The sequence below is a fragment of the Salvelinus fontinalis genome, unplaced genomic scaffold (genome assembly GCF_029448725.1).
Source record: "Salvelinus fontinalis isolate EN_2023a unplaced genomic scaffold, ASM2944872v1 scaffold_1082, whole genome shotgun sequence".
In the NCBI taxonomy this organism is placed as follows: domain Eukaryota; kingdom Metazoa; phylum Chordata; class Actinopteri; order Salmoniformes; family Salmonidae; genus Salvelinus; species Salvelinus fontinalis.
This window is the reverse complement of record NW_026601291.1, coordinates 1-61,087: the sequence shown is the minus strand read 5'-3', so window position 1 is coordinate 61,087 and position 61,087 is coordinate 1. Positions and strand designations below refer to the sequence as shown.

Genomic DNA, 61,087 nt, shown 5'->3' with positions numbered 1-61,087 from the left:
ACCCCGTTTTGTAATCTCTGCAACGGCAGACGTCGTCAGCGTCTCCATAATTGAAGAAAGTTGTGCCTGGAAAGACCCGTTTGTGGACATTTCGGCAGTTCTGACGAGCGCTCAATACACGGAAATCTCACCTTTGCTGAATGGTCAATGTTGATCAACATCTGGTAGAAAAGATTCAACTCAATGCTACGGTTCAAACATGTACCTTTTGCTCCAATGGATTTTTCATGTCCCTTCGATAGCTCAGTTGGTAGAGCGGAGGACTGTAGAATGCTTAATGCTGAAATCCTTAGGTCGCTGGTTCAAATCCGGCTCGAAGGACGAACATTTTTCTGCCTCATCAATGCGCCCCAAACACTATTTTTACCTGTTGTTCGCACATCCCCCTATAGAGAATAAAATGTGCATTTCACGTTTCCTATAAGAATAGTCTAGGTGTACGAATCCAATCATACAGAAGAATTCAAAACACTTCAAGTTTATCCACAATTCACCACATTCAATAGCTCAGTTGGTATAGCAGAGGACCGTAGAACACTAAATGCTGAAATCCGACTTGAGGAGGACCCTTTTCCTACCTCATAAATGCACCTATAAGATATACATTTGCCTGTTGTTCGCACATTCCCTATAGAGAATAAAACGTGCATTTCCAGTTTCCTAATTAAGAAAGAATCCAAGTTAACTCAGAAAATAGTAAAGAACAATTCAGAACACCAAGTTCCCTGAAGTCATTTTTCCCAAAATTGTTTACAGACAGATTATATCACTTCTAGTTCACTGTATAACAAATCCAGTGGGTCAGAAGTTTACATACACTAAATTGGCTGTGCCTTTAAACAGCTTGGAAATATCCCGAAAATGATGTCATGGCTTTAGAAGCTTCTGATAGGCTAATTGACATCATTTGAGTCAATTGGAGGTGTACCTGTAGATGTATTTCATGGCCTACCTTCAAACTCAGTGCCTCTTTGCTTGACATCATGGGAAAATCAAAAGAAATCAGCCAAGACCTCAGAAATAAAATATAGACCTCCACAAGTCTGGTTCATCCTTGGGAGCAATTTCCAAACGCCTGAAGGTACCACGTTCATCAATAACAAAAAATAGTACGCAAGTATAAACACCATGGGACCACGCAGCCTTCATACCGCTCAGGAAAGAGACGTGTTCTGTCTCCTAGAGATGAACGTACTTTTGTGCGAAAAGTGCAAATCAATCCCAGAAGAACAGCAAAGGACCTTGTGAAGATGCTGGAGGAAACAGGTACAAAAGTATCTATATCCACAGTCAAACGAGTCCTATGTCAACAGAACCTGAAATGCCGCTCAGCAAGGAAGAAGCTACTGCTCCAACCCGCCATAAAATTGCCAGACTACAGTTTGGGGACAAAGATCCTACTTTTTGGAGAAATGTCCTCTGGTCTGATGAAACAAAAATAGAACTGTTTGGCCATGATGACCATTGTTATGTTTGGAGGAAACCAAACAATTTGAAATGGTATATATGTGCGATAACCTACTAAATTCACAAAACTGGTAACCCCGTTTTGTAATCTCTGCAACGGCAGACGTCATCAGCGTCTCCATAATTGAAGAAAGTTGTGCCTGGAAAGACCCGTTTGTGGACATTTCGGCAGTTCTGACGAGCGCTCAATACACGGAAATCTCACCATTGCTGAATGGTCAACGTTGATCAACATCTGGTAGAAAAGATTCAACTCAATGCTACGGTTCAAACATGTACCTTTTGCTCCAATGGATTTTTCATGTCCCTTCGATAGCTCAGTTGGTAGAGCGGAGGACTGTAGAATGCTTAATGCTGAAATCCTTAGGTCGCTGGTTCAAATCCGGCTCGAAGGACGAACATTTTTCTGCCTCATCAATGCGCCCCAAACACTATTTTTACCTGTTGTTCGCACATCCCCCTATAGAGAATAAAATGTGCATTTCACGTTTCCTATAAGAATAGTCTAGGTGTACGAATCCAATCATACAGAAGAATTCAAAACACTTCAAGTTTATCCACAATTCACCACATTCAATAGCTCAGTTGGTATAGCAGAGGACCGTAGAACACTAAATGCTGAAATCCGACTTGAGGAGGACCCTTTTCCTACCTCATAAATGCACCTATAAGATATACATTTGCCTGTTGTTCGCACATTCCCTATAGAGAATAAAACGTGCATTTCCAGTTTCCTAATTAAGAAAGAATCCAAGTTAACTCAGAAAATAGTAAAGAACAATTCAGAACACCAAGTTCCCTGAAGTCATTTTTCCCAAAATTGTTTACAGACAGATTATATCACTTCTAGTTCACTGTATAACAAATCCAGTGGGTCAGAAGTTTACATACACTAAATTGGCTGTGCCTTTAAACAGCTTGGAAATATCCCGAAAATGATGTCATGGCTTTAGAAGCTTCTGATAGGCTAATTGACATCATTTGAGTCAATTGGAGGTGTACCTGTAGATGTATTTCATGGCCTACCTTCAAACTCAGTGCCTCTTTGCTTGACATCATGGGAAAATCAAAAGAAATCAGCCAAGACCTCAGAAATAAAATATAGACCTCCACAAGTCTGGTTCATCCTTGGGAGCAATTTCCAAACGCCTGAAGGTACCACGTTCATCAATAACAAAAAATAGTACGCAAGTATAAACACCATGGGACCACGCAGCCTTCATACCGCTCAGGAAAGAGACGTGTTCTGTCTCCTAGAGATGAACGTACTTTTGTGCGAAAAGTGCAAATCAATCCCAGAAGAACAGCAAAGGACCTTGTGAAGATGCTGGAGGAAACAGGTACAAAAGTATCTATATCCACAGTCAAACGAGTCCTATGTCAACAGAACCTGAAATGCCGCTCAGCAAGGAAGAAGCTACTGCTCCAACCCGCCATAAAATTGCCAGACTACAGTTTGGGGACAAAGATCCTACTTTTTGGAGAAATGTCCTCTGGTCTGATGAAACAAAAATAGAACTGTTTGGCCATGATGACCATTGTTATGTTTGGAGGAAACCAAACAATTTGAAATGGTATATATGTGCGATAACCTACTAAATTCACAAAACTGGTAACCCCGTTTTGTAATCTCTGCAACGGCAGACGTCATCAGCGTCTCCATAATTGAAGAAAGTTGTGCCTGGAAAGACCCGTTTGTGGACATTTCGGCAGTTCTGACGAGCGCTCAATACACGGAAATCTCACCATTGCTGAATGGTCAACGTTGATCAACATCTGGTAGAAAAGATTCAACTCAATGCTACGGTTCAAACATGTACCTTTTGCTCCAATGGATTTTTCATGTCCCTTCGATAGCTCAGTTGGTAGAGCGGAGGACTGTAGAATGCTTAATGCTGAAATCCTTAGGTCGCTGGTTCAAATCCGGCTCGAAGGACGAACATTTTTCTGCCTCATCAATGCGCCCCAAACACTATTTTTACCTGTTGTTCGCACATCCCCCTATAGAGAATAAAATGTGCATTTCACGTTTCCTATAAGAATAGTCTAGGTGTACGAATCCAATCATACAGAAGAATTCAAAACACTTCAAGTTTATCCACAATTCACCACATTCAATAGCTCAGTTGGTATAGCAGAGGACCGTAGAACACTAAATGCTGAAATCCGACTTGAGGAGGACCCTTTTCCTACCTCATAAATGCACCTATAAGATATACATTTGCCTGTTGTTCGCACATTCCCTATAGAGAATAAAACGTGCATTTCCAGTTTCCTAATTAAGAAAGAATCCAAGTTAACTCAGAAAATAGTAAAGAACAATTCAGAACACCAAGTTCCCTGAAGTCATTTTTCCCAAAATTGTTTACAGACAGATTATATCACTTCTAGTTCACTGTATAACAAATCCAGTGGGTCAGAAGTTTACATACACTAAATTGAATGTGCCTTTAAACAGCTTGGAAATATCCCGAAAATGATGTCATGGCTTTAGAAGCTTCTGATAGGCTAATTGACATCATTTGAGTCAATTGGAGGTGTACCTGTAGATGTATTTCATGGCCTACCTTCAAACTCAGTGCCTCTTTGCTTGACATCATGGGAAAATCAAAAGAAATCAGCCAAGACCTCAGAAATAAAATATAGACCTCCACAAGTCTGGTTCATCCTTGGGAGCAATTTCCAAACGCCTGAAGGTACCACGTTCATCAATAACAAAAAATAGTACGCAAGTATAAACACCATGGGACCACGCAGCCTTCATACCGCTCAGGAAAGAGACGTGTTCTGTCTCCTAGAGATGAACGTACTTTTGTGCGAAAAGTGCAAATCAATCCCAGAAGAACAGCAAAGGACCTTGTGAAGATGCTGGAGGAAACAGGTACAAAAGTATCTATATCCACAGTCAAACGAGTCCTATGTCAACAGAACCTGAAATGCCGCTCAGCAAGGAAGAAGCTACTGCTCCAACCCGCCATAAAATTGCCAGACTACAGTTTGGGGACAAAGATCCTACTTTTTGGAGAAATGTCCTCTGGTCTGATGAAACAAAAATAGAACTGTTTGGCCATGATGACCATTGTTATGTTTGGAGGAAACCAAACAATTTGAAATGGTATATATGTGCGATAACCTACTAAATTCACAAAACTGGTAACCCCGTTTTGTAATCTCTGCAACGGCAGACGTCATCAGCGTCTCCATAATTGAAGAAAGTTGTGCCTGGAAAGACCCGTTTGTGGACATTTCGGCAGTTCTGACGAGCGCTCAATACACGGAAATCTCACCATTGCTGAATGGTCAACGTTGATCAACATCTGGTAGAAAAGATTCAACTCAATGCTACGGTTCAAACATGTACCTTTTGCTCCAATGGATTTTTCATGTCCCTTCGATAGCTCAGTTGGTAGAGCGGAGGACTGTAGAATGCTTAATGCTGAAATCCTTAGGTCGCTGGTTCAAATCTGGCTCGAAGGACGAACATTTTTCTGCCTCATCAATGCGCCCCAAACACTATTTTTACCTGTTGTTCGCACATCCCCCTATAGAGAATAAAATGTGCATTTCACGTTTCCTATAAGAATAGTCTAGGTGTACGAATCCAATCATACAGAAGAATTCAAAACACTTCAAGTTTATCCACAATTCACCACATTCAATAGCTCAGTTGGTATAGCAGAGGACCGTAGAACACTAAATGCTGAAATCCGACTTGAGGAGGACCCTTTTCCTACCTCATAAATGCACCTATAAGATATACATTTGCCTGTTGTTCGCACATTCCCTATAGAGAATAAAACGTGCATTTCCAGTTTCCTAATTAAGAAAGAATCCAAGTTAACTCAGAAAATAGTAAAGAACAATTCAGAACACCAAGTTCCCTGAAGTCATTTTTCCCAAAATTGTTTACAGACAGATTATATCACTTCTAGTTCACTGTATAACAAATCCAGTGGGTCAGAAGTTTACATACACTAAATTGAATGTGCCTTTAAACAGCTTGGAAATATCCCGAAAATGATGTCATGGCTTTAGAAGCTTCTGATAGGCTAATTGACATCATTTGAGTCAATTGGAGGTGTACCTGTAGATGTATTTCATGGCCTACCTTCAAACTCAGTGCCTCTTTGCTTGACATCATGGGAAAATCAAAAGAAATCAGCCAAGACCTCAGAAATAAAATATAGACCTCCACAAGTCTGGTTCATCCTTGGGAGCAATTTCCAAACGCCTGAAGGTACCACGTTCATCAATAACAAAAAATAGTACGCAAGTATAAACACCATGGGACCACGCAGCCTTCATACCGCTCAGGAAAGAGACGTGTTCTGTCTCCTAGAGATGAACGTACTTTTGTGCGAAAAGTGCAAATCAATCCCAGAAGAACAGCAAAGGACCTTGTGAAGATGCTGGAGGAAACAGGTACAAAAGTATCTATATCCACAGTCAAACGAGTCCTATGTCAACAGAACCTGAAATGCCGCTCAGCAAGGAAGAAGCTACTGCTCCAACCCGCCATAAAATTGCCAGACTACAGTTTGGGGACAAAGATCCTACTTTTTGGAGAAATGTCCTCTGGTCTGATGAAACAAAAATAGAACTGTTTGGCCATGATGACCATTGTTATGTTTGGAGGAAACCAAACAATTTGAAATGGTATATATGTGCGATAACCTACTAAATTCACAAAACTGGTAACCCCGTTTTGTAATCTCTGCAACGGCAGACGTCATCAGCGTCTCCATAATTGAAGAAAGTTGTGCCTGGAAAGACCCGTTTGTGGACATTTCGGCAGTTCTGACGAGCGCTCAATACACGGAAATCTCACCATTGCTGAATGGTCAACGTTGATCAACATCTGGTAGAAAAGATTCAACTCAATGCTACGGTTCAAACATGTACCTTTTGCTCCAATGGATTTTTCATGTCCCTTCGATAGCTCAGTTGGTAGAGCGGAGGACTGTAGAATGCTTAATGCTGAAATCCTTAGGTCGCTGGTTCAAATCCGGCTCGAAGGACGAACATTTTTCTGCCTCATCAATGCGCCCCAAACACTATTTTTACCTGTTGTTCGCACATCCCCCTATAGAGAATAAAATGTGCATTTCACGTTTCCTATAAGAATAGTCTAGGTGTACGAATCCAATCATACAGAAGAATTCAAAACACTTCAAGTTTATCCACAATTCACCACATTCAATAGCTCAGTTGGTATAGCAGAGGACCGTAGAACACTAAATGCTGAAATCCGACTTGAGGAGGACCCTTTTCCTACCTCATAAATGCACCTATAAGATATACATTTGCCTGTTGTTCGCACATTCCCTATAGAGAATAAAACGTGCATTTCCAGTTTCCTAATTAAGAAAGAATCCAAGTTAACTCAGAAAATAGTAAAGAACAATTCAGAACACCAAGTTCCCTGAAGTCATTTTTCCCAAAATTGTTTACAGACAGATTATATCACTTCTAGTTCACTGTATAACAAATCCAGTGGGTCAGAAGTTTACATACACTAAATTGAATGTGCCTTTAAACAGCTTGGAAATATCCCGAAAATGATGTCATGGCTTTAGAAGCTTCTGATAGGCTAATTGACATCATTTGAGTCAATTGGAGGTGTACCTGTAGATGTATTTCATGGCCTACCTTCAAACTCAGTGCCTCTTTGCTTGACATCATGGGAAAATCAAAAGAAATCAGCCAAGACCTCAGAAATAAAATATAGACCTCCACAAGTCTGGTTCATCCTTGGGAGCAATTTCCAAACGCCTGAAGGTACCACGTTCATCAATAACAAAAAATAGTACGCAAGTATAAACACCATGGGACCACGCAGCCTTCATACCGCTCAGGAAAGAGACGTGTTCTGTCTCCTAGAGATGAACGTACTTTTGTGCGAAAAGTGCAAATCAATCCCAGAAGAACAGCAAAGGACCTTGTGAAGATGCTGGAGGAAACAGGTACAAAAGTATCTATATCCACAGTCAAACGAGTCCTATGTCAACAGAACCTGAAATGCCGCTCAGCAAGGAAGAAGCTACTGCTCCAACCCGCCATAAAATTGCCAGACTACAGTTTGGGGACAAAGATCCTACTTTTTGGAGAAATGTCCTCTGGTCTGATGAAACAAAAATAGAACTGTTTGGCCATGATGACCATTGTTATGTTTGGAGGAAACCAAACAATTTGAAATGGTATATATGTGCGATAACCTACTAAATTCACAAAACTGGTAACCCCGTTTTGTAATCTCTGCAACGGCAGACGTCATCAGCGTCTCCATAATTGAAGAAAGTTGTGCCTGGAAAGACCCGTTTGTGGACATTTCGGCAGTTCTGACGAGCGCTCAATACACGGAAATCTCACCATTGCTGAATGGTCAACGTTGATCAACATCTGGTAGAAAAGATTCAACTCAATGCTACGGTTCAAACATGTACCTTTTGCTCCAATGGATTTTTCATGTCCCTTCGATAGCTCAGTTGGTAGAGCGGAGGACTGTAGAATGCTTAATGCTGAAATCCTTAGGTCGCTGGTTCAAATCCTGGCTCGAAGGACGAACATTTTTCTGCCTCATCAATGCGCCCCAAACACTATTTTTACCTGTTGTTCGCACATCCCCCTATAGAGAATAAAATGTGCATTTCACGTTTCCTATAAGAATAGTCTAGGTGTACGAATCCAATCATACAGAAGAATTCAAAACACTTCAAGTTTATCCACAATTCACCACATTCAATAGCTCAGTTGGTATAGCAGAGGACCGTAGAACACTAAATGCTGAAATCCGACTTGAGGAGGACCCTTTTCCTACCTCATAAATGCACCTATAAGATATACATTTGCCTGTTGTTCGCACATTCCCTATAGAGAATAAAACGTGCATTTCCAGTTTCCTAATTAAGAAAGAATCCAAGTTAACTCAGAAAATAGTAAAGAACAATTCAGAACACCAAGTTCCCTGAAGTCATTTTTCCCAAAATTGTTTACAGACAGATTATATCACTTCTAGTTCACTGTATAACAAATCCAGTGGGTCAGAAGTTTACATACACTAAATTGAATGTGCCTTTAAACAGCTTGGAAATATCCCGAAAATGATGTCATGGCTTTAGAAGCTTCTGATAGGCTAATTGACATCATTTGAGTCAATTGGAGGTGTACCTGTAGATGTATTTCATGGCCTACCTTCAAACTCAGTGCCTCTTTGCTTGACATCATGGGAAAATCAAAAGAAATCAGCCAAGACCTCAGAAATAAAATATAGACCTCCACAAGTCTGGTTCATCCTTGGGAGCAATTTCCAAACGCCTGAAGGTACCACGTTCATCAATAACAAAAAATAGTACGCAAGTATAAACACCATGGGACCACGCAGCCTTCATACCGCTCAGGAAAGAGACGTGTTCTGTCTCCTAGAGATGAACGTACTTTTGTGCGAAAAGTGCAAATCAATCCCAGAAGAACAGCAAAGGACCTTGTGAAGATGCTGGAGGAAACAGGTACAAAAGTATCTATATCCACAGTCAAACGAGTCCTATGTCAACAGAACCTGAAATGCCGCTCAGCAAGGAAGAAGCTACTGCTCCAACCCGCCATAAAATTGCCAGACTACAGTTTGGGGACAAAGATCCTACTTTTTGGAGAAATGTCCTCTGGTCTGATGAAACAAAAATAGAACTGTTTGGCCATGATGACCATTGTTATGTTTGGAGGAAACCAAACAATTTGAAATGGTATATATGTGCGATAACCTACTAAATTCACAAAACTGGTAACCCCGTTTTGTAATCTCTGCAACGGCAGACGTCATCAGCGTCTCCATAATTGAAGAAAGTTGTGCCTGGAAAGACCCGTTTGTGGACATTTCGGCAGTTCTGACGAGCGCTCAATACACGGAAATCTCACCATTGCTGAATGGTCAACGTTGATCAACATCTGGTAGAAAAGATTCAACTCAATGCTACGGTTCAAACATGTACCTTTTGCTCCAATGGATTTTTCATGTCCCTTCGATAGCTCAGTTGGTAGAGCGGAGGACTGTAGAATGCTTAATGCTGAAATCCTTAGGTCGCTGGTTCAAATCCGGCTCGAAGGACGAACATTTTTCTGCCTCATCAATGCGCCCCAAACACTATTTTTACCTGTTGTTCGCACATCCCCCTATAGAGAATAAAATGTGCATTTCACGTTTCCTATAAGAATAGTCTAGGTGTACGAATCCAATCATACAGAAGAATTCAAAACACTTCAAGTTTATCCACAATTCACCACATTCAATAGCTCAGTTGGTATAGCAGAGGACCGTAGAACACTAAATGCTGAAATCCGACTTGAGGAGGACCCTTTTCCTACCTCATAAATGCACCTATAAGATATACATTTGCCTGTTGTTCGCACATTCCCTATAGAGAATAAAACGTGCATTTCCAGTTTCCTAATTAAGAAAGAATCCAAGTTAACTCAGAAAATAGTAAAGAACAATTCAGAACACCAAGTTCCCTGAAGTCATTTTTCCCAAAATTGTTTACAGACAGATTATATCACTTCTAGTTCACTGTATAACAAATCCAGTGGGTCAGAAGTTTACATACACTAAATTGGCTGTGCCTTTAAACAGCTTGGAAATATCCCGAAAATGATGTCATGGCTTTAGAAGCTTCTGATAGGCTAATTGACATCATTTGAGTCAATTGGAGGTGTACCTGTAGATGTATTTCATGGCCTACCTTCAAACTCAGTGCCTCTTTGCTTGACATCATGGGAAAATCAAAAGAAATCAGCCAAGACCTCAGAAATAAAATATAGACCTCCACAAGTCTGGTTCATCCTTGGGAGCAATTTCCAAACGCCTGAAGGTACCACGTTCATCAATAACAAAAAATAGTACGCAAGTATAAACACCATGGGACCACGCAGCCTTCATACCGCTCAGGAAAGAGACGTGTTCTGTCTCCTAGAGATGAACGTACTTTTGTGCGAAAAGTGCAAATCAATCCCAGAAGAACAGCAAAGGACCTTGTGAAGATGCTGGAGGAAACAGGTACAAAAGTATCTATATCCACAGTCAAACGAGTCCTATGTCAACAGAACCTGAAATGCCGCTCAGCAAGGAAGAAGCTACTGCTCCAACCCGCCATAAAATTGCCAGACTACAGTTTGGGGACAAAGATCCTACTTTTTGGAGAAATGTCCTCTGGTCTGATGAAACAAAAATAGAACTGTTTGGCCATGATGACCATTGTTATGTTTGGAGGAAACCAAACAATTTGAAATGGTATATATGTGCGATAACCTACTAAATTCACAAAACTGGTAACCCCGTTTTGTAATCTCTGCAACGGCAGACGTCATCAGCGTCTCCATAATTGAAGAAAGTTGTGCCTGGAAAGACCCGTTTGTGGACATTTCGGCAGTTCTGACGAGCGCTCAATACACGGAAATCTCACCATTGCTGAATGGTCAACGTTGATCAACATCTGGTAGAAAAGATTCAACTCAATGCTACGGTTCAAACATGTACCTTTTGCTCCAATGGATTTTTCATGTCCCTTCGATAGCTCAGTTGGTAGAGCGGAGGACTGTAGAATGCTTAATGCTGAAATCCTTAGGTCGCTGGTTCAAATCCGGCTCGAAGGACGAACATTTTTCTGCCTCATCAATGCGCCCCAAACACTATTTTTACCTGTTGTTCGCACATCCCCCTATAGAGAATAAAATGTGCATTTCACGTTTCCTATAAGAATAGTCTAGGTGTACGAATCCAATCATACAGAAGAATTCAAAACACTTCAAGTTTATCCACAATTCACCACATTCAATAGCTCAGTTGGTATAGCAGAGGACCGTAGAACACTAAATGCTGAAATCCGACTTGAGGAGGACCCTTTTCCTACCTCATAAATGCACCTATAAGATATACATTTGCCTGTTGTTCGCACATTCCCTATAGAGAATAAAACGTGCATTTCCAGTTTCCTAATTAAGAAAGAATCCAAGTTAACTCAGAAAATAGTAAAGAACAATTCAGAACACCAAGTTCCCTGAAGTCATTTTTCCCAAAATTGTTTACAGACAGATTATATCACTTCTAGTTCACTGTATAACAAATCCAGTGGGTCAGAAGTTTACATACACTAAATTGGCTGTGCCTTTAAACAGCTTGGAAATATCCCGAAAATGATGTCATGGCTTTAGAAGCTTCTGATAGGCTAATTGACATCATTTGAGTCAATTGGAGGTGTACCTGTAGATGTATTTCATGGCCTACCTTCAAACTCAGTGCCTCTTTGCTTGACATCATGGGAAAATCAAAAGAAATCAGCCAAGACCTCAGAAATAAAATATAGACCTCCACAAGTCTGGTTCATCCTTGGGAGCAATTTCCAAACGCCTGAAGGTACCACGTTCATCAATAACAAAAAATAGTACGCAAGTATAAACACCATGGGACCACGCAGCCTTCATACCGCTCAGGAAAGAGACGTGTTCTGTCTCCTAGAGATGAACGTACTTTTGTGCGAAAAGTGCAAATCAATCCCAGAAGAACAGCAAAGGACCTTGTGAAGATGCTGGAGGAAACAGGTACAAAAGTATCTATATCCACAGTCAAACGAGTCCTATGTCAACAGAACCTGAAATGCCGCTCAGCAAGGAAGAAGCTACTGCTCCAACCCGCCATAAAATTGCCAGACTACAGTTTGGGGACAAAGATCCTACTTTTTGGAGAAATGTCCTCTGGTCTGATGAAACAAAAATAGAACTGTTTGGCCATGATGACCATTGTTATGTTTGGAGGAAACCAAACAATTTGAAATGGTATATATGTGCGATAACCTACTAAATTCACAAAACTGGTAACCCCGTTTTGTAATCTCTGCAACGGCAGACGTCATCAGCGTCTCCATAATTGAAGAAAGTTGTGCCTGGAAAGACCCGTTTGTGGACATTTCGGCAGTTCTGACGAGCGCTCAATACACGGAAATCTCACCATTGCTGAATGGTCAACGTTGATCAACATCTGGTAGAAAAGATTCAACTCAATGCTACGGTTCAAACATGTACCTTTTGCTCCAATGGATTTTTCATGTCCCTTCGATAGCTCAGTTGGTAGAGCGGAGGACTGTAGAATGCTTAATGCTGAAATCCTTAGGTCGCTGGTTCAAATCCGGCTCGAAGGACGAACATTTTTCTGCCTCATCAATGCGCCCCAAACACTATTTTTACCTGTTGTTCGCACATCCCCCTATAGAGAATAAAATGTGCATTTCACGTTTCCTATAAGAATAGTCTAGGTGTACGAATCCAATCATACAGAAGAATTCAAAACACTTCAAGTTTATCCACAATTCACCACATTCAATAGCTCAGTTGGTATAGCAGAGGACCGTAGAACACTAAATGCTGAAATCCGACTTGAGGAGGACCCTTTTCCTACCTCATAAATGCACCTATAAGATATACATTTGCCTGTTGTTCGCACATTCCCTATAGAGAATAAAACGTGCATTTCCAGTTTCCTAATTAAGAAAGAATCCAAGTTAACTCAGAAAATAGTAAAGAACAATTCAGAACACCAAGTTCCCTGAAGTCATTTTTCCCAAAATTGTTTACAGACAGATTATATCACTTCTAGTTCACTGTATAACAAATCCAGTGGGTCAGAAGTTTACATACACTAAATTGAATGTGCCTTTAAACAGCTTGGAAATATCCCGAAAATGATGTCATGGCTTTAGAAGCTTCTGATAGGCTAATTGACATCATTTGAGTCAATTGGAGGTGTACCTGTAGATGTATTTCATGGCCTACCTTCAAACTCAGTGCCTCTTTGCTTGACATCATGGGAAAATCAAAAGAAATCAGCCAAGACCTCAGAAATAAAATATAGACCTCCACAAGTCTGGTTCATCCTTGGGAGCAATTTCCAAACGCCTGAAGGTACCACGTTCATCAATAACAAAAAATAGTACGCAAGTATAAACACCATGGGACCACGCAGCCTTCATACCGCTCAGGAAAGAGACGTGTTCTGTCTCCTAGAGATGAACGTACTTTTGTGCGAAAAGTGCAAATCAATCCCAGAAGAACAGCAAAGGACCTTGTGAAGATGCTGGAGGAAACAGGTACAAAAGTATCTATATCCACAGTCAAACGAGTCCTATGTCAACAGAACCTGAAATGCCGCTCAGCAAGGAAGAAGCTACTGCTCCAACCCGCCATAAAATTGCCAGACTACAGTTTGGGGACAAAGATCCTACTTTTTGGAGAAATGTCCTCTGGTCTGATGAAACAAAAATAGAACTGTTTGGCCATGATGACCATTGTTATGTTTGGAGGAAACCAAACAATTTGAAATGGTATATATGTGCGATAACCTACTAAATTCACAAAACTGGTAACCCCGTTTTGTAATCTCTGCAACGGCAGACGTCATCAGCGTCTCCATAATTGAAGAAAGTTGTGCCTGGAAAGACCCGTTTGTGGACATTTCGGCAGTTCTGACGAGCGCTCAATACACGGAAATCTCACCATTGCTGAATGGTCAACGTTGATCAACATCTGGTAGAAAAGATTCAACTCAATGCTACGGTTCAAACATGTACCTTTTGCTCCAATGGATTTTTCATGTCCCTTCGATAGCTCAGTTGGTAGAGCGGAGGACTGTAGAATGCTTAATGCTGAAATCCTTAGGTCGCTGGTTCAAATCTGGCTCGAAGGACGAACATTTTTCTGCCTCATCAATGCGCCCCAAACACTATTTTTACCTGTTGTTCGCACATCCCCCTATAGAGAATAAAATGTGCATTTCACGTTTCCTATAAGAATAGTCTAGGTGTACGAATCCAATCATACAGAAGAATTCAAAACACTTCAAGTTTATCCACAATTCACCACATTCAATAGCTCAGTTGGTATAGCAGAGGACCGTAGAACACTAAATGCTGAAATCCGACTTGAGGAGGACCCTTTTCCTACCTCATAAATGCACCTATAAGATATACATTTGCCTGTTGTTCGCACATTCCCTATAGAGAATAAAACGTGCATTTCCAGTTTCCTAATTAAGAAAGAATCCAAGTTAACTCAGAAAATAGTAAAGAACAATTCAGAACACCAAGTTCCCTGAAGTCATTTTTCCCAAAATTGTTTACAGACAGATTATATCACTTCTAGTTCACTGTATAACAAATCCAGTGGGTCAGAAGTTTACATACACTAAATTGGCTGTGCCTTTAAACAGCTTGGAAATATCCCGAAAATGATGTCATGGCTTTAGAAGCTTCTGATAGGCTAATTGACATCATTTGAGTCAATTGGAGGTGTACCTGTAGATGTATTTCATGGCCTACCTTCAAACTCAGTGCCTCTTTGCTTGACATCATGGGAAAATCAAAAGAAATCAGCCAAGACCTCAGAAATAAAATATAGACCTCCACAAGTCTGGTTCATCCTTGGGAGCAATTTCCAAACGCCTGAAGGTACCACGTTCATCAATAACAAAAAATAGTACGCAAGTATAAACACCATGGGACCACGCAGCCTTCATACCGCTCAGGAAAGAGACGTGTTCTGTCTCCTAGAGATGAACGTACTTTTGTGCGAAAAGTGCAAATCAATCCCAGAAGAACAGCAAAGGACCTTGTGAAGATGCTGGAGGAAACAGGTACAAAAGTATCTATATCCACAGTCAAACGAGTCCTATGTCAACAGAACCTGAAATGCCGCTCAGCAAGGAAGAAGCTACTGCTCCAACCCGCCATAAAATTGCCAGACTACAGTTTGGGGACAAAGATCCTACTTTTTGGAGAAATGTCCTCTGGTCTGATGAAACAAAAATAGAACTGTTTGGCCATGATGACCATTGTTATGTTTGGAGGAAACCAAACAATTTGAAATGGTATATATGTGCGATAACCTACTAAATTCACAAAACTGGTAACCCCGTTTTGTAATCTCTGCAACGGCAGACGTCATCAGCGTCTCCATAATTGAAGAAAGTTGTGCCTGGAAAGACCCGTTTGTGGACATTTCGGCAGTTCTGACGAGCGCTCAATACACGGAAATCTCACCATTGCTGAATGGTCAACGTTGATCAACATCTGGTAGAAAAGATTCAACTCAATGCTACGGTTCAAACATGTACCTTTTGCTCCAATGGATTTTTCATGTCCCTTCGATAGCTCAGTTGGTAGAGCGGAGGACTGTAGAATGCTTAATGCTGAAATCCTTAGGTCGCTGGTTCAAATCTGGCTCGAAGGACGAACATTTTTCTGCCTCATCAATGCGCCCCAAACACTATTTTTACCTGTTGTTCGCACATCCCCCTATAGAGAATAAAATGTGCATTTCACGTTTCCTATAAGAATAGTCTAGGTGTACGAATCCAATCATACAGAAGAATTCAAAACACTTCAAGTTTATCCACAATTCACCACATTCAATAGCTCAGTTGGTATAGCAGAGGACCGTAGAACACTAAATGCTGAAATCCGACTTGAGGAGGACCCTTTTCCTACCTCATAAATGCACCTATAAGATATACATTTGCCTGTTGTTCGCACATTCCCTATAGAGAATAAAACGTGCATTTCCAGTTTCCTAATTAAGAAAGAATCCAAGTTAACTCAGAAAATAGTAAAGAACAATTCAGAACACCAAGTTCCCTGAAGTCATTTTTCCCAAAATTGTTTACAGACAGATTATATCACTTCTAGTTCACTGTATAACAAATCCAGTGGGTCAGAAGTTTACATACACTAAATTGGCTGTGCCTTTAAACAGCTTGGAAATATCCCGAAAATGATGTCATGGCTTTAGAAGCTTCTGATAGGCTAATTGACATCATTTGAGTCAATTGGAGGTGTACCTGTAGATGTATTTCATGGCCTACCTTCAAACTCAGTGCCTCTTTGCTTGACATCATGGGAAAATCAAAAGAAATCAGCCAAGACCTCAGAAATAAAATATAGACCTCCACAAGTCTGGTTCATCCTTGGGAGCAATTTCCAAACGCCTGAAGGTACCACGTTCATCAATAACAAAAAATAGTACGCAAGTATAAACACCATGGGACCACGCAGCCTTCATACCGCTCAGGAAAGAGACGTGTTCTGTCTCCTAGAGATGAACGTACTTTTGTGCGAAAAGTGCAAATCAATCCCAGAAGAACAGCAAAGGACCTTGTGAAGATGCTGGAGGAAACAGGTACAAAAGTATCTATATCCACAGTCAAACGAGTCCTATGTCAACAGAACCTGAAATGCCGCTCAGCAAGGAAGAAGCTACTGCTCCAACCCGCCATAAAATTGCCAGACTACAGTTTGGGGACAAAGATCCTACTTTTTGGAGAAATGTCCTCTGGTCTGATGAAACAAAAATAGAACTGTTTGGCCATGATGACCATTGTTATGTTTGGAGGAAACCAAACAATTTGAAATGGTATATATGTGCGATAACCTACTAAATTCACAAAACTGGTAACCCCGTTTTGTAATCTCTGCAACGGCAGACGTCATCAGCGTCTCCATAATTGAAGAAAGTTGTGCCTGGAAAGACCCGTTTGTGGACATTTCGGCAGTTCTGACGAGCGCTCAATACACGGAAATCTCACCATTGCTGAATGGTCAACGTTGATCAACATCTGGTAGAAAAGATTCAACTCAATGCTACGGTTCAAACATGTACCTTTTGCTCCAATGGATTTTTCATGTCCCTTCGATAGCTCAGTTGGTAGAGCGGAGGACTGTAGAATGCTTAATGCTGAAATCCTTAGGTCGCTGGTTCAAATCTGGCTCGAAGGACGAACATTTTTCTGCCTCATCAATGCGCCCCAAACACTATTTTTACCTGTTGTTCGCACATCCCCCTATAGAGAATAAAATGTGCATTTCACGTTTCCTATAAGAATAGTCTAGGTGTACGAATCCAATCATACAGAAGAATTCAAAACACTTCAAGTTTATCCACAATTCACCACATTCAATAGCTCAGTTGGTATAGCAGAGGACCGTAGAACACTAAATGCTGAAATCCGACTTGAGGAGGACCCTTTTCCTACCTCATAAATGCACCTATAAGATATACATTTGCCTGTTGTTCGCACATTCCCTATAGAGAATAAAACGTGCATTTCCAGTTTCCTAATTAAGAAAGAATCCAAGTTAACTCAGAAAATAGTAAAGAACAATTCAGAACACCAAGTTCCCTGAAGTCATTTTTCCCAAAATTGTTTACAGACAGATTATATCACTTCTAGTTCACTGTATAACAAATCCAGTGGGTCAGAAGTTTACATACACTAAATTGGCTGTGCCTTTAAACAGCTTGGAAATATCCCGAAAATGATGTCATGGCTTTAGAAGCTTCTGATAGGCTAATTGACATCATTTGAGTCAATTGGAGGTGTACCTGTAGATGTATTTCATGGCCTACCTTCAAACTCAGTGCCTCTTTGCTTGACATCATGGGAAAATCAAAAGAAATCAGCCAAGACCTCAGAAATAAAATATAGACCTCCACAAGTCTGGTTCATCCTTGGGAGCAATTTCCAAACGCCTGAAGGTACCACGTTCATCAATAACAAAAAATAGTACGCAAGTATAAACACCATGGGACCACGCAGCCTTCATACCGCTCAGGAAAGAGACGTGTTCTGTCTCCTAGAGATGAACGTACTTTTGTGCGAAAAGTGCAAATCAATCCCAGAAGAACAGCAAAGGACCTTGTGAAGATGCTGGAGGAAACAGGTACAAAAGTATCTATATCCACAGTCAAACGAGTCCTATGTCAACAGAACCTGAAATGCCGCTCAGCAAGGAAGAAGCTACTGCTCCAACCCGCCATAAAATTGCCAGACTACAGTTTGGGGACAAAGATCCTACTTTTTGGAGAAATGTCCTCTGGTCTGATGAAACAAAAATAGAACTGTTTGGCCATGATGACCATTGTTATGTTTGGAGGAAACCAAACAATTTGAAATGGTATATATGTGCGATAACCTACTAAATTCACAAAACTGGTAACCCCGTTTTGTAATCTCTGCAACGGCAGACGTCATCAGCGTCTCCATAATTGAAGAAAGTTGTGCCTGGAAAGACCCGTTTGTGGACATTTCGGCAGTTCTGACGAGCGCTCAATACACGGACATTTCACCATTGCTGAATGGTCAACGTTGATCAACATCTGGTAGAAAAGATTCAACTCAATGCTACGGTTCAAACATGTACCTTTTGCTCCATGATTTTTCCATGTCCCTTCGATAGCGCATTTGGTAGAGCGGAGGACTGTAGAACGCTAAATGCTGAAATCCTTAGGTCGCTGGTTCAAGTCTGGCTCGAAGGACGAACATTTTTCAGCCTCATCAATGCGCCCCAAACACTATTTTTACCTGTTGTTCGCACATCCCCCTATAGAGAATAAAATGTGCATTTCACGTTTCCTATAAGAATAGTCTAGGTGTACGAATCCAATCATACAGAAGAATTCAAAACACTTCAAGTTTATCCACAATTCACCACATTCAATAGCTCAGTTGGTATAGCAGAGGACCGTAGAACACTAAATGCTGAAATCCGACTTGAGGAGGACCCTTTTCCTACCTCATAAATGCACCTATAAGATATACATTTGCCTGTTGTTCGCACATTTCCTATAGAGAATAAAACGTGCATTTCCAGTTTCCTAATTAAGAAAGAATCCAAGTTAACTCAGAAAATAGTAAAGAACAATTCAGAACACCAAGTTCCCTGTAGTCATTTTTCCCAAAATTGTTTACAGACAGATTATATCACTTCTAGTTCACTGTATAACAAATCCAGTGGGTCAGAAGTTTACATACACTAAATTGGCTGTGCCTTTAAACAGCTTGGAAATATCCCGAAAATGATGTCATGGCTTTAGAAGCTTCTGATAGGCTAATTGACATCATTTGAGTCAATTGGAGGTGTACCTGTAGATGTATTTCATGGCCTACCTTCAAACTCAGTGCCTCTTTGCTTGACATCATGGGAAAATCAAAAGAAATCAGCCAAGACCTCAGAAATAAAATATAGACCTCCACAAGTCTGGTTCATCCTTGGGAGCAATTTCCAAACGCCTGAAGGTACCACGTTCATCAATAACAAAAAATAGTACGCAAGTATAAACACCATGGGACCACGCAGCCTTCATACAGCTCAGGAAAGAGACGTGTTCTGTCTCCTAGAGATGAACGTACTTTTGTGCGAAAAGTGCAAATCAATCCCAGAAGAACAGCAAAGGACCTTGTGAAGATGCTGGAGGAAACAGGTACAAAAGTATCTATATCCACAGTCAAACGAGTCCTATGTCAACAGAACCTGAAATGCCGCTCAGCAAGGAAGAAGCTACTGCTCCAACCCGCCATAAAATTGCCAGACTACAGTTTGGGGACAAAGATCCTACTTTTTGGAGAAATGTCCTCTGGTCTGATGAAACAAAAATAGAACTGTTTGGCCATGATGACCATTGTTATGTTTGGAGGAAACCAAACAATTTGAAATGGTATATATGTGCGATAACCTACTAAATTCACAAAACTGGTAACCCCGTTTTGTAATCTCTGCAACGGCAGACGTCATCAGCGTCTCCATAATTGAAGAAAGTTGTGCCTGGAAAGACCCATTTGTGGACATTTCGGCAGTTCTGACGAGCGCTCAATACACGGAAATCTCACCATTGCTGAATGGTCAACGTTGATCAACATCTGGTAGAAAAGATTCAACTCAATGCTACGGTTCAAACATGTACCTTTTGCTCCAATGGATTTTTCGTGTCCCTTCGATTGCTCAGTTGGTAGAGCGGAGGACTGTAGAATGCTTAATGCTGAAATCCTTAGGCCGCTGGTTCAAATCTGGCTCGAAGGACGAACATTTTTCTGCCTCATCAATGCGCCCCAAACACTATTTTTACCTGTTGTTCGCACATCCCCCTATAGAGAATAAAATGTGCATTTCACGTTTCCTATAAGAATAGTCTAGGTGTACGAATCCAATCATACAGAAGAATTCAAAACACTTCAAGTTTATCCACAATTCACCACATTCAATAGCTCAGTTGGTATAGCAGAGGACCGTAGAACACTAAATGCTGAAATCCGACTTGAGGAGGACCCCTTTCCTACCTCATAAATGCACCTATAAGATATACATTTGCCTGTTGTTCGCACATTCCCTATAGAGAATAAAACGTGCATTTCCAGTTTCCTAATTAAGAAAGAATCCAAGTTAACTCAGAAAATAGTAAAGAACAATTCAGAACACCAAGTTCCCTGAAGTCGTTTTTCCCAAAATTGTTTACAGACAGATTATATCACTTCTAGTTCGCTGTATAACAAATCCAGTGGGTCAGAAGTTTACATACACTAAATTGAATGTGCCTTTAAACAGCTTGGAAATATCCCGAAAATGATGTCATGGCTTTAGAAGCTTCTGATAGGCTAATTGACATCATTTGAGTCAATTGGAGGTGTACCTGTAGATGTATTTCATGGCCTACCTTCAAACTCAGTGCCTCTTTGCTTGACATCATGGGAAAATCAAAAGAAATCAGCCAAGACCTCAGAAATAAAATATAGACCTCCACAAGTCTGGTTCATCCTTGGGAGCAATTTCCAAACGCCTGAAGGTACCACGTTCATCAATAACAAAAAATAGTACGCAAGTATAAACACCATGGGACCACGCAGCCTTCATACCGCTCAGGAAAGAGACGTGTTCTGTCTCCTAGAGATGAACGTACTTTTGTGCGAAAAGTGCAAATCAATCCCAGAAGAACAGCAAAGGACCTTGTGAAGATGCTGGAGGAAACAGGTACAAAAGTATCTATATCCACAGTCAAACGAGTCCTATGTCAACAGAACCTGAAATGCCGCTCAGCAAGGAAGAAGCTACTGCTCCAACCCGCCATAAAATTGCCAGACTACAGTTTGGGGACAAAGATCCTACTTTTTGGAGAAATGTCCTCTGGTCTGATGAAACAAAAATAGAACTGTTTGGCCATGATGACCATTGTTATGTTTGGAGGAAACCAAACAATTTGAAATGGTATATATGTGCGATAACCTACTAAATTCACAAAACTGGTAACCCCGTTTTGTAATCTCTGCAACGGCAGACGTCATCAGCGTCTCCATAATTGAAGAAAGTTGTGCCTGGAAAGACCCGTTTGTGGACATTTCGGCAGTTCTGACGAGCGCTCAATACACGGAAATCTCACCATTGCTGAATGGTCAACGTTGATCAACATCTGGTAGAAAAGATTCAACTCAATGCTACGGTTCAAACATGTACCTTTTGCTCCAATGGATTTTTCATGTCCCATCGATAGCTCAGTTGGTAGAGCGGAGGACTGTAGAATGCTTAACCTGTTGGGGATGGGGGCGCTGTTTAGACTACTTATGCTAATGTGGCTAATTTTTTAAACGGCTTCCCACAAAATCTTTGATCGTACAATATGCATATTATTATTATTATTGGATAGAAAACAGTCTATAGTTTCTATAGGAGTTGAAATTTTGTCTCTAAGTGGAACAGAGCCCATTCTACAGCAATTTCCCTGACATGGAGTCAGATTTGAGAAATGTTGGCCACTCTTCTGAAGTCATTTAAAAGGGCACTGTCGTTGCTATGACTATACGGACACTTCTTACGTCTTCCCCTGGATGCCTTTACGTGATGACGATTCCAACGGGGTCGATTGCACGTTCACAGGCCCTACAAATGAAAAAACCCTGAAGCTAGTCATTCTTTGGGAGCTGCGTCATGAGCAAAGTGGACACCGGCGCGCACCTGTTCCAAGCGTTAGTTTAGCCTGTTATATTTCTCCGGTCATCTTTTCACTCGTTATAGGAGTTAAAAACATCATAAGGTAGTTAATTTAAAGCGTTTTATAGCAATTTATATCCGTTTAGTGCGATTTTGGGACATTTATTTTTGCAACGATGTGAAAAGTTGGGCACGCTTTTCAGTTCATCCCGAACGCAGTTGACTTTTCCACATGGCAAGAGGACAGCTTTCCACCAAAAGACGATTTCTCCCAAGAAAGGATCCTTTGCCCAAGATACTGATGGAAGAACAGCTCAAGGTAGGACATTTTTATTATGATAAATCGTGTTTCTGTCGAAACATTTTAGTGGCTTAGGACGCCATGTTTTTTGACGTAGCTTCGCTTGGCGCAAACTGTATTGAAAAGTAAGGATAAATTAAAAAATGTAATAACGCAATTGTATTAAGAATTAAATTGTCTATCAATCCCTGTCCACCCTATATTTTTTAGTCACGTTTATGAGTATTTATGTATAAGAGTAGATCACTGTCTAAGTGGCGCAAGGACATTTTCTTTACCAGCTTGTCTACATTTCACATTGTCTAACCATGATTTTGGTGGCTAAATATAAACATTTTCGATCAAACTCTATATGGATTGTGTAATATGATGTTACAGGAGTGTCATCTGAAGAATTCTGAGAAGGTTAGTGAAAAAATGTATATATTTTTGGCGATGTTGACGTTATCGCCCACTTTGGCTAGAATCAATGCTGGGCTGCTATGTGCTATGTGCTATGCTAATATAACGATTTATTGTGTTTTCGCTGTAAGACACTTAGAAAATCTGAAATATTGTCTGTATTCACAGGATCTGTGTCTTTCGATTCGTGTATGCTGTGTATTTTTACGAAATGTTTGATGATTAGTAGTTAGGTAAACACGTTGCTCATTGTAATTATTCTAGTCCATTTGTGATGGTGGGTGCAATTGTAAACTATGCCATATACCTGAAATATGCACTTTTTTCTAACAAAACCTATCCCATACCATAAATATGTTATCAGACTGTCATCTAATGAGTTTTTTTGTTGGTTAGGGGCTATAAATATCTTAGTTTAGCCGAATTGGTGATGGCTACTGGTGTTGGTGGACAAATAAAAGATGGTGGATTATGCTAATGTGTTTTTAGGTAATAGATGTACATCTTTACATATTGTGTCTTCCCTGTAAAACATTTTAAAAATCGGAAATGTTGACTGGATTCATAAGATCTGTGTCTTTCATTAGCTGTATTGGACTTTAATGTGTGAAAGTTAAATATTTTAAAAAAATATTTTTTTTGAATTTCGCGGCACTGGTTTTTCAGTGGGGGGGGGGGGGGGGGGGGGGGGGGGGGGGGCCGCTAGCGCCACGCTGATCCTAGACAGGTTAATGCTGAAATCCTTAGGTCGCTGGTTCAAATCCGGCTCGAAGGACGAACATTTTTCTGCCTCATCAATGCGCCCCAAACACTATTTTTACCTGTTGTTCGCACATCCCCCTATAGAGAATAAAATGTGCATTTCACGTTTCCTTAAAGAATAGTCTAGGTGTACGAATCCAATCATACAGAAGAATTCAAAACACTTCAAGTTTATCCACAATTCACCACATTCAATAGCTCAGTTGGTATAGCAGAGGACCGTAGAACACTAAATGCTGAAATCCGACTTGAGGAGGACCCTTTTCCAACCTCATAAATGCACCTATAAGATATACATTTGCCTGTTGTTCGCACATTCCCTATAGAGAATAAAACGTGCATTTCCAGTTTCCTAATTAAGAAAGAATCCAAGTTAACTCAGAAAATAGTAAAGAACAATTCAGAACACCAAGTTCCCTGAAGTCGTTTTTCCCAAAATTGTTTACAGACAGATTATATCACTTCTAGTTCGCTGTATAACAAATCCAGTGGGTCAGAAGTTTACATACACTAAATTGAATGTGCCTTTAAACAGCTTGGAAATATCCCGAAAATGATGTCATGGCTTTAGAAGCTTCTGATAGGCTAATTGACATCATTTGAGTCAATTGGAGGTGTACCTGTAGATGTATTTCATGGCCTACCTTCAAACTCAGTGCCTCTTTGCTTGACATCATGGGAAAATCAAAAGAAATCAGCCAAGACCTCAGAAATAAAATGTAGACCTCCACAAGTCTGGTTCATCCTTGGGAGCAATTTCCAAACGCCTGAAGGTACCACGTTCATCAATAACAAAAAATAGTACGCAAGTATAAACACCATGGGGCCACGCAGCCTTCATACCTCTCAGGAAAGAGACGTGTTCTGTCTCCTAGAGATGAACGTACTTTTGTGCGAAAAGTGCAAATCAATCCCAGAAGAACAGCAAAGGACCTTGTGAAGATGCTGGAGGAAACAGGTACAAGAGTATCTATATCCACAGTCAAACGAGTCCTATGTCAACAGAACCTGAAATGCCGCTCAGCAAGGAAGAAGCTACTGATCCAACCCGCCATCAAAATGCCAGACTACAGTTTGGGGACAAAGATCCTACTTTTTGGAGAAATGACCTCTGGTCTGATGAAACAAAAATAGAACTGTTTGGCCATGATGACCATTGTTATGTTTGGAGGAAACCAAACAATTTGAAATGGTATATATGTGCGATAACCTACTAAATTCACAAAACTGGTAACCCCGTTTTGTAATCTCTGCAACGGCAGACGTCATCAGCGTCTCCATAATTGAAGAAAGTTGTGCCTGGAAAGACCCGTTTGTGGACATTTCGGCAGTTCTGACGAGCGCTCAATACACGGAAATCTCACCATTGCTGAATGGTCAACGTTGATCAACATCTGGTAAGAAAAGATTCAAGTCAATGCTACGGTTGAAACATGTACCTTTTGCTCCAGTGGTTTTTCCATGTCCCTTCGATAGCTCAGTTGGTAGAGCGGAGGACTGTAGAACGCTAAATGCTGAAATCCTTAAGTTCGCTGGTTCAAATCCGGCTCGAAGGAAGAACATTTTTCTGCCTCATCAATGCGCCCCAAACACTATTTTTACCTGTTGTTCGCACATCCCCCTATAGAGAATAAAATGTGCATTTCACGTTTCCTATAAGAATAGTCTAGGTGTACGAATCCAATCATACAGAAGAATTCAAAACACTTCAAGTTTATCCACAATTCACCACATTCAATAGCTCAGTTGGTATAGCAGAGGACCGTAGAACACTAAATGCTGAAATCCGACTTGAGGAGGACCCTTTTCCAACCTCATAAATGCACCTATAAGATATACATTTGCCTGTTGTTCGCACATTCCCTATAGAGAATACAACGTGCATTTCCAGTTTCCTAATTAAGAAAGAATCCAAGTTAACTCAGAAAATAGTAAAGAACAATTCAGAACACCAAGTTCCCTGAAGTCATTTTTCCCAAAATTGTTTACAGACAGATTATATCACTTCTAGTTCACTGTATAACAAATCCAGTGGGTCAGAAGTTTACATACACTAATTTGGCTGTGCCTTTAAACAGCTTGGAAATATCCCGAAAATGATGTCATGGCTTTAGAAGCTTCTGATAGGCTAATTGACATCATTTGAGTCAATTGGAGGTGTACCTGTAGATGTATTTCATGGCCTACCTTCAAACTCAGTGCCTCTTTGCTTGACATCATGGGAAAATCAAAAGAAATCAGCCAAGACCTCAGAAATAAAATGTAGACCTCCACAAGTCTGGTTCATCCTTGGGAGCAATTTCCAAACGCCTGAAGGTACCACGTTCATCAATAACAAAAAATAGTACGCAAGTATAAACACCATGGGGCCACGCAGCCTTCATACCTCTCAGGAAAGAGACGTGTTCTGTCTCCTAGAGATGAACGTACTTTTGTGCGAAAAGTGCAAATCAATCCCAGAAGAACAGCAAAGGACCTTGTGAAGATGCTGGAGGAAACAGGTACAAGAGTATCTATATCCACAGTCAAACGAGTCCTATGTCAACAGAACCTGAAATGCCGCTCAGCAAGGAAGAAGCTACTGATCCAACCCGCCATCAAAATGCCAGACTACAGTTTGGGGACAAAGATCCTACTTTTTGGAGAAATGTCCTCTGGTCTGATGAAACAAAAATAGAACTGTTTGGCCATGATGACCATTGTTATGTTTGGAGGAAACCAAATAATTTGAAATGGTATATATGTGCGATAACCTACTAAATTCACAAAACTGGTAACCCCGTTTTGTAATCTCTGCAACGGCAGACGTCATCAGCGTCTCCATAATTAAAGAAAGTTGTGCCTGGAAAGACCCGTTTGTGGACATTTCGGCAGTTCTGACGAGCGCTCAATACACGGAAATCTCACCATTGCTGAATGGTCAACGTTGATCAACATCTGTAAGAAAAGATTCAAGTCAATGCTACGGTTGAAACATGTACCTTTTGCTCCAATGGTTTTTCCATGTCCCTTTGATAGCTCAGTTGGTAGAGCGGAGGACTGTAGAACGCTAAATGCTGAAATCCTTAGTTCGCTGGTTCAAATCCGGCTCGAAGGAGGAACATTTTTCTGCCTCATCAATGCTCCCCAAACACTATTTTTACCTGTTGTTCGCACATCCCCCTATAGAGAATAAAATGTGCATTTCACGTTTCCTTAAAGAATAGTCTAGGTGTACGAATCCAATCATACAGAAGAATTCAAAACACTTCAAGTTTATCCACAATTCACCACATTCAATAGCTCAGTTGGTATAGCAGAGGACCGTAGAACACTAAATGCTGAAATCCGACTTGAGGAGGACCCTTTTCCAACCTCATAAATGCACCTATAAGATATACATTTGCCTGTTGTTCGCACATTCCCTATAGAGAATAAAACGTGCATTTCCAGTTTCCTAATTAAGAAAGAATCCAAGTTAACTCAGAAAATAGTAAAGAACAATTCAGAACACCAAGTTCCCTGAAGTCGTTTTTCCCAAAATTGTTTACAGACAGATTATATCACTTCTAGTTCGCTGTATAACAAATCCAGTGGGTCAGAAGTTTACATACACTAAATTGGCTGTGCCTTTAAACAGCTTGGAAATATCCCGAAAATGATGTCATGGCTTTAGAAGCTTCTGATAGGCTAATTGACATCATTTGAGTCAATTGGAGGTGTACCTGTAGATGTATTTCATGGCCTACCTTCAAACTCAGTGCCTCTTTGCTTGACATCATGGGAAAATCAAAAGAAATCAGCAAAGACCTCAGAAATAAAATGTAGACCTCCACAAGTCTGGTTCATCCTTGGGAGCAATTTCCAAACGCCTGAAGGTACCACGTTCATCAATAACAAAAAATAGTACGCAAGTATAAACACCATGGGGCCACGCAGCCTTCATACCTCTCAGGAAAGAGACGTGTTCTGTCTCCTAGAGATGAACGTACTTTTGTGCGAAAGGTGCAAATCAATCCCAGAAGAACAGCAAAGGACCTTGTGAAGATGCTGGAGGAAACAGGTACAAAAGTATCTATATCCACAGTCAAACGAGTCCTATGTCAACAGAACCTGAAATGCCGCTCAGCAAGGAAGAAGCTACTGCTCCAACCCGCCATAAAAATGCCAGACTACAGTTTGGGGACAAAGGTCCTACTTTTTGGAGAAATGACCTCTGGTCTGATGAAACAAAAATAGAACTGTTTGGCCATGATGACCATTGTTATGTTTGGAGGAAACCAAACAATTTGAAATGGTATATATGTGCGATAACATACTAAATTCACAAAACTGGTAACCCCGTTTTGTAATCTCTGCAACGGCAGACGTCATCAGCGTCTCCATAATTGAAGAAAGTTGTGCCTGGAAAGACCCGTTTGTGGACATTTCGGCAGTTCTGACGAGCGCTCAATACACGGAAATCTCACCATTGCTGAATGGTCAACGTTGATCAACATCTGGTAGAAAAGATTCAACTCAATGCTACGGTTCAAACATGTACCTTTTGCTCCAGTGGTTTTTCCATGTCCCTTCGATAGCTCAGTTGGTAGAGCGGAGGACTGTAGAACGCTAAATGCTGAAATCCTTAAGTCGCTGGTTCAAATCCGTCTCGAAGGACGAACATTTTTCTGCCTCATCAATGCGCCCCAAACACTATTTTTACCTGTTGTTCGCACATCCCCCTATAGAGAATAAAATGTGCATTTCACGTTTCCTATAAGAATAGTCTAGGTGTACGAATCCAATCATACAGAAGAATTTAAAACACTTCAAGTTTATCCACAATTCACCACATTCAATAGCTCAGTTGGTATAGCAGAGGACCGTAGAACACTAAATGCTGAAATCCGACTTGAGGAGGACCCTTTTCCTACCTCATAAATGCACCTATAAGATATACATTTGCCTGTTGTTCGCACATTCCCTATAGAGAATACAACGTGCATTTCCAGTTTCCTAATTAAGAAAGAATCCAAGTTAACTCAGAAAATAGTAAAGAACAATTCAGAACACCAAGTTCCCTGAAGTCATTTTTCCCAAAATTGTTTACAGACAGATTATATCACTTCTAGTTCACTGTATAACAAATCCAGTGGGTCAGAAGTTTACATACACTAATTTGGCTGTGCCTTTAAACAGCTTGGAAAAATCCCGAAAATAATGTCATGGCTTTAGAAGCTTCTGATAGGCTAATTGACATCATTTGAGTCAATTGGAGGTGTACCTGTAGATGTATTTCATGGCCTACCTTCAAACTCAGTGCCTCTTTGCTTGACATCATGGGAAAATCAAAAGAAATCAGCCAAGAACTCAGAAATAAAATATAGACCTCCACAAGTCTGGTTCATCCTTGGGAGCAATTTCCAAACGCCTGAAGGTACCACGTTCATCAATAACAAAAAATAGTACGCAAGTATAAACACCATGGGACCACGCAGCCTTCATACCGCTCAGGAAAGAGACGTGTTCTGTCTCCTAGAGATGAACGTACTTTTGTGCGAAAAGTGCAAATCAATCCCAGAAGAACAGCAAAGGACCTTGTGAACATGCTGGAGGAAACAGGTACAAAAGTATCTATATCCACAGTCAAACGAGTCCTATGTCAACAGAACCTGAAATGCCGCTCAGCAAGGAAGAAGCTACTGCTCCAACCCGCCATAAAATTGCCAGACTACAGTTTGGGGACAAAGATCCTACTTTTTGGAGCAATGTCCTCTGGTCTGATGAAACAAAAATAGAACTGTTTGGCCATGATGACCATTGTTATGTTTGGAGGAAACCAAACAATTTGAAATGGTATATATGTGCGATAACCTACTAAATTCACAAAACTGGGAACCCCGTTTTGTAATCTCTGCAACGGCAGACGTCATCAGCGTCTCCATAATTGAAGAAAGTTGTGCCTGGAAAGACCCGTTTGTGGACATTTCGGCAGTTCTGACGAGCGCTCAATACACGGAAATCTCACCATTGCTGAATGGTCAACGTTGATCAACATCTGGTAGAAAAGATTCAACTCAATGCTACGGTTCAAACATGTACCTTTTGCTCCAATGGATTTTTCATGTCCCTTCGATAGCTCAGTTGGTAGAGCGGAGGACTGTAGAACGCTTAACCTGTCTAGGATCAGCGTGGCGCTAGCGGCACACCCCCCCCCCCCACTGAAAAACCAGTGCCGCGAAATTCAAAAAAAATATTTTTTTAAAATATTTAACTTTCATACATTAAAGTCCAATACAGCTAATGAAAGACACAGATCTTGTGAATCCAGTCAACATTTCCGATTTTTAAAATGTTTTACAGGGAAGACACAATATGTAAAGATGTACATCTATTACCTAAAAACACATTAGCATAATCTACCATCTTTTATTTGTCCACCAACACCAGTAGCCATCACCAATTCGGCTAAACTAAGATATTTATAGCCCCTAACCAACAAAAAAACTCATTAGATGACAGTCTGATAACATATTTATGGTATGGGATAGGTTTTGTTAGAAAAAAGTGCATATTTCAGGTAGATGGCATAGTTTACAATTGCACCCACCGTCACAAATGGACTAGAATAATTACAATGAGCAACGTGTTTACCTAACTACTAATCATCAAACATTTCGTAAAAATACACAGCATACACGAATCGAAAGACACAGATCCTGTGAATACAGACAATATTTCAGATTTTCTAAGTGTCTTACAGCGAAAACACAATAAATCGTTATATTAGCTTAGCACATAGCAATTAGCAGCCCAGCATTGATTCTAGCCAAAGTGAGCGATAAAAGTCAACATCGCCAAAAGATATTAATTTTTTCACTAACCTTCTCAGAATTCTTCCGATGACACTCCTGTAACATCACATTACAACATGCATATACAGTTTGATCGAAAATGTTTATATTTAGCCACCAAAATCATGGTTAGACAATGTGAAATGTAGACAAGCTGGTAAAGAAAAAGTCCTTGCACCACTTAGACAGTGATCTACTCTTATACATAAATACTCATAAACGTGACTAAAAAATATAGGGTGGACAGGGATTGATAGACAATTTAATTCTTAATACAATTGCGTTATTACATTTTTTAATTTATCCTTACTTTTCAATACAGTTTGCGCCAAGCGAAGCTACGTCAAAAAACATGGCGTCCTAAGCCACTAAAATGATTCGACAGAAACACGATTTATCATAATAAAAATTTCCTACCTTGAGCTGTTCTTCCATCAGTATCTTGGGCAAAGGATCCTTTCTTGGGAGAAATCGTCTTTTGGAGGAAAGCTGTCCTCTTGCCATGTGGAAATGTCAACTGCGTTCGGGATGAACTGAAAAGCGTGCCCAACTTTTCACATCGTTGCAAAAATAAATGTCCCAAAATCGCACTAAACGGATATAAATTGCTATAAAACGCTTTAAATTAACTACCTTATGATGTTTTTAACTCCTATAACGAGTGAAAAGATGACCGGAGAAATATAACAGGCTAAACTAACGCTTGGAACAGGTGCGCGCCGGTGTCCTCTAGGCTCATGACGCAGCTCCAAAAGAATGACTAGCTTCAGGGTTTTTTCATTTGTAGGGCCTGTGAACGCGCAATCGACCCCATTGGAATCGTCATCACGTAAAGGCATCCAGGGGAAGACGTAAGAAGTGTCCGTATAGTCATAGCAATGACAGTGCCCTTTTAACTGACTTCAGAAGAGTGGCCAACATTTCTCAAATCTGACTCCATGTCAGGGAAAATGCTGTAGAATGGGCTCTGTTCCACTTAGAGACAAAATTTCAACTCCTATAGAAACTATAGACTGTTTTCTATCCAATAATAATAATAATATGCATATTGTACCATCAAGGAATTTGTGGGAAGCCGTTTAAAAAATTAGCCAAATTAGCATAAATAGTCTAAACAGCGCCCCCATCCCCAACAGGTTATTAATGCTGAAATCCTTAGGTCGCTGGTTCAAATCCGGCTCGAAGAATGAACATTTTTCTGCCTCATCAATGCGCCCAAACACTATTTTTACCTGTTGTTCGCACATCCCCCTATAGAGAATAAAATGTGCATTTCACGTTTCCTATAAGAATAGTCTAGGTGTACGAATCCAATCATACAGAAGAATTCAAAACACTTCAAGTTTATCCACAATTCACCACATTCAATAGCTCAGTTGGTATAGCAGAGGACCGTAGAACACTGAATGCTGAAATCCGACTTGAGGAGGACCCTTTTCCTACCTCATAAATGCACCTATAAGATATACATTTGCCTGTTGTTCGCACATTCCCTATAGAGAATAAAACGTGCATTTCCAGTTTCCTAATTAAGAAAGAATCCAAGTTAACTCAGAAAATAGTAAAGAACAATTCAGAACAACAAGTTCCCTGAAGTCATTTTTCCCAAAATTGTTTACAGACAGATTATATCACTTCTAGTTCACTGTATAACAAATCCAGTGGGTCAGAAGTTTACATACACTAAATTGAATGTGCCTTTAAACAGCTTGGAAATATCCCGAAAATTATGTCATGGCTTTAGAAGCTTCTGATAGGCTAATTGACATCATTTGAGTCAATTGGAGGTGTACCTGTAGATGTATTTCATGGCCTACCTTCAAACTCAGTGCCTCTTTGCTTGACATCATGGGAAAATCAAAAGAAATCAGCCAAGACCTCAGAAATAAAATGTAGACCTCCACAAGTCTGGTTCATCCTTGGGAGCAATTTCCAAACGCCTGAAGGTACCACGTTCATCAATAACAAAAAATAGTACGAAAGTATAAACACCATGGGGCCACGCAGCCTTCATACCTCTCAGGAAAGAGACGTGTTCTGTCTCCTAGAGATGAACGTACTTTTGTGCGAAAAGTGCAAATCAATCCCAGAAGAACAGCAAAGGACCTTGTGAAAATGCTGGAGGAAACAGGTACAAGAGTATCTATATCCACAGTCAAACGAGTCCTATGTCAACAGAACCTGAAATGCCGCTCAGCAAGGAAGAAGCTACTGCTCCAACCCGCCATAAAAATGCCAGACTACAGTTTGGGGACAAAGATCCTACTTTTTGGAGAAATGTCCTCTGGTCTGATGAAACAAAAATAGAACTGTTTGGCCATGATGACCATTGTTATGTTTGGAGGAAACCAAACAATTTGAAATGGTATATATGTGCGATAACCTACTAAATTCACAAAACTGGTAACCCCGTTTTGTAATCTCTGCAACGGCAGACGTCATCAGCGTCTCCATAATTGAAGAAAGTTGTGCCTGGAAAGACCCGTTTGTGGACATTTCGGCAGTTCTGACGAGCGCTCAATACACGGACATTTCACCATTGCTGAATGGTCAACGTTGATCAACATCTGGTAGAAAAGATTCAACTCAATGCTACGGTTCAAACATGTACCTTTTGCTCCATGATTTTTCCATGTCCCTTCGATAGCGCATTTGGTAGAGCGGAGGACTGTAGAACGCTAAATGCTGAAATCCTTAGGTCGCTGGTTCAAGTCTGGCTCGAAGGACGAACATTTTTCTGCCTCATCAATGCGCCCCAAACACTATTTTTACCTGTTGTTCGCACATCCCCCTATAGAGAATAAAATGTGCATTTCACGTTTCCTTAAAGAATAGTCTAGGTGTACGAATCCAATCATAAAGAAGAATTCAAAACACTTCAAGTTTATCCACAATTCACCACATTCAATAGCTAAGTTGGTATAGCAGAGGACCGTAGAAAACTAAATGCTGAAATCCGACTTGAGGAGGACCCTTTTCCTACCTCATAAATGCACCTATAAGATATACATTTGCTTGTTGTTCGCACATTCCCTATAGAGAATAAAACGTGCATTTCCAGGTTCCTAATTAAGAAAGAATCCAAGTTAACTCAGAAAATAGTAAAGAACAATTCAGAACAACAAGTTCCCTGAAGTCATTTTTCCCAAAATTGTTTACAGACAGATTATATCACTTCTAGTTCACTGTATAACAAATCCAGTGGGTCAGAAGTTTACATACACTAAATTGAATGTGCCTTTAAACAGCTTGGAAATATCCCGAAAATTATGTCATGGCTTTAGAAGCTTCTGATAGGCTAATTGACATCATTTGAGTCAATTGGAGGTGTACCTGTAGATGTATTTCATGGCCTACCTTCAAACTCAGTGCCTCTTTGCTTGACATCATGGGAAAATCAAAAGAAATCAGCCAAGACCTCAGAAATAAAATGTAGACCTCCACAAGTCTGGTTCATCCTTGGGAGCAATTTCCAAACGCCTGAAGGTACCACGTTCATCAATAACAAAAAATAGTACGAAAGTATAAACACCATGGGGCCACGCAGCCTTCATACCTCTCAGGAAAGAGACGTGTTCTGTCTCCTAGAGATGAACGTACTTTTGTGCGAAAAGTGCAAATCAATCCCAGAAGAACAGCAAAGGACCTTGTGAAAATGCTGGAGGAAACAGGTACAAGAGTATCTATATCCACAGTCAAACGAGTCCTATGTCAACAGAACCTGAAATGCCGCTCAGCAAGGAAGAAGCTACTGCTCCAACCCGCCATAAAAATGCCAGACTACAGTTTGGGGACAAAGATCCTACTTTTTGGAGAAATGTCCTCTGGTCTGATGAAACAAAAATAGAACTGTTTGGCCATGATGACCATTGTTATGTTTGGAGGAAACCAAACAATTTGAAATGGTATATATGTGCGATAACCTACTAAATTCACAAAACTGGTAACCCCGTTTTGTAATCTCTGCAACGGCAGACGTCATCAGCGTCTCCATAATTGAAGAAAGTTGTGCCTGGAAAGACCCGTTTGTGGACATTTCGGCAGTTCTGACGAGCGCTCAATACACGGACATTTCACCATTGCTGAATGGTCAACGTTGATCAACATCTGGTAGAAAAGATTCAACTCAATGCTACGGTTCAAACATGTACCTTTTGCTCCATGATTTTTCCATGTCCCTTCGATAGCGCAGTTGGTAGAGCGGAGGACTGTAGAACGCTAAATGCTGAAATCCTTAGGTCGCTGGTTCAAGTCTGGCTCGAAGGACGAACATTTTTCTGCCTCATCAATGCGCCCCAAACACTATTTTTACCTGTTGTTCGCACATCCCCCTATAGAGAATAAAATGTGCATTTCACGTTTCCTTAAAGAATAGTCTAGGTGTACGAATCCAATCATACAGAAGAATTCAAAACACTTCAAGTTTATCCACAATTCACCACATTCAATAGCTCAGTTGGTATAGCAGAGGACCGTAGAAAACTAAATGCTGAAATCCGACTTGAGGAGGACCCTTTTCCTACCTCATAAATGCACCTATAAGATATACATTTGCTTGTTGTTCGCACATTCCCTATAGAGAATAAAACGTGCATTTCCAGGTTCCTAATTAAGAAAGAATCCAAGTTAACTCAGAAAATAGTAAAGAACAATTCAGAACAACAAGTTCCCTGAAGTCATTTTTCCCAAAATTGTTTACAGACAGATTATATCACTTCTAGTTCACTGTATAACAAATCCAGTGGGTCAGAAGTTTACATACACTAAATTGGCTGTGCCTTTAAACAGCTTGGAAATATCCCGAAAATGATGTCATGGCTTTAGAAGCTTATGATAGGCTAATTGACTTCATTTGAGTCAATTGGAGGTGTACCTGTAGATGTATTTCATGGCCTACCTTCAAACTCAGTGCCTCTTTGCTTGACATCATGGGAAAATCAAAAGAAATCAGCCAAGACCTCAGAAATAAAATGTAGACCTCCACAAGTCTGGTTCATCCTTGGGAGCAATTTCCAAACGCCTGAAGGTACCACGTTCATCAATAACAAAAAATAGTACGCAAGTATAAACACCATGGGGCCATGCAGCCTTCATACCTCTCAGGAAAGAGACGTGTTCTGTCTCCTAGAGATGAACGTACTTTTGTGCGAAAAGTGCAAATCAATCCCAGAAGAACAGCAAAGGACCTTGTGAAGATGCTGGAGGAAACAGGTACAAGAGTATCTATATCCACAGTCAAACGAGTCCTATGTCAACAGAACCTGAAATGCCGCTCAGCAAGGAAGAAGCTACTGCTCCAACCCGCCATAAAAATGCCAGACTACAGTTTGGGGACAAAGATCCTACTTTTTGGAGAAATGTCCTCTGGTCTGATGAAACAAAAATAGAACTGTTTGGCCATGATGACCATTGTTATGTTTGGAGGAAACCAAACAATTTGAAATGGTATATATGTGCGATAACCTACTAAATTCACAAACGGGTAACCCCGGTTTGTAATCTCAGCAACGGCAGACGTCATCAGCGTCTCCATAATTAAAGAAAGTTGTGCCTTGAAAGACCCGTTTGTGGACATTTCGGCAGTTCTGACGAGCGCTCAATACACGGAAATCTCACCATTGCTGAATGGTCAACGTTGATCAACATCTGGTAGAAAAGATTCAACTCAATGCTACGGTTCAAACATGTACCTTTTGCTCCAATGGTTTTTCCATGTCCCTTCGATAGAGCATTTGGTAGAGCGGAGGACTGTAGAACGCTAAATGCTGAAATCCTTAGGTCGCTGGTTCAAGTCTGGCTCGAAGGACGAACATTTTTCAGCCTCATCAATGCGCCCCAAACACTATTTTTACCTGTTGTTCGCACATCCCCCTATAGAGAATAAAATGTGCATTTCACGTTTCCTTAAAGAATAGTCTAGGTGTACGAATCCAATCATACAGAAGAATTCAAAACACTTCAAGTTTATCCACAATTCACCACATTCAATAGCTCAGTTGGTATAGCAGAGGACCGTAGAAAACTAAATGCTGAAATCCGACTTGAGGAGGACCCTTTTCCTACCTCATAAATGCACCTATAAGATATACATTTGCTTGTTGTTCGCACATTCCCTATAGAGAATAAAACGTGCATTTCCAGGTTCCTAATTAAGAAAGAATCCAAGTTAACTCAGAAAATAGTAAAGAACAATTCAGAACAACAAGTTCCCTGAAGTCATTTTTCCCAAAATTGTTTACAGACAGATTATATCACTTCTAGTTCACTGTATAACAAATCCAGTGGGTCAGAAGTTTACATACACTAAATTGGCTGTGCCTTTAAACAGCTTGGAAATATCCCGAAAATGATGTCATGGCTTTAGAAGCTTATGATAGGCTAATTGACTTCATTTGAGTCAATTGGAGGTGTACCTGTAGATGTATTTCATGGCCTACCTTCAAACTCAGTGCCTCTTTGCTTGACATCATGGGAAAATCAAAAGAAATCAGCCAAGACCTCAGAAATAAAATGTAGACCTCCACAAGTCTGGTTCATCCTTGGGAGCAATTTCCAAACGCCTGAAGGTACCACGTTCATCAATAACAAAAAATAGTACGCAAGTATAAACACCATGGGGCCATGCAGCCTTCATACCTCTCAGGAAAGAGACGTGTTCTGTCTCCTAGAGATGAACGTACTTTTGTGCGAAAAGTGCAAATCAATCCCAGAAGAACAGCAAAGGACCTTGTGAAGATGCTGGAGGAAACAGGTACAAGAGTATCTATATCCACAGTCAAACGAGTCCTATGTCAACAGAACCTGAAATGCCGCTCAGCAAGGAAGAAGCTACTGCTCCAACCCGCCATAAAAATGGCAGACTACAGTTTGGGGACAAAGATCCTACTTTTTGGAGAAATGTCCTCTGGTCTGATGAAACAAAAATAGAACTGTTTGGCCATGATGACCATTGTTATGTTTGGAGGAAACCAAACAATTTGAAATGGTATATATGTGCGATAACCTACTAAATTCACAAACGGGTAACCCCGGTTTGTAATCTCTGCAACGGCAGACGTCATCAGCGTCTCCATAATTAAAGAAAGTTGTGCCTGGAAAGACCCGTTTGTGGACATTTCGGCAGTTCTGACGAGCGCTCAATACACGGAAATCTCACCATTGCTGAATGGTCAACGTTGATCAACATCTGGTAGAAAAGATTCAACTCAATGCTACGGTTCAAACATGTACCTTTTGCTCCAATGGTTTTTCCATGTCCCTTCGATAGCGCATTTGGTAGAGCGGAGGACTGTAGAACGCTAAATGCTGAAATCCTTAGGTCGCTGGTTCAAGTCTGGCTCGAAGGACGAACATTTTTCAGCCTCATCAATGCGCCCCAAACAGTATTTTTACCTGTTGTTCGCACATCCCCCTATAGAGAATAAAATGTGCATTTCACGTTTCCTTAAAGAATAGTCTAGGTGTACGAATCCAATCATACAGAAGAATTCAAAACACTTCAAGTTTATCCACAATTCACCACATTCAATAGCTCAGTTGGTATAGCAGAGGACCGTAGAACACTAAATGCTGAAATCCGACTTGAGGAGGACCCTTTTCCAACCTCATAAATGCACCTATAAGATATACATTTGCCTGTTGTTCGCACATTCCCTATAGAGAATAAAACGTGCATTTCCAGTTTCCTAATTAAGAAAGAATCCAAGTTAACTCAGAAAATAGTAAAGAACAATTCAGAACACCAAGTTCCCTGAAGTCATTTTTCCCAAAATTGTTTACAGACAGATTATATCACTTCTAGTTCGCTGTATAACAAATCCAGTGGGTCAGAAGTTTACATACACTAAATTGGCTGTGCCTTTAAACAGCTTGGAAATATCCCGAAAATGATGTCATGGCTTTAGAAGCTTCTGATAGGCTAATTGACATCATTTGAGTCAAATGGAGGTGTACCTGTAGATGTATTTCATGGCCTACCTTCAAACTCAGTGCCTCTTTGCTTGACATCATGGGAAAATCAAAAGAAATCAGCAAAGACCTCAGAAATAAAATGTAGACCTCCACAAGTCTGGTTCATCCTTGGGAGCAATTTCCAAACGCCTGAAGGTACCACGTTCATCAATAACAAAAAATAGTACGCAAGTATAAACACCATGGGGCCACGCAGCCTTCATACCTCTCAGGAAAGAGACGTGTTCTGTCTCCTAGAGATGAACGTACTTTTGTGCGAAAGGTGCAAATCAATCCCAGAAGAACAGCAAAGGACCTTGTGAAGATGCTGGAGGAAACAGGTACAAGAGTATCTATATCCACAGTCAAACGAGTCCTATGTCAACAGAACCTGAAATGCCGCTCAGCAAGGAAGAAGCTACTGCTCCAACCCGCCATAAAAATGGCAGACTACAGTTTGGGGACAAAGATCCTACTTTTTGGAGAAATGTCCTCTGGTCTGATGAAACAAAAATAGAACTGTTTGGCCATGATGACCATTGTTATGTTTGGAGGAAACCAAACAATTTGAAATGGTATATATGTGCGATAACCTACTAAATTCACAAAACGGGTAACCCCGTTTTGTAATCTCTGCAACGGCAGACGTCATCAGCGTCTCCATAATTAAAGAAAGTTGTGCCTGGAAAGACCCGTTTGTGGACATTTCGGCAGTTCTGACGAGCGCTCAATACACGGAAATCTCACCATTGCTGAATGGTCAACGTTGATCAACATCTGGTAGAAAAGATTCAACTCAATGCTACGGTTCAAACATGTACCTTTTGCTCCAATGGTTTTTCCATGTCCCTTCGATAGCTCAGTTGGTAGAGCGGAGGGCTGTAGAATGCTAAATGCTGAAATCCTTAGGTCGCTGGTTCAAATCCGGCTCGAAGGAGGAACATTTTTCTGCCTCATCAATGCGCCCCAAACAGTATTTTTACCTGTTGTTCGCACATCCCCCTATAGAGAATAAAATGTGCATTTCACGTTTCCTTAAAGAATAGTCTAGGTGTACGAATCCAATCATACAGAAGAATTCAAAACACTTCAAGTTTATCCACAATTCACCACATTCAATAGCTCAGTTGGTATAGCAGAGGACCGTAGAACACTAAATGCTGAAATCCGACTTGAGGAGGACCCTTTTCCTAACTCATAAATGCACCTATAAGATATACATTTGCCTGTTGTTCGCACATTCCCTATAGAGAATAAAACGTGCATTTCCAGTTTCCTAATTAAGAAAGAATCCAAGTTAACTCAGAAAATAGTAAAGAACAATTCAGAACACCAAGTTCCCTGAAGTCATTTTTCCCAAAATTGTTTACAGACAGATTATATCACTTCTAGTTCGCTGTATAACAAATCCAGTGGGTCAGAAGTTTACATACACTAAATTGGCTGTGCCTTTAAACAGCTTGGAAATATCCCGAAAATGATGTCATGGCTTTAGAAGCTTCTGATAGGCTAATTGACATCATTTGAGTCAAATGGAGGTGTACCTGTAGATGTATTTCATGGCCTACCTTCAAACTCAGTGCCTCTTTGCTTGACATCATGGGAAAATCAAAAGAAATCAGCAAAGACCTCAGAAATAAAATGTAGACCTCCACAAGTCTGGTTCATCCTTGGGAGCAATTTCCAAACGCCTGAAGGTACCACGTTCATCAATAACAAAAAATAGTACGCAAGTATAAACACCATGGGGCCACGCAGCCTTCATACCTCTCAGGAAAGAGACGTGTTCTGTCTCCTAGAGATGAACGTACTTTTGTGCGAAAGGTGCAAATCAATCCCAGAAGAACAGCAAAGGACCTTGTGAAGATGCTGGAGGAAACAGGTACAAGAGTATCTATATCCACAGTCAAACGAGTCCTATGTCAACAGAACCTGAAATGCCGCTCAGCAAGGAAGAAGCTACTGCTCCAACCCGCCATAAAAATGGCAGACTACAGTTTGGGGACAAAGATCCTACTTTTTGGAGAAATGTCCTCTGGTCTGATGAAACAAAAATAGAACTGTTTGGCCATGATGACCATTGTTATGTTTGGAGGAAACCAAACAATTTGAAATGGTATATATGTGCGATAACCTACTAAATTCACAAAACGGGTAACCCCGTTTTGTAATCTCTGCAACGGCAGACGTCATCAGCGTCTCCATAATTAAAGAAAGTTGTGCCTGGAAAGACCCGTTTGTGGACATTTCGGCAGTTCTGACGAGCGCTCAATACACGGAAATCTCACCATTGCTGAATGGTCAACGTTGATCAACATCTGGTAGAAAAGATTCAACTCAATGCTACGGTTCAAACATGTACCTTTTGCTCCAATGGTTTTTCCATGTCCCTTCGATAGCTCAGTTGGTAGAGCGGAGGGCTGTAGAATGCTAAATGCTGAAATCCTTAGGTCGCTGGTTCAAATCCGGCTCGAAGGAGGAACATTTTTCTGCCTCATCAATGCGCCCCAAACAGTATTTTTACCTGTTGTTCGCACATCCCCCTATAGAGAATAAAATGTGCATTTCACGTTTCCTTAAAGAATAGTCTAGGTGTACGAATCCAATCATACAGAAGAATTCAAAACACTTCAAGTTTATCCACAATTCACCACATTCAATAGCTCAGTTGGTATAGCAGAGGACCGTAGAACACTAAATGCTGAAATCCGACTTGAGGAGGACCCTTTTCCTAACTCATAAATGCACCTATAAGATATACATTTGCCTGTTGTTCGCACATTCCCTATAGAGAATAAAACGTGCATTTCCAGTTTCCTAATTAAGAAAGAATCCAAGTTAACTCAGAAAATAGTAAAGAACAATTCAGAACACCAAGTTCCCTGAAGTCATTTTTCCCAAAATTGTTTACAGACAGATTATATCACTTCTAGTTCGCTGTATAACAAATCCAGTGGGTCAGAAGTTTACATACACTAAATTGGCTGTGCCTTTAAACAGCTTGGAAATATCCCGAAAATGATGTCATGGCTTTAGAAGCTTCTGATAGGCTAATTGACATCATTTGAGTCAAATGGAGGTGTACCTGTAGATGTATTTCATGGCCTACCTTCAAACTCAGTGCCTCTTTGCTTGACATCATGGGAAAATCAAAAGAAATCAGCCAAGACCTCAGAAATAAAATGTAGACCTCCACAAGTCTGGTTCATCCTTGGGAGCAATTTCCAAACGCCTGAAGGTACCACGTTCATCAATAACAAAAAATAGTACGCAAGTATAAACACCATGGGGCCACGCAGCCTTCATACCTCTCAGGAAAGAGACGTGTTCTGTCTCCTAGAGATGAACGTACTTTTGTGCGAAAGGTGCAAATCAATCCCAGAAGAACAGCAAAGGACCTTGTGAAGATGCTGGAGGAAACAGGTACAAGAGTATCTATATCCACAGTCAAACGAGTCCTATGTCAACAGAACCTGAAATGCCGCTCAGCAAGGAAGAAGCTACTGCTCCAACCCGCCATAAAAATGGCAGACTACAGTTTGGGGACAAAGATCCTACTTTTTGGAGAAATGTCCTCTGGTCTGATGAAACAAAAATAGAACTGTTTGGCCATGATGACCATTGTTATGTTTGGAGGAAACCAAACAATTTGAAATGGTATATATGTGCGATAACCTACTAAATTCACAAAACGGGTAACCCCGTTTTGTAATCTCTGCAACGGCAGACGTCATCAGCGTCTCCATAATTAAAGAAAGTTGTGCCTGGAAAGACCCGTTTGTGGACATTTCGGCAGTTCTGACGAGCGCTCAATACACGGAAATCTCACCATTGCTGAATGGTCAACGTTGATCAACATCTGGTAGAAAAGATTCAACTCAATGCTACGGTTCAAACATGTACCTTTTGCTCCAATGGTTTTTCCATGTCCCTTCGATAGCTCAGTTGGTAGAGCGGAGGGCTGTAGAACGCTAAATGCTGAAATCCTTAGGTCGCTGGTTCAAATCCGGCTCGAAGGAGGAACATTTTTCTGCCTCATCAATGCGCCCCAAACAGTATTTTTACCTGTTGTTCGCACATCCCCCTATAGAGAATAAAATGTGCATTTCACGTTTCCTTAAAGAATAGTCTAGGTGTACGAATCCAATCATACAGAAGAATTCAAAACACTTCAAGTTTATCCACAATTCACCACATTCAATAGCTCAGTTGGTATAGCAGAGGACCGTAGAACACTAAATGCTGAAATCCGACTTGAGGAGGACCCTTTTCCAACCTCATAAATGCACCTATAAGATATACATTTGCCTGTTGTTCGCACATTCCCTATAGAGAATAAAACGTGCATTTCCAGTTTCCTAATTAAGAAAGAATCCAAGTTAACTCAGAAAATAGTAAAGAACAATTCAGAACACCAAGTTCCCTGAAGTCATTTTTCCCAAAATTGTTTACAGACAGATTATATCACTTCTAGTTCGCTGTATAACAAATCCAGTGGGTCAGAAGTTTACATACACTAAATTGGCTGTGCCTTTAAACAGCTTGGAAATATCCCGAAAATGATGTCATGGCTTTAGAAGCTTCTGATAGGCTAATTGACATCATTTGAGTCAAATGGAGGTGTACCTGTAGATGTATTTCATGGCCTACCTTCAAACTCAGTGCCTCTTTGCTTGACATCATGGGAAAATCAAAAGAAATCAGCAAAGACCTCAGAAATAAAATGTAGACCTCCACAAGTCTGGTTCATCCTTGGGAGCAATTTCCAAACGCCTGAAGGTACCACGTTCATCAATAACAAAAAATAGTACGCAAGTATAAACACCATGGGGCCACGCAGCCTTCATACCTCTCAGGAAAGAGACGTGTTCTGTCTCCTAGAGATGAATGTACTTTTGTGCGAAAGGTGCAAATCAATCCCAGAAGAACAGCAAAGGACCTTGTGAAGATGCTGGAGGAAACAGGTACAAGAGTATCTATATCCACAGTCAAACGAGTCCTATGTCAACAGAACCTGAAATGCCGCTCAGCAAGGAAGAAGCTACTGCTCCAACCCGCCATAAAAATGGCAGACTACAGTTTGGGGACAAAGATCCTACTTTTTGGAGAAATGTCCTCTGGTCTGATGAAACAAAAATAGAACTGTTTGGCCATGATGACCATTGTTATGTTTGGAGGAAACCAAACAATTTGAAATGGTATATATGTGCGATAACCTACTAAATTCACAAAACGGGTAACCCCGTTTTGTAATCTCTGCAACGGCAGACGTCATCAGCGTCTCCATAATTAAAGAAAGTTGTGCCTGGAAAGACCCGTTTGTGGACATTTCGGCAGTTCTGACGAGCGCTCAATACACGGAAATCTCACCATTGCTGAATGGTCAACGTTGATCAACATCTGGTAGAAAAGATTCAACTCAATGCTACGGTTCAAACATGTACCTTTTGCTCCAATGGTTTTTCCATGTCCCTTCGATAGCTCAGTTGGTAGAGCGGAGGGCTGTAGAACGCTAAATGCTGAAATCCTTAGGTCGCTGGTTCAAATCCGGCTCGAAGGAGGAACATTTTTCTGCCTCATCAATGCGCCCCAAACAGTATTTTTACCTGTTGTTCGCACATCCCCCTATAGAGAATAAAATGTGCATTTCACGTTTCCTTAAAGAATAGTCTAGGTGTACGAATCCAATCATACAGAAGAATTCAAAACACTTCAAGTTTATCCACAATTCACCACATTCAATAGCTCAGTTGGTATAGCAGAGGACCGTAGAACACTAAATGCTGAAATCCGACTTGAGGAGGACCCTTTTCCAACCTCATAAATGCACCTATAAGATATACATTTGCCTGTTGTTCGCACATTCCCTATAGAGAATAAAACGTGCATTTCCAGTTTCCTAATTAAGAAAGAATCCAAGTTAACTCAGAAAATAGTAAAGAACAATTCAGAACACCAAGTTCCCTGAAGTCATTTTTCCCAAAATTGTTTACAGACAGATTATATCACTTCTAGTTCGCTGTATAACAAATCCAGTGGGTCAGAAGTTTACATACACTAAATTGGCTGTGCCTTTAAACAGCTTGGAAATATCCCGAAAATGATGTCATGGCTTTAGAAGCTTCTGATAGGCTAATTGACATCATTTGAGTCAAATGGAGGTGTACCTGTAGATGTATTTCATGGCCTACCTTCAAACTCAGTGCCTCTTTGCTTGACATCATGGGAAAATCAAAAGAAATCAGCAAAGACCTCAGAAATAAAATGTAGACCTCCACAAGTCTGGTTCATCCTTGGGAGCAATTTCCAAACGCCTGAAGGTACCACGTTCATCAATAACAAAAAATAGTACGCAAGTATAAACACCATGGGGCCACGCAGCCTTCATACCTCTCAGGAAAGAGACGTGTTCTGTCTCCTAGAGATGAATGTACTTTTGTGCGAAAGGTGCAAATCAATCCCAGAAGAACAGCAAAGGACCTTGTGAAGATGCTGGAGGAAACAGGTACAAGAGTATCTATATCCACAGTCAAACGAGTCCTATGTCAACAGAACCTGAAATGCCGCTCAGCAAGGAAGAAGCTACTGCTCCAACCCGCCATAAAAATGGCAGACTACAGTTTGGGGACAAAGATCCTACTTTTTGGAGAAATGTCCTCTGGTCTGATGAAACAAAAATAGAACTGTTTGGCCATGATGACCATTGTTATGTTTGGAGGAAACCAAACAATTTGAAATGGTATATATGTGCGATAACCTACTAAATTCACAAAACGGGTAACCCCGTTTTGTAATCTCTGCAACGGCAGACGTCATCAGCGTCTCCATAATTAAAGAAAGTTGTGCCTGGAAAGACCCGTTTGTGGACATTTCGGCAGTTCTGACGAGCGCTCAATACACGGAAATCTCACCATTGCTGAATGGTCAACGTTGATCAACATCTGGTAGAAAAGATTCAACTCAATGCTACGGTTCAAACATGTACCTTTTGCTCCAATGGTTTTTCCATGTCCCTTCGATAGCTCAGTTGGTAGAGCGGAGGGCTGTAGAACGCTAAATGCTGAAATCCTTAGGTCGCTGGTTCAAATCCGGCTCGAAGGAGGAACATTTTTCTGCCTCATCAATGCGCCCCAAACAGTATTTTTACCTGTTGTTCGCACATCCCCCTATAGAGAATAAAATGTGCATTTCACGTTTCCTTAAAGAATAGTCTAGGTGTACGAATCCAATCATACAGAAGAATTCAAAACACTTCAAGTTTATCCACAATTCACCACATTCAATAGCTCAGTTGGTATAGCAGAGGACCGTAGAACACTAAATGCTGAAATCCGACTTGAGGAGGACCCTTTTCCAACCTCATAAATGCACCTATAAGATATACATTTGCCTGTTGTTCGCACATTCCCTATAGAGAATAAAACGTGCATTTCCAGTTTCCTAATTAAGAAAGAATCCAAGTTAACTCAGAAAATAGTAAAGAACAATTCAGAACACCAAGTTCCCTGAAGTCATTTTTCCCAAAATTGTTTACAGACAGATTATATCACTTCTAGTTCGCTGTATAACAAATCCAGTGGGTCAGAAGTTTACATACACTAAATTGGCTGTGCCTTTAAACAGCTTGGAAATATCCCGAAAATGATGTCATGGCTTTCGAAGCTTCTGATAGGCTAATTGACATCATTTGAGTCAAATGGAGGTGTACCTGTAGATGTATTTCATGGCCTACCTTCAAACTCAGTGCCTCTTTGCTTGACATCATGGGAAAATCAAAAGAAATCAGCAAAGACCTCAGAAATAAAATGTAGACCTCCACAAGTCTGGTTCATCCTTGGGAGCAATTTCCAAACGCCTGAAGGTACCACGTTCATCAATAACAAAAAATAGTACGCAAGTATAAACACCATGGGGCCACGCAGCCTTCATACCTCTCAGGAAAGAGACGTGTTCTGTCTCCTAGAGATGAACGTACTTTTGTGCGAAAGGTGCAAATCAATCCCAGAAGAACAGCAAAGGACCTTGTGAAGATGCTGGAGGAAACAGGTACAAGAGTATCTATATCCACAGTCAAACGAGTCCTATGTCAACAGAACCTGAAATGCCGCTCAGCAAGGAAGAAGCTACTGCTCCAACCCGCCATAAAAATGGCAGACTACAGTTTGGGGACAAAGATCCTACTTTTTGGAGAAATGTCCTCTGGTCTGATGAAACAAAAATAGAACTGTTTGGCCATGATGACCATTGTTATGTTTGGAGGAAACCAAACAATTTGAAATGGTATATATGTGCGATAACCTACTAAATTCACAAAACGGGTAACCCCGTTTTGTAATCTCTGCAACGGCAGACGTCATCAGCGTCTCCATAATTAAAGAAAGTTGTGCCTGGAAAGACCCGTTTGTGGACATTTCGGCAGTTCTGACGAGCGCTCAATACACGGAAATCTCACCATTGCTGAATGGTCAACGTTGATCAACATCTGGTAGAAAAGATTCAACTCAATGCTACGGTTCAAACATGTACCTTTTGCTCCAATGGTTTTTCCATGTCCCTTCGATAGCTCAGTTGGTAGAGCGGAGGGCTGTAGAATGCTAAATGCTGAAATCCTTAGGTCGCTGGTTCAAATCCGGCTCGAAGGAGGAACATTTTTCTGCCTCATCAATGCGCCCCAAACAGTATTTTTACCTGTTGTTCGCACATCCCCCTATAGAGAATAAAATGTGCATTTCACGTTTCCTTAAAGAATAGTCTAGGTGTACGAATCCAATCATACAGAAGAATTCAAAACACTTCAAGTTTATCCACAATTCACCACATTCAATAGCTCAGTTGGTATAGCAGAGGACCGTAGAACACTAAATGCTGAAATCCGACTTGAGGAGGACCCTTTTCCTAACTCATAAATGCACCTATAAGATATACATTTGCCTGTTGTTCGCACATTCCCTATAGAGAATAAAACGTGCATTTCCAGTTTCCTAATTAAGAAAGAATCCAAGTTAACTCAGAAAATAGTAAAGAACAATTCAGAACACCAAGTTCCCTGAAGTCATTTTTCCCAAAATTGTTTACAGACAGATTATATCACTTCTAGTTCGCTGTATAACAAATCCAGTGGGTCAGAAGTTTACATACACTAAATTGGCTGTGCCTTTAAACAGCTTGGAAATATCCCGAAAATGATGTCATGGCTTTAGAAGCTTCTGATAGGCTAATTGACATCATTTGAGTCAAATGGAGGTGTACCTGTAGATGTATTTCATGGCCTACCTTCAAACTCAGTGCCTCTTTGCTTGACATCATGGGAAAATCAAAAGAAATCAGCCAAGACCTCAGAAATAAAATGTAGACCTCCACAAGTCTGGTTCATCCTTGGGAGCAATTTCCAAACGCCTGAAGGTACCACGTTCATCAATAACAAAAAATAGTACGCAAGTATAAACACCATGGGGCCACGCAGCCTTCATACCTCTCAGGAAAGAGACGTGTTCTGTCTCCTAGAGATGAACGTACTTTTGTGCGAAAGGTGCAAATCAATCCCAGAAGAACAGCAAAGGACCTTGTGAAGATGCTGGAGGAAACAGGTACAAGAGTATCTATATCCACAGTCAAACGAGTCCTATGTCAACAGAACCTGAAATGCCGCTCAGCAAGGAAGAAGCTACTGCTCCAACCCGCCATAAAAATGGCAGACTACAGTTTGGGGACAAAGATCCTACTTTTTGGAGAAATGTCCTCTGGTCTGATGAAACAAAAATAGAACTGTTTGGCCATGATGACCATTGTTATGTTTGGAGGAAACCAAACAATTTGAAATGGTATATATGTGCGATAACCTACTAAATTCACAAAACGGGTAACCCCGTTTTGTAATCTCTGCAACGGCAGACGTCATCAGCGTCTCCATAATTAAAGAAAGTTGTGCCTGGAAAGACCCGTTTGTGGACATTTCGGCAGTTCTGACGAGCGCTCAATACACGGAAATCTCACCATTGCTGAATGGTCAACGTTGATCAACATCTGGTAGAAAAGATTCAACTCAATGCTACGGTTCAAACATGTACCTTTTTGCTCCAATTGTTTTTCCATGTCCCTTCGATAGCTCAGTTGGTAGAGCGGAGGGCTGTAGAACGCTAAATGCTGAAATCCTTAGGTCGCTGGTTCAAATCCGGCTCGAAGGAGGAACATTTTTCTGCCTCATCAATGCGCCCCAAACAGTATTTTTACCTGTTGTTCGCACATCCCCCTATAGAGAATAAAATGTGCATTTCACGTTTCCTTAAAGAATAGTCTAGGTGTACGAATCCAATCATACAGAAGAATTCAAAACACTTCAAGTTTATCCACAATTCACCACATTCAATAGCTCAGTTGGTATAGCAGAGGACCGTAGAACACTAAATGCTGAAATCCGACTTGAGGAGGACCCTTTTCCAACCTCATAAATGCACCTATAAGATATACATTTGCCTGTTGTTCGCACATTCCCTATAGAGAATAAAACGTGCATTTCCAGTTTCCTAATTAAGAAAGAATCCAAGTTAACTCAGAAAATAGTAAAGAACAATTCAGAACACCAAGTTCCCTGAAGTCATTTTTCCCAAAATTGTTTACAGACAGATTATATCACTTCTAGTTCGCTGTATAACAAATCCAGTGGGTCAGAAGTTTACATACACTAAATTGGCTGTGCCTTTAAACAGCTTGGAAATATCCCGAAAATGATGTCATGGCTTTCGAAGCTTCTGATAGGCTAATTGACATCATTTGAGTCAAATGGAGGTGTACCTGTAGATGTATTTCATGGCCTACCTTCAAACTCAGTGCCTCTTTGCTTGACATCATGGGAAAATCAAAAGAAATCAGCAAAGACCTCAGAAATAAAATGTAGACCTCCACAAGTCTGGTTCATCCTTGGGAGCAATTTCCAAACGCCTGAAGGTACCACGTTCATCAATAACAAAAAATAGTACGCAAGTATAAACACCATGGGGCCACGCAGCCTTCATACCTCTCAGGAAAGAGACGTGTTCTGTCTCCTAGAGATGAACGTACTTTTGTGCGAAAGGTGCAAATCAATCCCAGAAGAACAGCAAAGGACCTTGTGAAGATGCTGGAGGAAACAGGTACAAGAGTATCTATATCCACAGTCAAACGAGTCCTATGTCAACAGAACCTGAAATGCCGCTCAGCAAGGAAGAAGCTACTGCTCCAACCCGCCATAAAAATGGCAGACTACAGTTTGGGGACAAAGATCCTACTTTTTGGAGAAATGTCCTCTGGTCTGATGAAACAAAAATAGAACTGTTTGGCCATGATGACCATTGTTATGTTTGGAGGAAACCAAACAATTTGAAATGGTATATATGTGCGATAACCTACTAAATTCACAAAACGGGTAACCCCGTTTTGTAATCTCTGCAACGGCAGACGTCATCAGCGTCTCCATAATTAAAGAAAGTTGTGCCTGGAAAGACCCGTTTGTGGACATTTCGGCAGTTCTGACGAGCGCTCAATACACGGAAATCTCACCATTGCTGAATGGTCAACGTTGATCAACATCTGGTAGAAAAGATTCAACTCAATGCTACGGTTCAAACATGTACCTTTTGCTCCAATGGTTTTTCCATGTCCCTTCGATAGCTCAGTTGGTAGAGCGGAGGGCTGTAGAATGCTAAATGCTGAAATCCTTAGGTCGCTGGTTCAAATCCGGCTCGAAGGAGGAACATTTTTCTGCCTCATCAATGCGCCCCAAACAGTATTTTTACCTGTTGTTCGCACATCCCCCTATAGAGAATAAAATGTGCATTTCACGTTTCCTTAAAGAATAGTCTAGGTGTACGAATCCAATCATACAGAAGAATTCAAAACACTTCAAGTTTATCCACAATTCACCACATTCAATAGCTCAGTTGGTATAGCAGAGGACCGTAGAACACTAAATGCTGAAATCCGACTTGAGGAGGACCCTTTTCCTAACTCATAAATGCACCTATAAGATATACATTTGCCTGTTGTTCGCACATTCCCTATAGAGAATAAAACGTGCATTTCCAGTTTCCTAATTAAGAAAGAATCCAAGTTAACTCAGAAAATAGTAAAGAACAATTCAGAACACCAAGTTCCCTGAAGTCATTTTTCCCAAAATTGTTTACAGACAGATTATATCACTTCTAGTTCGCTGTATAACAAATCCAGTGGGTCAGAAGTTTACATACACTAAATTGGCTGTGCCTTTAAACAGCTTGGAAATATCCCGAAAATGATGTCATGGCTTTAGAAGCTTCTGATAGGCTAATTGACATCATTTGAGTCAAATGGAGGTGTACCTGTAGATGTATTTCATGGCCTACCTTCAAACTCAGTGCCTCTTTGCTTGACATCATGGGAAAATCAAAAGAAATCAGCCAAGACCTCAGAAATAAAATGTAGACCTCCACAAGTCTGGTTCATCCTTGGGAGCAATTTCCAAACGCCTGAAGGTACCACGTTCATCAATAACAAAAAATAGTACGCAAGTATAAACACCATGGGGCCACGCAGCCTTCATACCTCTCAGGAAAGAGACGTGTTCTGTCTCCTAGAGATGAACGTACTTTTGTGCGAAAGGTGCAAATCAATCCCAGAAGAACAGCAAAGGACCTTGTGAAGATGCTGGAGGAAACAGGTACAAGAGTATCTATATCCACAGTCAAACGAGTCCTATGTCAACAGAACCTGAAATGCCGCTCAGCAAGGAAGAAGCTACTGCTCCAACCCGCCATAAAAATGGCAGACTACAGTTTGGGGACAAAGATCCTACTTTTTGGAGAAATGTCCTCTGGTCTGATGAAACAAAAATAGAACTGTTTGGCCATGATGACCATTGTTATGTTTGGAGGAAACCAAACAATTTGAAATGGTATATATGTGCGATAACCTACTAAATTCACAAAACGGGTAACCCCGTTTTGTAATCTCTGCAACGGCAGACGTCATCAGCGTCTCCATAATTAAAGAAAGTTGTGCCTGGAAAGACCCGTTTGTGGACATTTCGGCAGTTCTGACGAGCGCTCAATACACGGAAATCTCACCATTGCTGAATGGTCAACGTTGATCAACATCTGGTAGAAAAGATTCAACTCAATGCTACGGTTCAAACATGTACCTTTTGCTCCAATGGTTATTCCATGTCCCTTCGATAGCTCAGTTGGTAGAGCGGAGGACTGTAGAATGCTTAATGCTGAAATCCTTAGGTCGCTGGTTCAAATCTGGCTCGAAGGACGAACTTTTTTCTGCCTCATCAATGCGCCCCAAACACTATTTTTACCTGTTGTTCGCACATCCCCCTATAGAGAATAAAATGTGCATTTCACGTTTCCTTAAAGAATAGTCTAGGTGTACGAATCCAATCATACAGAAGAATTCAAAACATTTCAAGTTTATCCACAATTCACCACATTCAATAGCTCAGTTGGTATAGCAGAGGACCGTAGAACACTAAATGCTGAAATCCGACTTGAGGAGGACCCTTTTCCTAACTCATAAATGCACCTATAAGATATACATTTGCCTGTTGTTCGCACATTCCCTATAGAGAATAAAACATGCATTTCCAGTTTCCTAATTAAGAAAGAATCCAAGTTAACTCAGAAAATAGTAAAGAACAATTCAGAACAACAAGTTCCCTGAAGTCATTTTTCCCAAAATTGTTTACAGACAGATTATATCACTTCTAGTTCGCTGTATAACAAATCCAGTGGGTCAGAAGTTTACATACACTAAATTGGCTGTGCCTTTAAACAGCTTGGAAATATCCCGAAAATGATGTCATGGCTTTAGAAGCTTCTGATAGGCTAATTGACATCATTTGAGTCGAATGGAGGTGTACCTGTAGATGTATTTCATGGCCTACCTTCAAACTCAGTGCCTCTTTGCTTGACATCATATGAAAATCAAAAGAAATCAGCCAAGACCTCAGAAATAAAATGTAGACCTCCACAAGTCTGGTTCATCCTTGGGAGCAATTTCCAAACGCCTGAAGGTACCACGTTCATCAATAACAAAAAATAGTACGCAACTATAAACACCGTGGGGCCACGCAGCCTTCATACCTCTCAGGAAAGAGACGTGTTCTGTCTCCTAGAGATGAACGTACTTTTGTGCGAAAAGTGCAAATCAATCCCAGAAGAACAGCAAAGGACCTTGTGAAGATGCTGGAGGAAACGGGTACAAAAGTATCTATATCCACAGTCAAACGAGTCCTATGTCAACAGAACCTGAAATGCCGCTCAGCAAGGAAGAAGCTACTGCTCCAACCCGCCATAAAAATGCCAGACTACAGTTTGGGGACAAAGATCCTACTTTTTGGAGAAATGACCTCTGGTCTGATGAAACAAAAATTGAACTGTTTGGCCATGATGACCATTGTTATGTTTGGAGGAAACCAAACAATTTGAAATGGTATATATGTGCGATAACCTACTAAATTCACAAAACTGGTAACCCCGTTTTGTAATCTCTGCAACGGCAGACGTCATCAGCGTCTCCATAATTGAAGAAAGTTGTGCCTGGAAAGACCCGTTTGTGGACATTTCGGCAGTTCTGACGAGCGCTCAATACACGGAAATCTCACCATTGCTGAATGGTCAACGTTGATCAACATGTGGTAGAAAAGATTCAACTCAATGCTACGGTTCAAACATGTACCTTTTGCTCCAATTGCTTTTCCATGTCCCTTCGATAGCTCAGTTGGTAGAGCGGAGGACTGTAGAACGCTAAATGCTGAAATCCTTAGGTCGCTGGTTCAAATCCGGCTCGAAGGAGGAACATTTTTGTGCCTCATCAATGCGCCCCAAACAGTATTTTTACCTGTTGTTCGCACATCCCCCTATAGAGAATAAAATGTGCATTTCACGTTTCCTTAAAGAATAGTCTAGGTGTACGAATCCAATCATACAGAAGAATTCAAAACACTTCAAGTTTATCCACAATTCACCACATTCAATAGCTCAGTTGGTATAGCAGAGGACCGTAGAACACTAAATGCTGAAATCCGACTTGAGGAGGACCCTTTTCCTAACTCATAAATGCACCTATAAGATATACATTTGCCTGTTGTTCGCACATTCCCTATAGAGAATAAAACATGCATTTCCAGTTTCCTAATTAAGAAAGAATCCAAGTTAACTCAGAAAATAGTAAAGAACAATTCAGAACACCAAGTTCCCTGAAGTCATTTTTCCCAAAATTGTTTACAGACAGATTATATCACTTCTAGTTCGCTGTATAACAAATCCAGTGGGTCAGAAGTTTACATACACTAAATTGGCTGTGCCTTTAAACAGCTTGGAAATATCCCGAAAATGATGTCATGGCTTTAGAAGCTTCTGATAGGCTAATTGACATCATTTGAGTCAAATGGAGGTGTACCTGTAGATGTATTTCATGGCCTACCTTCAAACTCAGTGCCTCTTTGCTTGACATCATGGGAAAATCAAAAGAAATCAGCAAAGACCTCAGAAATAAAATGTAGACCTCCACAAGTCTGGTTCATCCTTGGGAGCAATTTCCAAACGCCTGAAGGTACCACGTTCATCAATAACAAAAAATAGTACGCAAGTATAAACACCATGGGGCCACGCAGCCTTCATACCTCTCAGGAAAGAGACGTGTTCTGTCTCCTAGAGATGAACGTACTTTTGTGCGAAAGGTGCAAATCAATCCCAGAAGAACAGCAAGGGACCTTGTGAAGATGCTGGAGGAAACAGGTACAAAAGTATCTATATCCACAGTCAAACGAGTCCTATGTCAACAGAACCTGAAATGCCGCTCAGCAAGGAAGAAGCTACTGCTCCAACCCGCCATAAAAATGGCAGACTACAGTTTGAGGACAAAGATCCTACTTTTTGGAGAAATGTCCTCTGGTCTGATGAAACAAAAATAGAACTGTTTGGCCATGATGACCATTGTTATGTTTGGAGGAAACCAAACAATTTGAAATGGTATATATGTGCGATAACCTACTAAATTCACAAAACTGGTACCCCCGTTTTGTAATCTCTGCAACGGCAGACGTCATCAGCGTCTCCATAATTGAAGAAAGCTGTGCCTGGAAAGACCCGTTTGTGGACATTTCGGCAGTTCTGACGAGCGCTCAATACACGGAAATCTCACCATGGCTGAATGGTCAAGGTTGATCAACATCTAGTAGAAAAGATTCAACTCAATGCTACGGTTCAAACATGTACCTTTTGCTCCAATAGTTTATCCACGTCCCTTCGATAGCTCAGTTGGTAGAGCGGAGGACTGTAGAATGCTAAATGCTGAAATCCTTAGGTCGCTGGTTCAATTCTGGCTCGAAGGGGGGTCATTTTTCTGCCTCAGCAATGCGCCCCAAACACTATTTTTACCTGTTGTTTCGCACATCCCCCTATAGAGAATAAAATGTGCATTTCACGTTTCGTTAAAAAATAGTCTAGGTGTACGAATCCAATCATACAGAAGAATTCAAAACACTTCAAGTTTATCCACAATTCACCACATTCAATAGCTCACTTGGTATAGCAGAGGACCGTAGAACACTGAAATGCTGAAATCCGACTTGAGGAGGACCCTTTTCCTACCTCATAAATGCGCCTATAAGATATACATTTCCCTGTTGTTCGCACATTCCCCTATAGAGAATAAAACGTGCATTTCCAGTTTCCTAATTAAGAAAGAATCCAAGTTAACTCAGAAAATAGTAAAGAACAATTCAGAACACCAAGTTCCCTGAAGTAATTTTTCCCCAAATTGTTTACAGACAGATTATATCACTTCTAATTCACTGTATAACAAATCCAGTGGGTCAGAAGTTTACATACACTAAATTGGCGGTGCCTTTAAACAGCTTGGAAATATCCCGAAAATGATGTCATGGCTTTAGAAGCTTCTGATAGGCTAATTGACATCATTTGAGGCAATTGGAGGTGTACCTGTAGATGTATTTCATGGCCTACCTTCAAACTCAGTGCCTCTTTGCTTGACATCAGGGGAAAATCAAAAGAAATCAGCCAAGACCTCAGAAATAAAATGTAGACCTCCACAAGTCTGGTTCATCCTTGGGAGCAATTTCCAAACGCCTGAAGGTACCACGTTCATCAATAACAAAAAATAGTACGCAAGTATAAACACCATGGGACCACGCAGCCTTCATACCGCTCAGGAAAGAGACGTGTTCTGTCTCCTAGAGATGAACGTACTTTTGTGCGAAAAGTGCAAAACAATCCCAGAACAACAGCAAAGGACCTTGTGAAGATGCTGGAGGAAACAGGTACAAAAGTATCTATATCCACAGTCAAACGAGTCCTATGTCAACAGAACCTGAAATGCCGCTCAGCAAGGAAGAAGCTACTGCTCCAACCCGCCATAAAAATGCCAGACTACAGTTTGAGGACAAAGATCCTACTTTTTGGAGAAATGTCCTCTGGTCTGATGAAACAAAAATAGAACTGTTTGGCCATGATGACCATTGTTATGTTTGGAGGAAACCAAACAATTTGAAATGGTATATATGTGCGATAACCTACTAAATTCACAAAACTGGTACCCCCGTTTTGTAATCTCTGCAACGGCAGACGTCATCAGCATCTCCATAATTGAAGAAAGCTGTGCCTGGAAAGACCCGTTTGTGGACATTTAGGCAGTTCTGACGAGCGCTCAATACACGGAAATCTCACCATTGCTGAATGGTCAACGTTGATCAACATCTGGTAGAAAAGAATCAACTCAATGCTACGGTTCAAGCATGTACCTTTTGCTCCAAAGGTTTTTCAATGTCCCTTCGATAGCTCAGTTGGTAGAGCGGAGGACTGTAGAACGCTAAATGCTGAAATCCTTAGGTCGCTGGTTCAAATCCGGCTCGAAGTAGGAACATTTTTCTGCCTCATCAATGCGCCCCAAACACTATTTTTACCTGTTGTTCGCACACCCCTATAGGGAATAAAATGTGCATTTCACGTTTCGTTAAAGAATAGTCTAGGTGTACGAATCCAATCATACAGAAGAATTCAAAACACTTCAAGTTTATCCACAATTCACCACATTCAATAGCTCAGTTGGTATAGCAGAGGACCGTGAACACTAAATGCTGAAATCCGACTTGAGCAGGACCATTTTCCTACCTCATAAATGCGCCTAAAAGATATACATTTGCCTGATGTTCGCACATGCCCCTAAAGAGAATAAAACGTGCATTTCCAGTTTCCTAATTAAGAAAGAATCCAAGTTAACTCAGAAAATAGTAAAGAACAATTCAGAACACCAAGTTCCCTGAAGTCATTTTTCCCAAAATTGTTTACAGACAGATTATATCACTTCTAATTCACTGTATAACAAATCCAGTGGGTCAGAAGTTTACATACACTAAGTTGGCTGTGCCTTTAAACAGCTTGGAAATATCCCGAAAATGATGTCATGGCTTTAGAAGCTTCTGATAGGCTAATTGACATCATTTGAGTCAATTGGAGGTGTACCTGTAGATGTATTTCATGGCCTACCTTCAAACTCAGTGCGTCTTTGCTTGACATCAGGGGAAAATCAAAAGAAATCAGCCAAGACCTCAGAAATAAAATGTAGACCTCCACAAGTCTGGTTCATCCTTGGGAGCAATTTCCAAACGCCTGAAGGTACCACGTTCATCAATAACAAAAAAAGGTACGCAAGTATAAACACCATGGGACCACGCAGCCTTCATACCTCTCAGGAAAGAGACGTGTTCTGTCTCCTAGAGATGAACGTACTTTTGTGCGAAAAGTGCAAAACAATCCCAGAACAACAGCAAAGGACCTTGTGAAGATGCTGGAGGAAACAGGTACAAAAGTATCTATATCCACAGTCAAACGAGTCCTATGTCAACAGAACCTGAAATGCCGCTCAGCAAGGAAGAAGCTACTGCTCCAACCCGCCATAAAAATGGCAGACTACAGTTTGAGGACAAAGATCCTACTTTTTGGAGAAATGTCCTCTGGTCTGATGAAACAAAAATAGAACTGTTTGGCCATGATGACCATTGTTATGTTTGGAGGAAACCAAACAATTTGAAATGGTATATATGTGCGATAACCTACTAAATTCACAAAACTGGTACCCCCGTTTTGTAATCTCTGCAACGGCAGACGTCATCAGCGTCTCCATAATTGAAGAAAGCTGTGCCTGGAAAGACCCGTTTGTGGACATTTCGGCAGTTCTGACGAGCGCTCAATACACGGAAATCTCACCATTGCTGAATGGTCAACGTTGATCAACATCTGGTAGAAAAGAATCAACTCAATGCTACTGTTCAAACATGTACCTTTTCCTCCAAAGGTTTTTCAATGTCCCTTGGATAGCTCAGTTGGTAGAGCGGAGGACTGTAGAACGCTAAATGCTGAAATCCTTAGGTCGCTGGTTCAAATCCGGCTCGAAGGAGGAACATTTTTCTGCCTCATCAATGCGCCCCAAACACTATTTTTACCTGTTGTTCGCACACACCCCTATAGGGAATAAAATGTGCATTTCACGTTTAGTTAAAGAATAGTCTAGGTGTACGAATCCAATCATACAGAAGAATTCAAAACACTTCAAGTTTATCCACAATTCACCACATTCAATAGCTCAGTTGGCATAGCAGAGGACCGTGAACACTAAATGCTGATATCCGACTTGAGCAGGACCCTTTTCCTACCTCATAAATGCGCCTAAAAGATATACATTTGCCTGATGTTCGCACATTCCCCTATAGAGAATAAAACGTGCATTTCCAGTTTCCTAATTAAGAAAGAATCCAAGTTAACTCAGAAAATAGTAAAGAACAATTCAGAACACCAAGTTCCCTGAAGTAATTTTTCCCCAAATTGTTTACAGACAGATTATATCACTTCTAATTCACTGTATAACAAATCCAGTGGGTCAGAAGTTTACATACACTAAGTTGGCTGTGCCTTTAAACAGCTTGGAAATATCCCGAAAATGATGTCATGGCTTTAGAAGCTTCTGATAGGCTAATTGACATCATTTGAGTCAATTGGAGGTGTACCTGTAGATGTATTTCATGGCCTACCTTCAAACTCAGTGCGTCTTTGCTTGACATCAGGGGAAAATCAAAAGAAATCAGCCAAGACCTCAGAAATAAAATGTAGACCTCCACAAGTCTGGTTCATCCTTGGGAGCAATTTCCAAACGCCTGAAGGTACCACGTTCATCAATAACAAAAAATTGTACGCAAGTATAAACACCATGGGACCACGCAGCCTTCATACCGCTCAGGAAAGAGACGTGTTCTGTCTCCTAGAGATGAACGTACTTTTGTGCGAAAAGTGCAAAACAATCCCAGAAGAACAGCAAAGGACCTTGTGAAGATGCTGGAGGAAACAGGTACAAAAGTATCTATATCCACAGTCAAACGAGTCCTATGTCAACAGAACCTGAAATGCCGCTCAGCAAGGAAGAAGCTACTGCTCCAACCCGCCATAAAAATGCCAGACTACAGTTTGAGGACAAAGATCCTACTTTTTGGAGAAATGTCCTCTGGTCTGATGAAACAAAAATAGAACTGTTTGGCCATGATGACCATTGTTATGTTTGGAGGAAACCAAACAATTTGAAATGGTATATATGTGCGATAACCTACTAAATTCACAAAACTGGTACCCCCGTTTTGTAATCTCTGCAACGGCAGACGTCATCAGCGTCTCCATAATTGAAGAAAGCTGTGCCTGGAAAGACCCGTTTGTGGACATTTCGGCAGTTCTGACGAGCGCTCAATACACGGAAGTCTCACCATGGCTGAATGGTCAACGTTGATCAACATCTAGTAGAAAAGATTCAACTCAATGCTACGGTTCAAACATGTACCTTTTGCTCCAATGGATTTTTCATGTCCCATCGATAGCGCAGTTGGTAGAGTGGAGGACTGTAGAATGCTTAATGCTGAAATCCTTAGGTCGCTGGTTCAAATCCGGCTCGAAGGACGAACATTTTTCTGCCTCATCAATGCGCCCCAAACACTATTTTTACCTGTTGTTCGCACATCCCCCTATAGAGAATAAAATGTGCATTTCACGTTTCCTATAAGAATAGTCTAGGTGTACGAATCCAATCATACAGAAGAATTCAAAACACTTCAAGTTTATCCACAATTCACCACATTCAATAGCTCAGTTGGCATAGCAGAGGACCGTGAACACTAAATGCTGATATCCGACTTGAGCAGGACCCTTTTCCTACCTCATAAATGCGCCTAAAAGATATACATTTGCCTGATGTTCGCACATTCCCTATAGAGAATAAAACGTGCATTTCCAGTTTCCTAATTAAGAAAGAATCCAAGTTAACTCAGAAAATAGTAAAGAACAATTCAGAACACCAAGTTCCCTGAAGTAATTTTTCCCCAAATTGTTTACAGACAGATTATATCACTTCTAATTCACTGTATAACAAATCCAGTGGGTCAGAAGTTTACATACACTAAGTTGGCTGTGCCTTTAAACAGCTTGGAAATATCCCGAAAATGATGTCATGGCTTTAGAAGCTTCTGATAGGCTAATTGACATCATTTGAGTCAATTGGAGGTGTACCTGTAGATGTATTTCATGGCCTACCTTCAAACTCAGTGCGTCTTTGCTTGACATCAGGGGAAAATCAAAAGAAATCAGCCAAGACCTCAGAAATAAAATGTAGACCTCCACAAGTCTGGTTCATCCTTGGGAGCAATTTCCAAACGCCTGAAGGTACCACGTTCATCAATAACAAAAAATTGTACGCAAGTATAAACACCACGGGACCACGCAGCCTTCATACCGCTCAGGAAAGAGACGTGTTCTGTCTCCTAGAGATGAACGTACTTTTGTGCGAAATGTGCAAAACAATCCCAGAAGAACAGCAAAGGACCTTGTGAAGATGCTGGAGGAAACAGGTACAAAAGTATCTATATCCACAGTCAAACGAGTCCTATGTCAACAGAACCTGAAATGCCGCTCAGCAAGGAAGAAGCTACTGCTCCAACCCGCCATAAAATTGCCAGACTACAGTTTGGGGACAAAGATCCTACTTTTTGGAGAAATGTCCTCTGGTCTGATGAAACAAAAATAGAACTGTTTGGCCATGATGACCATTGTTATGTTTGGAGGAAACCAAACAATTTGAAATGGTATATATGTGCGATAACCTACTAAATTCACAAAACTGGTAACCCCGTTTTGTAATCTCTGCAACGGCAGACGTCATCAGCGTCTCCATAATTGAAGAAAGTTGTGCCTGGAAAGACCCGTTTGTGGACATTTCGGCAGTTCTGACGAGCGCTCAATACACGGAAATCTCACCATTGCTGAATGGTCAACGTTGATCAACATCTGGTAGAAAATATTCAACTCAATGCTACGGTTCAAACCTGTACCTTTTGCTCCAATGGATTTTTCATGTCCCTTTGATAGCTCAGTTGGTAGAGCGGAGGACTGTAGAATGCTTAATGCTGAAATCCTTAGGTCGCTGGTTCAAATCCGGCTCGAAGGACGAACATTTTTCTGCCTCATCAATGCGCCCCAAACACTATTTTTACCTGTTGTTCGCACATCCCCCTATAGAGAATAAAATGTGCATTTCCA

At 40.8% G+C, this 61,087-nt stretch overlaps 31 non-coding genes across 31 annotated transcripts; all 31 read left to right on the top strand.

Annotated features, from left to right (window-relative positions):
- The first annotated feature begins 232 nt into the window (after positions 1-232).
- trnay-gua (transfer RNA tyrosine (anticodon GUA)) lies at positions 233-321 on the top strand. Its single transcript is given in 2 exon segments — positions 233-269; positions 286-321. It is a non-coding gene; the product is annotated as a tRNA-Tyr (tRNA).
- A 1,452-nt stretch (positions 322-1,773) lies between these two features.
- Positions 1,774-1,862, top strand: trnay-gua (transfer RNA tyrosine (anticodon GUA)). The gene is given in 2 exon segments: positions 1,774-1,810; positions 1,827-1,862. It is a non-coding gene; the product is annotated as a tRNA-Tyr (tRNA).
- A 1,452-nt stretch (positions 1,863-3,314) lies between these two features.
- trnay-gua (transfer RNA tyrosine (anticodon GUA)) lies at positions 3,315-3,403 on the top strand. The gene is given in 2 exon segments: positions 3,315-3,351; positions 3,368-3,403. It is a non-coding gene; the product is annotated as a tRNA-Tyr (tRNA).
- Positions 3,404-4,855: 1,452 nt separating this feature from the next.
- On the top strand, positions 4,856-4,944 carry trnay-gua (transfer RNA tyrosine (anticodon GUA)). The gene is given in 2 exon segments: positions 4,856-4,892; positions 4,909-4,944. It is a non-coding gene; the product is annotated as a tRNA-Tyr (tRNA).
- Positions 4,945-6,396: 1,452 nt separating this feature from the next.
- trnay-gua (transfer RNA tyrosine (anticodon GUA)) lies at positions 6,397-6,485 on the top strand. The gene is given in 2 exon segments: positions 6,397-6,433; positions 6,450-6,485. It is a non-coding gene; the product is annotated as a tRNA-Tyr (tRNA).
- Positions 6,486-7,937: 1,452 nt separating this feature from the next.
- On the top strand, positions 7,938-8,027 carry trnay-gua (transfer RNA tyrosine (anticodon GUA)). Its single transcript is given in 2 exon segments — positions 7,938-7,974; positions 7,991-8,027. It is a non-coding gene; the product is annotated as a tRNA-Tyr (tRNA).
- A 1,452-nt stretch (positions 8,028-9,479) lies between these two features.
- On the top strand, positions 9,480-9,568 carry trnay-gua (transfer RNA tyrosine (anticodon GUA)). The gene is given in 2 exon segments: positions 9,480-9,516; positions 9,533-9,568. It is a non-coding gene; the product is annotated as a tRNA-Tyr (tRNA).
- Positions 9,569-11,020: 1,452 nt separating this feature from the next.
- trnay-gua (transfer RNA tyrosine (anticodon GUA)) lies at positions 11,021-11,109 on the top strand. Its single transcript is given in 2 exon segments — positions 11,021-11,057; positions 11,074-11,109. It is a non-coding gene; the product is annotated as a tRNA-Tyr (tRNA).
- A 1,452-nt stretch (positions 11,110-12,561) lies between these two features.
- Positions 12,562-12,650, top strand: trnay-gua (transfer RNA tyrosine (anticodon GUA)). Its single transcript is given in 2 exon segments — positions 12,562-12,598; positions 12,615-12,650. It is a non-coding gene; the product is annotated as a tRNA-Tyr (tRNA).
- A 1,452-nt stretch (positions 12,651-14,102) lies between these two features.
- Positions 14,103-14,191, top strand: trnay-gua (transfer RNA tyrosine (anticodon GUA)). Its single transcript is given in 2 exon segments — positions 14,103-14,139; positions 14,156-14,191. It is a non-coding gene; the product is annotated as a tRNA-Tyr (tRNA).
- Positions 14,192-15,643: 1,452 nt separating this feature from the next.
- On the top strand, positions 15,644-15,732 carry trnay-gua (transfer RNA tyrosine (anticodon GUA)). Its single transcript is given in 2 exon segments — positions 15,644-15,680; positions 15,697-15,732. It is a non-coding gene; the product is annotated as a tRNA-Tyr (tRNA).
- A 1,452-nt stretch (positions 15,733-17,184) lies between these two features.
- On the top strand, positions 17,185-17,273 carry trnay-gua (transfer RNA tyrosine (anticodon GUA)). The gene is given in 2 exon segments: positions 17,185-17,221; positions 17,238-17,273. It is a non-coding gene; the product is annotated as a tRNA-Tyr (tRNA).
- A 2,992-nt stretch (positions 17,274-20,265) lies between these two features.
- Positions 20,266-20,354, top strand: trnay-gua (transfer RNA tyrosine (anticodon GUA)). The gene is given in 2 exon segments: positions 20,266-20,302; positions 20,319-20,354. It is a non-coding gene; the product is annotated as a tRNA-Tyr (tRNA).
- Positions 20,355-25,184: 4,830 nt separating this feature from the next.
- trnay-gua (transfer RNA tyrosine (anticodon GUA)) lies at positions 25,185-25,274 on the top strand. Its single transcript is given in 2 exon segments — positions 25,185-25,221; positions 25,238-25,274. It is a non-coding gene; the product is annotated as a tRNA-Tyr (tRNA).
- A 1,452-nt stretch (positions 25,275-26,726) lies between these two features.
- trnay-gua (transfer RNA tyrosine (anticodon GUA)) lies at positions 26,727-26,815 on the top strand. Its single transcript is given in 2 exon segments — positions 26,727-26,763; positions 26,780-26,815. It is a non-coding gene; the product is annotated as a tRNA-Tyr (tRNA).
- A 1,452-nt stretch (positions 26,816-28,267) lies between these two features.
- trnay-gua (transfer RNA tyrosine (anticodon GUA)) lies at positions 28,268-28,356 on the top strand. The gene is given in 2 exon segments: positions 28,268-28,304; positions 28,321-28,356. It is a non-coding gene; the product is annotated as a tRNA-Tyr (tRNA).
- Positions 28,357-34,710: 6,354 nt separating this feature from the next.
- trnay-gua (transfer RNA tyrosine (anticodon GUA)) lies at positions 34,711-34,799 on the top strand. The gene is given in 2 exon segments: positions 34,711-34,747; positions 34,764-34,799. It is a non-coding gene; the product is annotated as a tRNA-Tyr (tRNA).
- Positions 34,800-39,331: 4,532 nt separating this feature from the next.
- trnay-gua (transfer RNA tyrosine (anticodon GUA)) lies at positions 39,332-39,420 on the top strand. Its single transcript is given in 2 exon segments — positions 39,332-39,368; positions 39,385-39,420. It is a non-coding gene; the product is annotated as a tRNA-Tyr (tRNA).
- A 1,452-nt stretch (positions 39,421-40,872) lies between these two features.
- Positions 40,873-40,961, top strand: trnay-gua (transfer RNA tyrosine (anticodon GUA)). The gene is given in 2 exon segments: positions 40,873-40,909; positions 40,926-40,961. It is a non-coding gene; the product is annotated as a tRNA-Tyr (tRNA).
- Positions 40,962-42,413: 1,452 nt separating this feature from the next.
- trnay-gua (transfer RNA tyrosine (anticodon GUA)) lies at positions 42,414-42,502 on the top strand. Its single transcript is given in 2 exon segments — positions 42,414-42,450; positions 42,467-42,502. It is a non-coding gene; the product is annotated as a tRNA-Tyr (tRNA).
- A 1,452-nt stretch (positions 42,503-43,954) lies between these two features.
- Positions 43,955-44,043, top strand: trnay-gua (transfer RNA tyrosine (anticodon GUA)). The gene is given in 2 exon segments: positions 43,955-43,991; positions 44,008-44,043. It is a non-coding gene; the product is annotated as a tRNA-Tyr (tRNA).
- Positions 44,044-45,495: 1,452 nt separating this feature from the next.
- trnay-gua (transfer RNA tyrosine (anticodon GUA)) lies at positions 45,496-45,584 on the top strand. Its single transcript is given in 2 exon segments — positions 45,496-45,532; positions 45,549-45,584. It is a non-coding gene; the product is annotated as a tRNA-Tyr (tRNA).
- A 1,452-nt stretch (positions 45,585-47,036) lies between these two features.
- Positions 47,037-47,125, top strand: trnay-gua (transfer RNA tyrosine (anticodon GUA)). Its single transcript is given in 2 exon segments — positions 47,037-47,073; positions 47,090-47,125. It is a non-coding gene; the product is annotated as a tRNA-Tyr (tRNA).
- Positions 47,126-48,578: 1,453 nt separating this feature from the next.
- On the top strand, positions 48,579-48,667 carry trnay-gua (transfer RNA tyrosine (anticodon GUA)). The gene is given in 2 exon segments: positions 48,579-48,615; positions 48,632-48,667. It is a non-coding gene; the product is annotated as a tRNA-Tyr (tRNA).
- Positions 48,668-50,119: 1,452 nt separating this feature from the next.
- Positions 50,120-50,208, top strand: trnay-gua (transfer RNA tyrosine (anticodon GUA)). The gene is given in 2 exon segments: positions 50,120-50,156; positions 50,173-50,208. It is a non-coding gene; the product is annotated as a tRNA-Tyr (tRNA).
- Positions 50,209-51,660: 1,452 nt separating this feature from the next.
- trnay-gua (transfer RNA tyrosine (anticodon GUA)) lies at positions 51,661-51,749 on the top strand. The gene is given in 2 exon segments: positions 51,661-51,697; positions 51,714-51,749. It is a non-coding gene; the product is annotated as a tRNA-Tyr (tRNA).
- Positions 51,750-53,201: 1,452 nt separating this feature from the next.
- On the top strand, positions 53,202-53,290 carry trnay-gua (transfer RNA tyrosine (anticodon GUA)). Its single transcript is given in 2 exon segments — positions 53,202-53,238; positions 53,255-53,290. It is a non-coding gene; the product is annotated as a tRNA-Tyr (tRNA).
- A 1,452-nt stretch (positions 53,291-54,742) lies between these two features.
- Positions 54,743-54,831, top strand: trnay-gua (transfer RNA tyrosine (anticodon GUA)). The gene is given in 2 exon segments: positions 54,743-54,779; positions 54,796-54,831. It is a non-coding gene; the product is annotated as a tRNA-Tyr (tRNA).
- A 1,455-nt stretch (positions 54,832-56,286) lies between these two features.
- On the top strand, positions 56,287-56,375 carry trnay-gua (transfer RNA tyrosine (anticodon GUA)). Its single transcript is given in 2 exon segments — positions 56,287-56,323; positions 56,340-56,375. It is a non-coding gene; the product is annotated as a tRNA-Tyr (tRNA).
- Positions 56,376-57,825: 1,450 nt separating this feature from the next.
- trnay-gua (transfer RNA tyrosine (anticodon GUA)) lies at positions 57,826-57,914 on the top strand. Its single transcript is given in 2 exon segments — positions 57,826-57,862; positions 57,879-57,914. It is a non-coding gene; the product is annotated as a tRNA-Tyr (tRNA).
- Positions 57,915-60,906: 2,992 nt separating this feature from the next.
- On the top strand, positions 60,907-60,995 carry trnay-gua (transfer RNA tyrosine (anticodon GUA)). The gene is given in 2 exon segments: positions 60,907-60,943; positions 60,960-60,995. It is a non-coding gene; the product is annotated as a tRNA-Tyr (tRNA).
- The last annotated feature ends 92 nt before the right edge of the window (positions 60,996-61,087 follow it).